Raw genomic sequence first — 72089 nt, 5'->3', positions numbered from 1 at the left:
AGCTTTTAGTGAATGGCTTCAGTTTTCAGTCAGCACAGTTTCGTGATTTTCTCCAGGTTCATTCAGCAACATGTAAGTATGAGTGAAGGGAGTGGCTGGTAGGGATAATCCCTGGCTGAGGTTTTATAAGGCAAGATTGATGATAGGGTAAGGGGCAAAGGACTAAAAAGAAGAGAATGGTGTAGAGTTGACCTGGTTCATCAAGGGATCAAGATGGAGAAGGAAGGAGAGTGTAGCTGGTACAGGGGGTGATGACCTGCAAAAGAACCAGGGGGTGGAGGGATTGGATGTCACATTGAGGATGAAGAACAGGTTTGGAGTTGCAAGGCAAAGGTAGGGGTGGAATGGCAATAGATTGTGATCAGATAAGGGAATTTCAGAATTATGAACATGGAAGTGGTATATTTAAGGATGATTGTAAGGTCAAGGGTATGACTATCTCTCTATATAGCTAAGATGTAATAAAGCAGGTCATGTGAAATGAGTAAGTTGAGGAACTGGGAAGTTAGGGTGTTTGTCAGAGTACAAATAAATATATATGGGTATACACACACACACACACACACATAAATAGTTATATGGATTTTTTTTTAAGTCACCTAGTATGAGGACAGGGATTGAGAAGCAGAGAAAGATGGAGCCAGACACTGAACTCATTAAGGAAAAAAAAAAAGAGTGTTCTACAGATCAGCAGACAATAGCCCTGGGAATTTTGATTGGGTGGTAGATAGGGATTGAGTGAACCCCAGAAGAGGAGAGGTTACTGAGTAATTGTGATAGAAATATAACTTGGAGGAGTTAGAAGTATTCCAATTCCCCCACCTCAACCAGTGTGTGCTGGAATGAGTGTAAGTGCAATTAGGGTTGAAAAGAGTGGCCAGAGAAGTTGTTTCATTGTGGAGAGCCAGGACTCAGTGAGAGCCAGAAGATGGAAGAAGTGGGAAAGGAATATATTTAAAATGAAAGTAAGTTTGTTGCCTATAGAGCATGGATTCCACTCTCCTCCTTTCCACATCTTGACCCCTTGGTGAACCAGGTGAACTCTACACCATTCTCTTCTCTCTAGTCCTTTGCCCATTACTGTATCATTTATATGCTATTTAGTGAAGCTGGAGAATATCATGAAGTGGAAAGGGTAGGTAGATCTGGAGTGGGAAGTTGAGGTGGGGTCGGTTTGAGTGGAGTGGAATAAGAGAGCACGTGTGTGTGTGTGTGTGTGTGTGTGTGTGTGTGTGTGTGTTTTGAGGTGGGGGGCTACAGGGGCACAGTGAACTGGGTTTGAATAATGATAGCTTGAGATTCAGGATCACTGTGCGGTGCGGAGGGTATGACCAAATGAGAGTTTGTTAGTCATTGAGAAATTCATTTGGGTAGGTAATTAACATTACTAGGGGTTTGATCTCAGGGTGGAGTCCTCTCAGAATCTTAGGCAGCTTGGATGAGAGGAATTAGTGAGAGGAGTTGATTGAATAAAGATTTGTTCAATTCCAGGCCTCTTTTGCTCAGGACTTTTACATTTTTCTCCTGTTTGTGGTCCCTCCATTTTCATCCTTAAATGTCCTTGTGATGATTTTGTTTAGTTGGATCAATTACCAAGCTCTCTTTAAATTGTTTTTAACCTCCATCATCTCTCTCTGCTTCATGTGGCAATACTGCTTATGATCTTCCATTCTCTTTCGCTGAAAGATTTTGCAAATTATTGTACAGACAAAATCAGTGTTGCCTTTGGCTTCCATCTCTGTATAGTTGGCAAATAAGTAAAATGGTTTCTGGCTAAAGTGCTTTTAAGGTTTTTTTGGTCTCTTTGATGTGGCAATTGATTTACATAATGTACATTTTTTTATTCAAAGTTATTATAATTGATGTTGGTATTATTTCTATTGTGAGTTTCCATTTTTCATTGTAAGTAGATTGTTTTAATAGGTTGGATTGTTTTAATAAGCTTAATTGTTTCAATTTGTATGTTATTTTTCTCATTTATTCTGTGAAGCAGCACTCCTGGTTAATCTCTCCCTCTCCCCTTCTACTCAGATTTTTGGATTAGGTTTCCAGGGGGCCAGCTATCTTTTTGTGTTCAAGGGTATCTTGTGAGCGTGCATTCCCAAAATTATAGCTCATGAACCCCCACCAGCAGGCTTACCTTTAAAAGTCTGCTACTAGACACAACTAACTCAAGCCAAAGGTATTTATTAAGATAGTATAGGAAGAATAGTAGCTACAAAACATTTCACCTATAAGCCTGGGATGTACTCTCCCAGAAATAGTAATCATAATAATAGTGATAACATTTCCATAGGCCTGTAAGATTTGCAAAGCACTTTACATGTTATTTCATTTGAACCTCACAACAGCCCTGTGAAGTAGGTACTATTATTACCCTCATTTAGATGAGGAAATTGAGGCTGAGAGAGATTAAGTGGCTTGCCCAGGGTCATATAACTAGTAAATGAGGCAGGATTGAACTCAGATTTTCCTGTGATGAGTGAAGAGGTCTAGAGGTTTTGGGGTGCTGGGAACCCCAAGATCACAGTACAGGGGCCTGGCTAAAAGAATTCAACTCAAATCTTCTTCAGCCAGAGGAAAAGTTTTATTAGTGATAAATCACATAGGCCAGGTAACGCCAGTGAGGACGAGCAGGCATGAGAAAGCCTCAGCCTTTTGGGCTTGAGATTCTCAGCCCCAAATGAGGGCCAGGGTAGATCTTATATACTAAAGTGACTTTGGGTGACCAGAGGAGGGTCTGGGAAAAGGGTGTGGGTGAGAATTCTGATTGGAAGATCTGAGAAATTGAATAGACAATGGGAATAGATAATGAAATCAAAAAGGTGGGGCAAGGGCTTTCAAAGGGAGATAAGGGCTGGGGCCTGTAGACAAAAAGGAATCAGATTCCCTTTGGGGCAAGAGGCAAAGACCTGACTTGGGCCAGACCCTATCAATGAGGACAGCACTCCATAGCTAGTTATTATACAGAATCAGTGAAAAAGAAGGAGAACAAACTTAAGGATACATTAGTAGTCAGGCAGTACATAGGGAACACATGACCAAGACAACTTATGCCTTTGGAACTATACAAATCCTATATCCTTTCTGGTGTCCTCCTGCTGTTCCCCACTGGCCATAGCACATTTGTTTGCCAAGTCACTTGGCTAGGCTCCTTGGGTTTGCTTCTTTTGGCTACTAGGGCTAATTCTTTCTTGAATCCATAGATGACTTTCTTCTCTGCTGCCAGGGGTCACTGCTCCTCTCAAGAGCTAGTTTCTTTTATAGCATAGTGCTTGGAACATATTAAGCACTTAATAAATGCCTTATCAATCAGTTGAATGATGTATAGGCATTTATCTTTTAAAATGCTAGGGGTCACATTTCTTGAAACTAATTCCTACTCCAACTATCTCTAGAATTGGAAAGCTAGCTTTATGAAAGTTACCAGCGGCATAGCCAATCTACAGCTAGTCAAATGGTAAGATCCTTCCAATTTCATCAGGGAAAATATTTTTTTCATGCTTTGTAAGGAGGAACAGAATGTAGATATATCTTTGTGTTCTGTTTAACATATTAAGACATTAAACCTCATTGTCTCTGTTATCTGCCCCTTACCTTCTTTAATTACTTAGGATTATTGTTTTAGAATTGGGTGGAGGGAGAAGTCAATTGATCAGGAATGTCCTGATCAACCAACCCTCCCTCCCCACACTTGAATTTTAAAAATTAGAATCTAATTTGAAAAAATTAATAAGAATCTCCTTTCAACTCCCTCTCCAATTAAACAAAGAAAAATAAAAGCCTTAATACATACGTCTTACGGTTTGAAGTGCAGGGAACCCCAAAATATGAGTACATATAGGATGGGGTCTGCCTGGAAAGAATTCAACTATTCAAGCCTTCTTTTTAGTCAAAGTAGTGAGGTTTATTGTAACACCATTATGGCAGGCAGGGTTACTAGTTAACCTGCAACTTAATGGGGGTGAGACTGATGCTTATATACAAAAAAAGATCTGAATGGGATTAAGGAGTGGTAAGTAGTCTGGTGTGGGCCAGGTACAGACGATGAAAGTAGTTAAGTGGCCTGGGCTGGATGAAAGGACAGTTAAAAGGATTATTGAGTAACTAGGTAGGCTGGGATAGGCCAGATGCCTCAGGGGAAATGACGGTGTGGGGAAGTTCAGGGGCTGGGTTGCTTTCAGAGACATGGTCTTTTCCCTTTAGGGGTCCAGGTCCCATCACCTCATTAATACATATATATGTATTTAGTAAAGCAAAGCAAATTCCCTCACTGACCATGCCCATGCCCCAAAATGTATGCCTCATTTTTGTATTTTGAGTCCTCTACTTCTCTATCAGGAGCGAGTAGCATACTTCATCTTTAGCCTTCTGTAGCTGTAGTTTGTTATTGCATTGATCAGAGTTACAAAGTTTTTCAGAATTGTTTTTCTTTATAGGTTTGTATCTACCATTTACATTTATGAAATTTATTTTTTCCTAGTTCTAGCAAGCTGTTACAGTCTGTTAAGAACTTTTTGATTCTGGCATTGTTCTCCAATATATTAACTTGGATACATTTCATCCACAAATTTGTTAAACACACCACTTATGCTTTCATGAAAGTAATTGATAAAAGTATTGTACAGGACAATCCTTCTTGAAGATCATCCATCCTCCAGGAGACCTACCTCCAGTAAGTTGTACTCTTTGTGTCCAATCAAACCAGTTCCAAACCCAACCAACTTCCTTGCCTTTACTTCTAGCTAAATCCCTGGTATCTTGGACCAGCATTTTGGGTCCCATCAATATATTACAAATTGTAAAGTTTTCTATGGATAATTTAATTTGAAAAATTCTGCTCTAAAATAATCAGCTTCATACATTCTATAAAGCTGGATTAAATGGAGCGGGGGGGGGGTGTTATTGCCAAGAGGGAACATGAGAGTTTATTGATCCTTTTATAAACTAGAGAAGAAGGACTACCTTGGATATTTAAAGATCCCATCAGGAATAAACCTGAATTCACTGAAAAATATAATCACTTTGCTCAAGTATTGATAATATTGTCCTCTGTGCCCCTCAATGTGACCCCCGAAAGCTGTGCCCACTCTAAGCATCTATTTAAATCTATACTTCAGAAGCTTCCATCTGATGTATCTCTTTTATAAGACCAAGCCAAAGGGCACTTGAGTTTAAAATTATTTAACTAAACAGAACAGGGTAATAACAAGGATTGCAATCAAGCCACAAATGCTACCCAATACTTATACCTAGATGACTATCTCCCACATCTCAAGTGACATTGCAAACAACCTCCTTATTCCATTTCTAATGTGCTTCCGACACAGCAGGACAGGGACACAATAGGAAGTTTAAACTCATGGTGCTCAAACTAGAAACTGTGTTGTTATAATTATCTCCATTTCACTATCATCTTATAGAGGGATGTACATGTTAAAGCCTCTGGTTGTGACCCACAGTTACTACCAGAGCCTATACAAGATGTGAAAGTTCATTTTTGCCCAAACAAGTCTGCAAATGCTTTATCTCTCTGTATGTGTCCCCTCCCCTTCCATCTTTGCACTATACTAGTTTCTTAGTCATTCAACATCTTTCCATCTTTGCATGGTCTAGGTAAAGCTACCATTACTTCCTATCCCTCTCTTGTTCTGCCTCTTGTCCTTCTGAGTGGACTATCCTAAAATATTCCCATATGTCCCACCAGATACTACTCTTAAGACTATCATAGATTCTTATTTTAAACATTGCTTGAGAGAAATACAGCCAGGAGGTGCCAGGTTGTGGAACTCAAGCACAGCCTTGTGGATGATACAGGACAGAGACTCTTATGATTATCAGGATTCTCCTTGAATTCCACACATAAATGAATGAATGAATGTATAATTGAATGAAAAGATATTTATTAGGCACTTTGTGCTAAAGCTGGGAATACAAATACTACCAAAAAAAGTCTATGCTCTCAAGAAACTTACATTATAGTAGGAAGAGATGACACACATAATGGGATAGTAGCTATGGAGGGACATTTTGGCCAGAAAGCTACAGAAAAGATGTGTTTGGCCATAGGGGAGAACATTCACACATCTCTTCAGGGAAATGTGGTGGAGTCAATTTGATCATGGTTCCAGAACTGGAGGGTAGAGGAAGGTTGGAGATTGTTTAAAAGATGGTTAAGGAGTGGGAAGTGCAGTTAAATATGACTGAGGCCTTCTTGAAATAACAGGCCTCTTCTTTTCTTCAGTCTACACTCTCACTTGTTGATTTCAGCACCTATAGGTTTAAATATCATAGTTAGGCAGATTACTTCCAAATCTTTATACTAGCCATTAGTCTCCCTCTTATGCTCCTCACTCCATCACTAACTGCCTATTGGACACTTCAAATTGGATATCATATAGGAATCTTAAACTCAATATTTCTAAAACCAGAGCTCATTCTCTTTCCCTCCAATCCATCCCTCTCTTAAGTCTCTCTGCTTCTGTTGAAGGCACCATCTTCTAGGAGTCCAGGTTAGTAAGGTAACTTCAGGATCAACTTTGACTCTTCACTCTTTTTCACCCTTCAAAAACAAGCATTTGCCAGATCTTGTAATTTTTCCCTCCATAGCATCTTTCACTTCTATCCCCTTCTTTTAGCTCACATAGTCACAACTCTCAGGCTGTCATGTCCTCTCAACTATTGCAATAGCTTCTTAACTGGTCTCCCTGACTCAAGTCTCTCTCTGTTCTAATTTGTCCTCTATACAGCTGCTAAAGTGATATACATTAAGAGTAGGTCTGACTATGTCACTCTTCCTCTTCTTCTTTTTTTTTTTTGCTAGGCAATGGGGTTAAGTGACTTGCCCAGGGTCACAGAGATAGTAAGTGTTATGTGTCTGAGGCTGGATTTGAACTCAGGTCTTCCTGATTCCAGGGCCGGTGCTCTATCCACTGTGCTACCTAGCTGCCCCCTGTGTCACTCTTCTACCCAATAAACTGTAGTGGCTCCTTCTTATTTCTATCATCAAATACAAACTTTATTTGACAGTGAAAGCCTTTCACAACATGGCCCCAACTTACCTTTCTAATTTTATTACATGTTACTTTACTTCATGCACTCTATGGTCCAAACAAACTGGCCTTCTTATGATATTTCATACAGAACACTCCATTTCCCGTATCTGTGCTTCTTGTACGTACTGTCCCCCAGGCCAGGAAATCTCTCCATCCTAATACCTAATACCTACCTTTTGGAATTTCTGATTTTCTTCAAAACTCAAGCATGATCTTCTACATGAATTCATTCCTTTTCCCATCAATGGTTAGTTCCTTTCACCTCAAAATTTCCTTCTAAAATATATATATGTAATTATGTATAACATATTTATAATATATAATATGCAAATATATAGGGCAGCTAAGTGACACAGTAGGTAGAGTGCCAGGAGTCAGGAAGACTCATATTCTTGAGTTCAAATGTGGCCTCAGATGCTTACTACCTGGGTGACCCTGGTCAAGTTACATAACCCTGTTTGTGTCAGTTTACTCATCTGTAAAATGAGCTGGAGAAGGAAATGGCAAACCACTCCAGTATCTTTGCTAAGAAAAGCCCAAATGGAGTCGTTGGAGTCATGAAGAGTTGGACATGACTGAAATGATGAAACAACAACAACAACAACAAATATATATATATATATATATATATATATATATATATATATATATACATATATATATATACATATATATATATATATATATATATATATATATATATATATATATATATATATATATGTACACACACACACATATACCAGTGTGTACAATGAGCTTACATTCTATTGGGTAAGGCAATGTGTACATATATACAATGTGTGTGTGTGTACATATATTATATATCTATATCTATATCTATATCTATGTCTATCTATCTATCTATCTATCTATCTATCTAATATATACACACACACATTGGCACATCAACTCACCCAATAGAATGTAACCTCCCTGAGGGTAATACTATTTCACTTTTGTTTTTGTATCACCAGGGCATAGCATAGTGTCTAGCACATAATAAATACCTAACAAATGCTTGTTGATTAAGTGATTGAATGAGGAGGTCTTATGCCGAAGTCCCTTATAACAATATTTAAAAACTATGCAGTCAGGAATGGTGGTGAATGCCTGTAATCCCCTCTGTGGGGAGGCTGAGACTAGTGGATCAACTGAATTCAGAATTTCCAAGCCAGGGGTGGGAACCTGAAGCCTCATGGCCACATGTGGCCCTCTAGGTCCTCAAGTGTGGCCTTTCGATTGAATCTAAACTTCACAGAACAAATCCCCTTAATGAAAGGATTTGTTCTGTAAAACTTGGACTCAATCAAAAGGCTGCATCCAAGGACCTAGAAGGCCACATGTGGTCCCAAGGCTGCAGATTCTTCTCCCCTGTTACATAGCATAAAGTCAATCAGATATCTGTACTTTCTGGCCCCAATATAGCGAGTCCCTGGGAGTGGAGAGGCACTAGACTGCATAAGGATGGGTAAATGAGGCCAGGTCAGAAATGGAGAAGTTCAAAGCTCCTGCGATGATCAGTAGTGGTATCAGGTCCATCAGTAGCCACTACACTTCCGGCCTGAGTCAAATAGGGAAATCCAGTCTTGAAACAAAACAAAACAACCAAAAACTTTTCAAAGAAATGGTTCCATAGCATTTTGGAGCAGGTTTACCAGATTTAAGAATGCATAGAAGATGAATTAAGTTTGCCATTATTACCAGAGCAAACCTAGCCTACACAACATGTATGCCTTTGTTGCCAGATTGGAGGAAAGGAAGATACTATCCCACTTTAATTTTGCTTTTTTTTCTAATTAACAAGCATTTATTTTATTTCCCTTATTTTATCCTCCCTCCCTCCCAAGTGAAAAAGAAAAGTAGAACCTCAGTAACAAACAAAACTAATTCCTATACTGGACATACTCAAAAAGGTGTCTCATTCAGTCTATTTAGTTCATCACTTTCTAATTTATTTATTTTTAGTTTTCAACATTTACTTCCACAAGATTTTGAGTTCCAAATTTTCTCCCCATCTTGCCCCTCCCCCCACTCCAAGATGGCGTGCATTCTGAATATCCCTTCCCCTAGTCTGCCCTCCCTTCTATCTCTCCCCTCCTCTTATCCCCTTCCTCTTCTGTTTTCCTGTAGGGCAGGATAGATTTCTGTACCTCATTTCTTGTATTTCTTATTTCCCAGTTGCATGTAGTTCATCACTTTGTAGCAGCATGTGAGTAGCATTCTTCATCACTGGTCCTTTGGAATCATGGTTAATCATTGCTTTGAGCAGAGTCCTAAAGCAAAGTTGTTCATCTTTACAAACCCACATTAATTCTGAAAAGAGTCCTGGATATGGAATCAAAGGCCATTGATTTAAATCCCAACGTTGCCATGTTTTAATTGTGATACGTCAATAAGTCACTTAACCTCTCTATCTCACTTTCCTTTTTGGTAAAATATGAGGGTTAGATAAGCCAACCTGGAAGGACCCTTCCATAGTTAAATTCTATGATTCTCTGACTTATAATTCTAAATTTCTTCACTTTTTTTTTAAGGCAATTGGGATTAAATGACTTGCCCAGGGTCACATAGCTAGTAAGTGTCAAGTATTTGGTCTGAGGCCAGATTTGAACTCAGGTCCTCCTGATTACAGGGCTGGTGCTCTATCCACTGCACCACCTAGCTGCCCCAAATTACTTCACCTTCTTGGAGTCTATTTTCTCACCTGCAATATGATAGTATCAAAGCTATAGAGTTAGAAAAGAATTTAGAAGTCATCTTGCCCTATCTTCCCATTTTATAGTTGAAGTATTTGATGCTTAGGAAAGGTGGATTAATTTTCCCACAGTCACACAGGTAGTTTCAAGGCTAGAATCTGAATGTAGGTCCTCTGAGTCCAAATCCAGTGCTATATCCCACTGCCAAGGTCTCCTCAGCTCTAAAATTCTTTGATTCACTCCAATTTGAATATTTGAAGATCTATCATTGTATTTCCTGCCCTCTATCGTAATCATCGTTGGTGTTTCTCCTAAATGACCTAAATTTGGTTCCAAATTCACAAGGAACCAAAATGGATCCCATGCTTGAGCATCCATTATACATTTGGGTTACGTGAGAAATTAATCCTTTTCCTAAAATTCATTGTTCATTTCTCTGGTTACTTTTGCCTAGGGCTATTTCTGAAACCTATTACCGTGGAACATTTTGGCAGAGATAAGTTACAAAGACATTTTAGCTTAATAGGCCTAGAAGTAGTAGAATGTGAGGAGAAAACTGTCATGACCAAGTAATAAATTGTATGTCATTTCTTTGTGAAGATGATTGCACTTGGGGATGCTTTTCCCATAACGCCTTTATGTTTTCATGGATCCATGTAAATAGTTTGTTCAAGTTCTCCTTTTGATGAAGGATACTTACACAGTGGTTATAGTACACTTAGTTAAGAGGTCATCTGTGGTTAAGGAACATTTTGTGTGTGTGTATTTAAATGAGTCATGGCAGGGCTGAATCCAGGGCTATAGCCTCTGTTCCTAATGAACTAAGTGAGCTGGCCCAGACAATAAAACATAGCTGTGGAAAGAGGCAAATTTAGTTTCAATTTTAGCGTAAATGAGAATAGTGGCTTCTATTTTCCATGTGAACAGTACAATGGTTAATTAGATATAGTACAATAGAGAGTCTATCTATTTCTTCATTGCTAAAGGAAACATTAATTTCTCCCCAAAATCACTCCCTTGTTCCAGGCTGGGAGCAAATATAAAGCTTATATATATGTATATATATAATTATATTGTATAATTACATAAATTATATTATAAATTATATATTATATTAAATATAAGTATATGTATTATATATATTTATTTATTTATATTTATATGAATAAAAAGGTTGGGGCAATTCAGTTTTTATAAGGGATTTACCCAAAGAGTAGTGAAATTGTCATCTGAAGATGGAGCCCCCCTGACTTAATGAATCAGTTTGTATCTGTTGAGCACTCTGTGTGCTCACCACTGAGTGCTGGATATAAAGAAGTATAAGGTATGCCCCAGTACTCAAAGGACTTACGGTGTGCATAAGGACTTCTCTCAAATGTTAAGAAGGAAAATGCACTGTTTTAAAAGTTGTATTTGGAAGATATGACAAAAGAAGCCTAAGTTCTTTGTTAGGAATTCACTGAAACTTTGACCATATAAAGAAAAGTACATTAGGTGCTTACTGCTTCAACATCAGCCTATTAGTATAAAGAGGGAAGTGTCAGCATTTTGCCAGTACTTTGTATATAGCTTTATTATAAATCTTCTGCTTTTCACATGTAAGTTTGTAGGGTTTTTTTTTTGGGGGGGGAGGTTGGGACCTGTAATTTCATCAATGTAGGGAACTCTTCATGAAGAAAATTCCTTTACCAAAAAAGACCAGTCTTTTGACACCTTACTGTCCTTCACTTACTCTGTAATTGAGGGATTCTAGCCTCATTGCTCTTCTCAGAATAAGACTCTCTCTCTCTCTCTTTCTTTCTCTCTCTCTCCCTTCCCCTTCCCCTCTTCTCCCCCTCCACCTCACCTTTGTCTCTCTTTTTCCCTGTCTTTGTTATCTCTGTCTGTGTGTATATATGTGCATATATGTACATACATATATATATATAGACAGATATATGTATGTCTATGTGTATATATATATATTGTGTGTGTGTGTGCGCGCGCGCACATGCATGTGTGTATGTGTGTGTGTGTGTGTGTGTGTGTGTGTGTGTGAGAGAGAGAGAGAGAGAGAGAGAGAGAGAGAGAGAGAGAGAGAGAGAGAGAGAGAGAGAGAAAACTCAGTTGGGCCATTCTTGTCCATCTCAGACACATTGGTTTCATCTGTGCAAGTGTTCATTCAAGGTTATTGAGAGAAATGATTATTTCTTTCTAGCATTTTTTTCTAGTACCCCCTTTTATACTTCCTCATTCAGAAATCAACCTCTGCAAGTTATTCAGGCAGACTTTGAAATGCAGGGCTAATATTGAGAAGAACTCAAAGTGTTCAAAAGATAAAGTTAGGGGAATTGATAGATTCAGACTCATTGTGTTTTACTCAGACAGGTCTGGGGAAATGTGGATTCTCCCTCTTGTCAGATGGGTGCTATAGATACAGATAATTCTCTTTGACCAAAACTGAGTGATCAAAGTCACATACCCCCGATACTTATTAGAATAGGCCCACCTGTCATTATAATATTCATTCTCTAATTGTTAACCAATCAGAGTTGATTTCTATCTTCAGGAATACCCACTCTTCCAAGGGCATATAAGCATTGAATGGGTTCCATGAGGGGTCTTTGGTCTAAGAGAGGCAGCCAAATGACTATCCTTTTATTAATAATATGCTAGTATTACTAATAATATGCTAGCATTATTAATAAAATGATTAATTACCCAGAAACTAAGTCTCTCAAACTTTTTATATGTCACAGTATGTGCCTAGTAAGCGCTCATTTCATACTGGTGATGACACAGTGGTTTGCCAAATCTTTAATGCCATAGAAGGAAACTAGGAAGCAGCAAGGTAGCTAGATGGCTCAGTGGTTAGAGTGCTGGGCCTAGAGTTAGGAAGACCTGAGTTCAAATTTGACCTCAGATACTTAATAGCTGTGTGACTATGGGCAAGTTATTTTAGCTCTGTTTACCTTAATCCACTGGAGAAGGGAATGGCAAACCACTCCAGTATCTTCACGAAGAAAACCCCATGGATGTCCATGGGTTCATGAAGAGCCAGACATGACTGAATAACAATAGGAATCAGCACATAGATGCAACTTGTTCTCACATGGCTTCTCATTATACTTTTGGACCTATTTTCCCATTAAGCACTCAAGTTATTTGAAACTTGGGATGTTACCCTTCCTTAAGGTTTAAATAATTGCCTGTTTATATTGGGTGGGGTTAATGTTGGTCTCCAAGGTTGAGCCCATCCTTAATCCTGGTCCCTGAAAGCCTCATAAAAATAGAAGCCTTGCCCTTTGAGTGTCTCCTCCTTAAGGGAGAGATGAAATTGATTAATAGCATGTGCTGGGAGGTAGTAAAAATCCTCCCTGCAGCTTTTCTAGGAGAAGAAGGCTTGGACAATGTGTAAAGACTGCAGAAATACCGGGCACAGCTCTCCAGGATAGCAGCAGCTTTCATTGAAGGCAGCTGTGTCAGTTTTTAGTCCACTCAACACAATTATTTTACCAACTGGAGTCAGTGCGTGTGTTATCCTAAAAGTGCAGATGTAAGCCAGGCTCAGTGGAACGGGGAGGCGGAAACCATCTAGTTCCTGGGTCTCAGTTAAATCCATATTGAAAATAAATGAGTTAAATGAATGGAGCAAGATCACACTACATGGCTTTAACATATGAGCTTCTTTTACAGGTATAGGGTTAAAAAAATCCCCACAGATATTATAATCTGGCCTAAGTTTACCTCATTCATTCATTCAATAAATATTTATTAGCTCCTAAAAGCAAAGCCTGAAGCAGACTGTTAGTGGCTGCCCATGAAAAGGAGCCCATACCAGCTGAGTTACATCAGCAAAGAATTACCTCAATTGATTGGACTTTTCCCCTCCTGGAAGCCACGAGTGAAATAGCATTTAGGGATACTTAATTGCTTCTGATTGGAATGGCTTGCTCAAGGCTGTTTAGGCATATGAACTATGTCTTTTTTAACTCCTGAAGAGAGCAACTATAAACTGATTAAGGACTGCCTAGACACTATGCATACTAAAGCCATGTGGTAGTTGTTTTAATATATATTATATATATGTATATGCATATATATACATACACATATTATTTGTTTTTGTTGTTGTTGGTTTTGTTTTGGTGAGGCAATTGGGGTTAAGTGACTTGCCCTGAGTCACACAGCTAGGAAATATAATATTATGTGTCTGAGGCTGGATTTGAACTCAGGTCCTCCTGACTCCAGGGCCAGTGCTCTATCCATTGCGCCACCTAGCTGCCCCACATATGTGTGTGTGTCTGCATGTGTATGTGTAGCACATATAGAATCTGGGGCTTACATTCTCAGCTTGCATTTGGGATTGGTTCTCTAGAGCTAGGCTATTCCATCTCCCCTCAGGGCTCTAGGAATAACCCTGGAGTGTGTGTGTGTGTGTGTGTGTGTGTGTGTGTGTGTGTGTGTGTGTGTTTCGGGGGGGGGGAATATTTTTCTCTAATGGTCTCCACATTATCCCCCATCCAGTATATTCCCCCCAATATCAATTGACCAATTATCTCTTCAATATCACCTCACCAAAGATTAGTGCCCCAATGTCAATTTGCTTGTTGATAGCTCCTCAAAATCACTGATAACCAGTTAGCACTGGTTGCCTTTTATGAAAGGATACTTAGTGAGAAGATACAGCAAGAATCAAAGTACAGAAATATTCCCTTGAACTCCTTCTACATCTTAGTCATGGGGAGACTATACTCACTATTAAAGCCACTGCTACAAAACATCTCCCCCCTAAAAAAACCAAAACTGGGCCACACTATCCTCTCCCTCTACCACCTTCATCTCTGGGGAGCAGCATAGCCTACAGACAAGTTTTTCTCTTGCTTGTAGCACATGGTGTCTCAGCTGCTGAGATGAATCAAGCAGGTCTCTCCTCACTGGGCTCAGCCTCTACAATTACAGCAAATTTAGCCATGGACTGCCACTACTGGACTTCTGGCAGCTCTTAAAACCTTTCAGAGCTTACAAGGTTGTTCTGTCCAGGATACTCATTTACCTAGGATCAGGAAGAATAAACACAATAGAGAAAGAAGGAAATAAAATGCCATTTGTTGAGGCCACATGTGACCAGGTAGGGGAAGGCTTATTCTTCATCTGAAGGCTTATTGATTTCTTCTGTATCAACTGAAAGCTGCCAGAGACAGAGAGGATCCAGTTCTAACTCAGCAGCAGTTCCCAAGGCTTTCATTACCATGGTCATAGAGTACCTGTGAATGCTCTGAATCAGGGCTAGGGTCCCTCTATTACTCACCATCACACATTTCTGGAAGAAGGCTTACCAAACTTCCACTTAGATTACCAGCAGGCAAAGAATACTGTGCACTTTCTGAGGTGTAGGCCCTGATCGACCAGTTTCCTATTACATATATCTAAATTTATTCCATTTGTTGAGTCTATTTATAATCTGTATATAGGAAATTGAATTTGCATTGTTGTAGAATTTCCCAGTGGTCTGCATGGGGGGGGGCGCGGGGAAGTTGGTGTTAAATTAAAGAAGAGGTGGTTTAGAATTAAGATTCTAATTGTACAAATTGACACAAACCTTGCCTCCTAGCTAAAGGAATAACTGCTATTCACAAGGAGGCAGGGTGGGACAGTTTTCTCTGAGAGGCCATAAACTTGGCAGGAACCTTAGAATTCCTTCTGGTGATGTGTAGGACAGGCAACCATCAAGGTGAAGTAGAAACAACTTGGTGCCTGGTTCCTTCGTGAAATGAATCAGACTAGTGGCTGTTAGTGCCCTGCAAGGCTTAAACATAAATAAGTGTAATACAAAGTAAAATGTGATATGGGCAAAGAAAAAGTGGTAGGAGGAAAACAACTCTTTCTTGTATCACTACTGTCCCAGTAGGCAAGGTCTTAGTGGAAGATACTTGTCCTTACTTAAAATGGACACTACCTGTTGAGATCAAAGGAGGATTCCCGTCATTTTGCACCATTCTCCTCTTCCAACAGAAGTAGATAAAAACATAGGTGACTTTGCAGTAAATTTAGGATAAACAAACCTTGGTTTAAATGCTGCTGATGTTTACTACCTGTATGAGCTAGGGTAGGCCATTTAGCTTCTCTGGAGCTCAGTTTCCACATCTGTAAAATGGGAAAGTTGGATGAGATGACCTCTAAAGTCACTTTCAGCTCTAAATCTATGATGATTTCGGGATTCATTAATATGAGTACTTCATTCCAAATGGCCCTTTTTCAAAGGACTGCAGAAAGGACTAAACTGAAGGGACTGACTATACACATCTGTTGAAAAAAGAGGCCAGAATTCCTTGGGGCCCTCATATGCGTCAGTTTTAATTTGGTTCTATCCTCACATGTGAAAGGAAGAAAATGGGACATGTGATATCTGATGCTACTTTGGAGGCATACTCTCTCATTTTTGTCCCATATTCTTTTGCATTCTTGTAATGAAATTTATGTGCTCCAGGAACTCAGTGTTGCTATTAAATTATTTGCCTTATAGTAGGGATGGGAGATCTGCATTCCTGGATGTTCCCCCCACCCCTTTTTTTTTTTAACCATGGTTGTCAAGCATTTCCTAAAAGGGTTAAGCCAATTCCATAGGTAGATCTTTAAGTCCATGGTCACTGAGTGAAGGCCACAGAAGTAAAAATATTTTGTGAAGCCCAGGTCCTGCCAGTGAGCTTTGTAAAGCTGTTAAATAGCATAGTTATTAGACATGACTTTCTTTTAGCTTGTAAAATTTTCTATAAAATCCATTTCCTTGGCCAGAAAATAGTCATGCTAGTGTAGCTCCTAACCAGCAGGGTCCAGGCAGCTGTTTCAACTTTTTGTAGAGTCCTGCTGTGGCTTCCCCAGTTTTTTCATGATAAAAGAGGAAGAGTCTAGGACTTTCCCTCTTCCGTTTCCTTCCTTTCTGCAGGGTATGCAGAGGCAGGGGTAGCAGCTCTTCTCAGTATTTCGAGAAGATCCAAACTGTCACTAGTCCCTGTGGGAGATGAAATTCCATTCTGTGATAGTGGCAGAAATCCCCAAGTGGCCTCCATAGAGCTAGAGGTCTCATGGTATCATGGGTAAGCAAACAGTTTTCTGGCTGATTCCCTCTTTTGGAACCAAGGGGGTGGCTCAGTTCATGAAGGCAATGCCCAGCAGACTAACTTTGCATGCAACAGAAAAGGTGAGAATGGGGTTTACTTGATCAGTTCAGACTATGATCTTTCTCTGTATGAAGGAGTAAACAAATTACCTTTCTGAATTGAAATATTTACTTGCTAGCTATCGTTAATTATAGTGTATTGAGCAGAACACAAATCTTTCCTATCAAATATTATGTATCTATCTATCTATCTATCTATCTATCTATCCATCCATCCATCTATCTATCTATCTATCTATCTATCTATCTATCTATCTATGTATATATGGAGGGAGAGTGAAGGGAATTTAGTGCTTAGAAAATGCTGAGTGGGCAAAAAGCTAAAGATCAGAGAACTAGAGTTGCAAGGGATTTCAGAGGCCATTTAATGACCATCCTCATTTTTGCAGATGAGGAAACTGAGGCTTAGATGAAGGGAAGTGATTTATCCAAGGTCACACAGACAGTAAGTGGGATTTGAACCCAGGTCCTCTGACTCCAGAGTCAAAGCTCTTTGCATTTTATCAGAAGCACATCATATCAAAATGAGTCCAAGATGCAAAACCATTGGCTAGAAGGGTGAAGAAGGAGCTAGAGATGTGGAGACTGGTTGAATGGTCCTTGCTCAAACTTGAAGTTTGTTGATTGGGTTGTTGATTAAGAGGACAGTAAAAATTAGTTATGCATGAATAAGAAGTACCAAGAAACTCTCTAAGACTGTAAGTTACAGATTTGTTGCTGGTCTGCATGGGCAGAGAGATTTCCCCACATTGATGAAATCACAGGGCCAGACGAAAAAACAACTATAGAATGTACATAAAATGGTGTTTAGCTGCTTATGTGAACAATCATTTCTTAGAATTGTAGGATTTCTGAATTGTAAAGGGCCTAAAGTATCATTTAGCCCTCAGGCAGTGTCCACAAGTTCAGTCTTTGCTCAAATACAGTTAATGTTTCCTTAGCATCTACTGAGCATGGAACACTGGGTTGGACCCCAGGAAAGATGTAACATTTAGGTAAGACACAGTTATGATTCTCAAGGAGCTTTAAGACTGAGTAGCAAAAGAAGACACAAACTCAGATAGCTGTGACATAATTTTACATGATAAACACATCAGAATGGTAGAAAATAAAGTGTTTTTGTAAATCTGATGGAGAAGAGGTTATTATTAACCAGGCTTGGGGTGGGGGTAGGGGTGGTGTGGCAAGGGAGTTATCATGTAAAGCTTCCTGGACGAGGAAGCATTTCAGTTAGGCTTTAAAGGACAAGTAGGAATTCAAAAGATAAAAATAGGGAGGAAGAGCATTTCATGCTTATAGGGCAGCTTAAGCAAAGGCAGGGAGATGTGAGAACACAGTATATTTGGAAGCAGAGAATTATTGTTTGTTTGGGATATATATATATAACCTGTGTCTCGTTACTGAGGTTCATATAGAGACTAGGTTCATCTTCTCAATAATACCTGCACTGATTATTTTGATCTTGCCCGCAGATCCTCTTGGAATATCTGAATTTGATTCATTTCTAGTTCTCTTCTAGGGATCCTCCCATATGTATCAGGCTAACAAGGCCTAGAACTTAGAACAAGTTTATTAAAATGCACATAAAGAGCAGTGGAAAGGTTAGTGGGTAGTGCCAAGAAACTTTTTCCCCCAACCATCAATTCACTCATACAATCTCTGCAAATTCCAAGCGCCACCTTTTTTTGGGGGGGGAGGGAAAGCTGTACTGCAATGATATGACATGATGCTGAATGTGTACCCAACTGAGTTAGTCCATCAACACATAGATCGCAGTACTGTAGATGTATGACAATGAGGTGATCCCAGAATTAAGTAGGAAGAATGGAACTGAATTGTGTTTGGGACATCATGACCAGAACTTTAAAAAATCCCAAGCCGCTCACATACAAAAATTCAGTTCACAACTAGAAGTTCCTTCTATTCCTGTGATAATGGGAAAGACCTTTGCAGTGATTTCTCTCTCATTATTCTCCCTTTTTTTGTGGCTGTTTTGAGGCAATCAGCGTTAAGTGACTTGCCCAGGGTCAGGACCAGTGGTGCTCTATCCACTGTGCCACCTAGCTGCCCTTCCCTTCTCATTAAAAAAATTTTCCCCCCAAATTTAAACACCAACAAAAAAGGAAGAGAATATCTCTAAACACATATCAGAACACAATGAAGATTGTTCTATGTGAAACCATGAATTTTTATTTCACATTGCTTGCTTATAAAAAGGTATATAATAAATTCTATATGTTACTTTTTTTATGTGTATTTAAAAATTGTTCTAGTCTCTGCTCTTTTCCTTCTTTCCTTCCTCTTTTGCACTTTAAAAAATGTTACAATGGTCCTTTTTGCGTGACATCACAATGACATCACTATTTCTACCCCCTTTCCGCTAATTAACCAAGAGAAAGAAAGGGGAAAAAAGAACTCTTGTAACAAGTATAGTCAAGCAAACTGAGTTAACATAGTGACTATGTGCAAAAATGTGTAACTGCAGCTTGTGCCCATCATCTCTCTGGTGGGCGACATGCCTTACTCCTGGTTCTCTAGAGACACGACTGGTCATTGCTCTGATCAGAGTTTTTGAGCCTTTTGAAGCTGTTTTTCTTTACAATGCTTTTGTCCTTGTATAATTTGTTTTCTTGGTTCTGCTCACTTCACTCTGCATCTGTTTATACTACTAAAGATTCTCTGAAATAATCCCTTTCATAATTTCTCACTGTGCAATAATATTCCATTACATTTATATCCTGCAATTTGTTCAGCCATTCCTCAACTGGATCTAAGGAACCCCCTTGGATTCAAATTCCACCCCCAGGCCCTTCCCCTTACTTTTATTTCCCTATTCAAGATCAGGAAGCTTATTTTGCTTATGGTTAATTATCCTCGCCAGTGTTTATTTCCCTATTGAATTGGGTATATTTCTACACGAATCTCTGCATGTGTGTGTGTGTGTGTGTGTGAGTGTGTGTGTGTATGTGTGTGTGTATTCAACTCTCCTTTATCCATTTCAGAAATAAGTGAGGTTCGTCTAATGCCTACTCTTTCCACCTATTCCTTCATGTATATCCTTGCACATTCCAATTATGTGAAATAGGAAGTTTCATTCTCTTCTTCCTCCCTTCTACACTAATGTATTCCTCCTTTTACCCTCCCTTTTCTTTCCCCTCTAAAAACCCTCACAAAGAACCAATCCACCCCCAGGACCTCTTTTATTTTACTCCCTCAATACCCTTTGAAGACATTAAGTTCCTGAGGGTACATTTATTTCTTCTTTCCCTATAAGAATGTTCACACAACTTCATCGTGCAGCTTCTTCTGATTATTCAAATAAATTTACCTTCCTAGGTTTTTAGTAGATGTTCCCCCTAGTTTGGGGAACTTTTTTAAACCTCTGGGGAGATTAGATCCCACCTGCCTGTCCGACCTGAGACTAACGACATAGATGTTCTTTTCCTACCATCCTCTGCCTTTGGGCCACACACCGATCTTTAACATGTGTGGGGGCAAATTAAATTGCCTGTGGCAAATTTGCTTCATCCCCTAAAATACAGACTGCAGGCTTCTTTCTTCTGATACTGCTCTTTCTTCCACTCTCCCCTATTTTCCCAGCAAGTTATATTTCATGCTTCTCTTTGCAAATCACTGAGCCTCAGCCTCATGAGAAATTCCTTAGAAAATTTTCAGTAGCAAAGCCAACATATTTGTTGCGCTTGGCTGGTAAAAGGCCAGCTCGTTGTCTGGTGTGGGCAGCTGATATACTGGGGAGGCTTGGGCACAGCATGGTGCAGAGACCAGCATTTAGGGTTAGGGGACTTGGGTGTCAGTCTTATTTCTGGTACTTAAGAGTTGTCAGGCTAGTCGTTTAAGCTCTCTTAGCCTTATCTTCCTCACCTACAAAATAAGGGGGAAGGGAACAAGCATTTAAGTGCCTACTATGTGCCAGGCACAATGCTAAGTACTTTACAAATATTATCTTATTCGATCCTCATAACAACTCTGGGAGGTAGGTGCTTTTATTATCCCCATTTTAAAGTTGAGGAAACTGAGGCAAAAGAACTTTAAGTGACTTGCCTAGGGTCATGCAGCTTGTCAGCATCTGAGACCACATTTGAACTCGGGTCTTCCTGACTCCAGGCCCAGCACTCTATCCACTGGGCTACTTAATTGTCCCAAAGAGTATGAGTTATGAACTCAAACTGGTTCCCAAACTGAACCCAAATCCAACCTTGGCTCAGCCTCAATCCACTGGGCCACCTGGATGACCCCCAAGGTGCTTTATATTTCTAAACCCTATGATCTCTCTGTCAGAAAATTCCTCTTTTAGAAACAGGTTTATATTTGGCAAACACCAAAATTGTATGTTTCAACCTTTTCTTTTTTGCATATGGCAACAGTGCTGGTTCTGTTTTTCTCCATGGACCTCAGTCTAACCTAATGAGCATGCCCACACTCGACGGGGTTGTTACCCCTTAGATACCTCCAAACAAAGGCTCTATGCCATGGAATCTCATTAGGCTGAGAGGTGAGCTCATCAATCCCTTTACATAAAGCTGTTGTCTACTGTGAAAACAAGGTCTCTTGAGGAATAGCTTGAAATATGTTAATTGAGTTTCCTGTGGGGAAAAAAAAAGTATGTGCTTATGTATTTATATACCATATTTAAAAATACACACATATACCTCATATCTATGCCTCCCCTCCTCCATTATGGAGGGGACAGCGAGAAAAGCAAAACCTTTATAACAAATAGACCTTAGTCAAGCAAAATAAATTTCCACATTGGCCACGTCCATCTAGCCATCTCTTGAATGAAAGCTTTAAGAATAATCATTGTCTCTATGTAACCACCGTTATTTAGTACAGTGCTGTACACTGGGGATACCAAAAAATCTCTCCCTTTCTCCCAGCTTCTCTTTTCACATAAATTCCCTTCTGTCAAGATTGGGTTTGGATTCAATTTGGGAACCAGTTTGGGTTCATAACTTCAGTTTTATTCTCAACTCCTTATACTCTTTGGGGCAGTTAGGTAGCACAGTGGATAGAGTGCTGGGCCTAGAATCATGAAGACTAATCTCCCTGAGTTCAAATCTGTCCTTTGACATCTCCTAGCTGTGTGACTCTAGACAAGTCCCTCAACCCAGTTTGCCTCAATTTCCTCATCTATAAAATGAGCTAGAGAAGGAAATGGAAAACCATTCTAGTATCTTTGCCGAGAAAACCCCAATGGGGGTTTCGGGGGAGTCAGAAATAACTGAACAACAACAAATTTCACACTCTCTTACCCCATATATCTAGTTAGTTGGTCAAATTCTGCCCCTTCAGCCTCCACCATACCTTGCTTATACATTCCCTTCTCTTTATTCACAAACCTACTACCTAAGTTCAGGCCTCTTTACCTCTCACTTGGATGATTACTACAGCCTCCTGATCGGCTTCTCTGACTTAAGGCTCTCATCACTCCAGATCAACTTCCATTCCACCACCAAAGCGACTTTCCTTAAGCACAGATTTGACTATATCCTTCAGTCAACTCCAGGGGTTACTTCTTCTCTTTAGGTTTCAATGTTCTTTATTACCTGGCCCCAATCTGTCTTTCCACACTTGCTGGACAGTACTCCCCTTCTCACATTTTGTGATTTAGCTAAGTTGGCCTTCTCTTCGTTCCTCACACATGACATTCCATTTCTCATCACCATTTCTTAGCATCGGCCATCTCCCATATCTGTAATATGTTCCCACCTCATTTTCCCCTCATAGAATCCTCTTTTTTCAAGATTCAGCTCAAACACCACTTTCTATATGGAGCTGTTCTTGACTCCTCCAAGAACTTGTGTCCTCCCTCCCAAATTACCTTGTATTTAATTACTTTGTATTTATTTTCTTTCTATTTATTCTGTATAGACTTGTTATCATCCCCATTAGAATATAGGGTCTTTGCAAGTACGAATTGTTTCACTTATTGTATTTTTATTTGTATTTCTAGAACTTAACATAGTGTTTGGCACCTGGTATGCACTTTTAAAAAAATGTTGATTGGCTAATGAATACTCTTTGATTGCTCGATTCCCCCAAAAAGTGCTCCTCTGGCATAGAAGTGGTTCTGGACGCTTGAAGGCTATGCCAGGAGAGCCCTGGAAGGTTCCACGCTATCCACTAAGCTAGAAATCCTGTGTGCACAGACTCTGTAAAGAATGATGCCAGATCATGATGTTGTTTGAAGAACAGCCTAGTTAGGTTTATAAAGACTTTTTGGCAAGGGTTGGTTACCAGGTAATAAATTGTTTTGGCCACTGAAACTCAAGTAGACCATTTAATAAGATACAGAGATAGTGTGATGTACGCTGTATAAAGGGCAACAATGTGGCACAGTGGGGTCAAACCACTAAATAGCACATAAGGTTCCTTACAGGCCACATATTGACTTAGAAAACCATACAAGTTTATATGTTTCCTTTATTTTATTAATACATCAACACATTAAAATCAGATAGGAACTATATTTTAATCTGGTTTGGGTCATACTTACGAGTGGCACAGTAGATGCTATATATACGTACTATTATTATTATTCACACATGTATTATTCACAGGAGGGCTTTGAACCTAGGTCCTTTGACTACGCTATGATGACTCCATATTGGAGAATGGATGTTGGTGTTCTTTACTTTCATTAATTCTCTGCACATTTTGGATAATAGACTTTTTTTTTCAGTTATATTTGATGTAAATATTTTCCCACTCTACCATTTTTCTTCTATCTTGATTGATTTGATTTGTGCAAAAGTATTTTTTAATTTACATGATCAAAATTATCTGTTTTGTTTTCAGAGCTGTTTTCATTTTAATTTCTCTGATCATTAGAGAGTTTAAACCATTTTTCAGACAAGTATTGAGAACTTGTATTCCTTCTTTTCAGAACTGCCTATTGATTTTTAATCACTTATCCATTTGAGAATAGGCCTTCTTATATAAATCTATATAAATTTCCTCATACATTTTGTATTTGAGATTTTTTTTTGTCAGAAATACACAAGGCAAGGCAAAGGTTTTTCTTTAAACCCAATACTTTACCTTCCTCTTTATACTGATCAATCACTTTTTCTTGGATAAAATTCTTTATTTTTGCATAATGAAAAGAACTTATACAGCACTCCAGGGTTTAAAAAGCACTTTCCTCACAATAGCATCATGGGGTAGGTATTACAAGTGCTATCATTACACTTATAGGTGAGGAAAACCACTCATTGAGAGGTGAAGGGGAACCAACGGCCCAGAAAAAAAGTAATGTGCCCAAAGTGATAGAGGGAACTAGTTACAGAGCAAGAACAGTAATTTAGCCCCGTAACTCTCAATGACTACCATGATAGAATATTTCCTCTCTCTCACAAGGCTTGAATGAAAACTGATGAAAAAAGAGAAATAGTGAGGAATGAATGTAAAGAGCACCGAACTAAGAGTCAGGACACCAAGGTACTACTACTTTCAGCTCTGGCTCTAAACATTTGTGGAAACTCAGCAAGACACTTAATGCTTTGGGGTCTCAGTGTCTTCATTTGTAAACTGGAGTGGGATAAATGACTTTCCCTTCTAGCTCTAACAGTATGACCTTATTGGTCAATGCTTGAAAGTGTGGCATGAAAATATATGTAAAACCAAGCCAGATCAGTGTAATTCTGATTAAGGTCAATCTTAATGGTTTCTGCCTTGTTCTAGAATATCCAAATGATCCTACTGGGGACAATTGAACAGGATAATAGACCAGAAGGTCTGGGTCAGTGGTGTGCTGGAGCCTCTGAGAGCCGATTGTTAAATTTTCAGTGTGAGCATTTATACCTCTGAAACAGGCAAACACTACAAACCAGGGCTCGACTGATTGTTTTGTTGATTGTCTAGACTTAAAAAAGGGGGTGGCTGTGTACGTATTTGTTTTCTTGTTGTCTTTCCCATTAAATTGTGAGCTCCTTGAAGTCAAGGACTGTCCTTTGCCTTAATTTGTATGCCTAAGTGCTTAGCACAATGCCTGGAATATAGTAGGTGCTTAATACATGATTATTGATTGGAAGAAAATATCAATAATGCACATTAAATTTAAAAGCATGTTATGAGTATGTTTTTTGGGAGGTGGTTGTTAAGCATTTGCCATCACACTCTCGGGCTGAGTGGAAAGAGGGTGAGGTATCTGTACACAGGAAATTCAAGTTCAGTGCCTACTCATAAATTCTGTGGAGGCCTAAGTTGTGTTTCAAAATATTAAAAAGATAAAATTATGACAACATCCTAGTCTGAAGTCCATCCTCAGACTCACTGAAGCCAAAGAGCTAATCAGTCTTCCCTGAATAGAAGATTAAATCTATTCAGGGAGAAGACAGTGGTGAATAAGGAAGAGAAAACTTGATTCCCTGAAACTAAGAGAGTTGGTCTTATTTATGTGACCATACCAAGAGTGAGAATGTTTTTGTTTAATCCAATTGAGAGATATGTCATTTTATTCAGAGGCAGTAATGTATACTGGATAGGTAGTTGGTGTGGAAGATCAGAGTTCAAGTCTCACCTCTGATACATACCAGCTATGTAACCCCAGGCAAGTTACCTAACCTCTCAAGGCTCTAGGCAACTCTCTGTGACTACAAATCACAGAAAATTTGTCAGCTTGCATTGGTAGAGGGAGTTTCTTTAACCAGATGTTCACTATACCAATATCCTAGAGAGCTCAACTCTGGTGGGCTGGCCACATTGTTTGAATGCCAAATGTACTTTTGCCTAAAAGACTGTTTTACAGAGAACTCATACAAGACAAGCACTCACACAGAGGTCAGAAGAAGCAATACAAGGATGCTCTCAAGACTTCTCTGAAAAACTTTGGAATCGATCATGAGATATGGGAAGCACCAGCACAGTACCACCCAGCATGGCGTGCCCACATCAAAGAAGACACTGTGCTCCATGAGCAAAGCAAAATTGCAGTAGCTCAAAAGAAACATGAGATGTACAAATTTAGAGACATCTCCACTCCAAATGTTCACATTTGTGCCAGGCTCATACTGGTCTAATCGGCCACAGACAGACACACTGTTACCTTGATTCTGACACTGTGATACCATTTTGGTCACCTTTGAGTCTGAAGGACAACAACCAATCACAATGAAATCACAGGTCTAAGCCTTTTCACCAATTTGTTCATCTTTGACTGGGTTGAATCAGGAGTAGTTATCACTGAATTTGAGAACTGGAAGGGACCTCGGAAGCCATCTGGTCCAGCCCATACACAAAAGGAGTTCCTATGACAGCATACCCGATTTAGTCAGTTCTAATTGTTGAGAAGGTTTTTGTGACATCAAGACTAAATTTGTCTCTTTGCAATTTCTACCTATCGCTCTTGGTTACAGAACAAGGCTAGGTCTACCTCCACATGACAATCCTTCAAATACTTGAAGACAACATCGTCTTCTCCCGTCCAGTTTCTCTAAGTGAGCTTCATGTGATATGGATTCAAGGCCCTTCACCATCTTGGTTATGCTTTTTTGAACATTTTCCAGCTTATCAGTGTCCTTCTTAAACTGTGGTGCTCTGAACTGAATGAATGGGATGTTCCAGATGAGGTCTGACAAAGACTTCAGAGTACAATGGAGCCCATGCTTCTCTTAACATAGCCCAAGATCACATAAGGTTTTTTGGCAGCATATCTCACTGCTCACTCATATTGAACTTATAGAAATTTAAACCACCCAATCTTTTCCAAAACACATGCTATCTATCCATGTCTACCCAATCTTACGTGTTAGATTTACTTGGTTTTTTGTATCCAAGTGAAAGACTTTATCCCTTTTGAATGTCATGCTATTAGTTTCAGCACAATGCCTCAGTATTCTATCTGTTGTACCATCTAACTCCATTATTCTTGTTGGACAAATGCCTTTTTTCCTACTCACAGGAATTGTTTCACTTTGTGTCTTCAGAATTTTATACTTGAGAATCATCTATCTCTCCTGGGCTGACTTCTCCTTAAGCACTTTAATCAATGGGATCCTAGTTATCTTTATCTTTCCTCTGAGTTTTTTGATATCTACTTTCCCCAAATCTACTATGCATGTCTTATGCCCACATTTCCTCTGCTTCCTTATCACAACTCTAAGATGGAAATGGTGGTCACGTTCCTACAAGTTTCTTACCATTTCTAGTGAAGCAAACAGTTCCTCCCTGTCAGTGAAAATCAGATCCAGAATAGTATTTTCCCCTTATTTGTTCCTCCAGCTTTTGAAGGCATCATGAAGGCAAGTAAAGAAGTCATTAGCTGCTCTGCTCTTGACAGAGAGAAAACTCTGGCAAATGTCTCTGTAATTGATGTCTTCACAGCACTACCACATCATGCCTCTGTTCCAGGCTTGTGATCTGTTTCTCAACTTCCTCATCTATTTCCCTTTTCTGTCCAGGTGGTCTATAGTAGACTCCAATGACAAAATCACTTCTGTTTCTCTCTCCTTTGACTTTTACTTGGACACTCTGTGTTATGCTTCTCTGCTCTGTGCTCCTGGATTTCCTCACACCAGTAGGCCTTCCTAATATGTCATGGTAATCCACCTCTTTTACCTAATTAATTTTTTTTGAATAAAATATACCAAGGCCATAGTTGAAGAGTTAAAGTTAAAGAGAAGATGATTGGTATCAGGAAGATATTTTCTCCAAGGGTGATCTGGTTTATAGTTCTGTTTGGTGAATCAAAACTACAAACTTAAACCATGTACCTGTGTTTTACTTTGCTAAGGAATTTTGTCTTTTATTTCAAAGATTATTATAAAGAGAAAATAGAAATTGATTGGGAGAAGGGGGCTTCTTATTTGCAGGAGAAGGTTTGCCTTCTGGACTTCTCTATAGGCAGAAAATTTTGCATTTTCATAAACATCTTTGGTGGATTTGGTTTAAAACTCAGAGGCCAGAGTTTTTCCTTATTTTTCCATCCTATACTACCTACCTATTTGCATGTATGGTCTGTTCAGTATGGTCCAGATTACTTCCCAGCCCTGGAAGATTATGGCATGTGTGAAATCTCTCCCTTAACTTCCTCTAAGAGAAATCAGGCTAGAAAAGGACTGTCAGAGGCGGTACAGGGATGTTGGATGCAGGAAAAGTCCAGAATCTTGTGTTTGGAATATTATCTGGGTATCCATAGGAAAACAAATTTAGAGCTGGAAAAAAACGAATGTTTATTAAATGCCTCTTGTGTGCTAGGCATTAGCCTAAGACCTGGGAATCAGAGTCAAAAGTAAAAGTATCCCTGCCCTAAAAAAGCTTATATTTGGATGGGAGTGACAGTATGTGCATATACAAACATAGAATATATGCAAAATGAATACAACATAGTGTGAGGCAGAAGGTCACTTGGCAAGGGGATGGAGGTGGGGTAAGTAACAAGAAAGGCTTCATATAGAATGGGCCCCTTCAGCTGAGTTTGAAGGAAACCAGGGATTCAAAGAGGCGAGAAAGGAGAGCAGGCCATACATGGGGACAGCCCATGCAAAGACAAAGAGATAGGAGAGATCTTCAAGTCTGACCCCTCAATTTACACCTGGGGAAACTGAGGTTCATTGCAATTAAGTGACTTGTTCAAGGACACAGAAGTCATACATCAAAGCTGAGGTTTCAACTTGGATCCTCTGACTCCAAATCTAGTATTCTTTCTACTATGTTCTAACAATTACCAAGTTCCATTTCCTGTAATAGTAGGGAAGGTCAGCAAAAGTTAGCAAATGGCAATAAACCTGTGAGAGTCTACAGGAGACCATATGTCAACAACATGTAGTATGTTATGATTACTTGTACATTGCACAGAAAAGAACCAGCTGCTACTAGTAAATCTGACAGGCAGGACATAAGGATTTGCTATACAGGAAGCAGCCACTTAGTTCTTTATGCTCATACCTTCTAAATTTACCTCTGCCTCACCCCCTTGTTTTGTCACCCAAGCCCCTAATCCTTCTTCCCCTTGCCCCCCATAAAAAGGTCTTGCTGACCACTGGTTTGTGTATGCTGTTTGTGTTTGGTAGGCTCTTGCTTAACAATTTCTTCCATGTGTTTGAGTCAAACCTCACTAAAGTAGCTGTTCTTCATTTTTGGGAGGAACTTTTTCATATTCTAAAGAAATGTTTGGCTTTCTTTAAAGCAAGTTTCAAAGATCAAAAAAGCAAGAAGGTGTAATAAACACAGCAGTGAAGTAGTGATTAAGAACTCTAGATTGTGTTTTTGGGCTATATTTCCCTTACTGTTATGCTTCAGTTTTTACTAATATACAATGCTGAAAGTAATATCTGCTTTCCACTGGGCCTGGAAATCAATATAATAAAGAAGTAAAGTGTATTTAGGACACTCTTTTGGAAAAATGTTATAGAATACTTAACAGACTATTTTTTTTTTAAATTTTGTCCTATTGTAGGTAGTTTTTGCAGCCTAGAAACCACAGCAACTTTATTTGCATGTATTACTTGAGCCTGGGAATGTGCCCAGTACTTGAACCTGGTGGAAGAATACTCTGTAAGGTAAACACTGCCTTCACTAGGTTGTGTTCAAAGCAAGTTCTCTTTGTATGCGATTCTTAGTCTTGAATCCCCCCCTTTTTTTTTAGGCAATTGGGGTTAAGTGACTTGCCCAGGGTCACACAGCTAGTAAGTGTCTAGTGGTTGGTCCGAGGCCGGATTTGAACTCAGATCCTCCTAACTTCAGGGTCGGTGCTCTATCCACTGTGCCACCTAGCTGCCCCTTGAATCCTTATTAAAGCCACAAACTCACCTGATTTCTCAGCTCTACCAGGAATCCCACCTATGTCAAGCAAATATTTGGTGGCGAACTCAAAACTGAGCCTCTGAGTTCATAAACACTTGAAATAACTCTTTTCACCTCACCAGTAAACTCTATCTACTCTACTAATCTAGATATAGTGCTCTGAACTTAAAGGTTGCCTCCAAAAGGAAAACTCTTCAGTTTGAAAGAGAGTAAATCTGCTTCCCCTAGATGTATGCAATCTGTGTAACTCACTTTAGTAGTAGAGGGCAAAGCCTGAATTTTCTCCTCTGTTTATTGTTTCTCTCTCTGCTCATTCTTGGCCCCAGAATGCTTCTCCAGAGAACTGGGTAGTAAACTTAGCATTGTCTAGAAATTCTTCTCCCTCTCGTCAGGAGACTTGGCTCAAGGCTTCTCAATCATTCTATTTGTACCCAGGCTGTAAGTTTCTCCTTCCCGAGAGCCATATGGTTCCTTCTCCAGGATCTCTTTCATTACTCTTCTTAACGTTACTTCTACTGCTCTTTCTAGGGCCAAGAGATTCTGTGCATGTGTGTGACAGAAGCTAAATGGATAACTAGACTGTTGCCTTCCCCTAGTAATCTGTCTGTTTTCTATGACAACACACAGCATCCCCCTCCATCTATGTGTCTTTCTTCCAGTCTGTCTGTTTTCCAGACCTATGTCTGTTCATTTTTAAAACACAAGTCCAGGGATTAAGCTCAGATATATACTAGTCATGGCTCAATCAATCGTCTCCAGACTCTTCATATTCATCAAAGAGATGTGATCCAAACCCTTAAGGTATTGTCAATGTGGCTTCTCATATCTCGTCTGCAGAGTATGTTCAAAAAAAGAGTGTAGACCTTGTTCTTGCTAAGGTAACCAGGCTACCTTTGACCATACACTCCACACAGAAAAATATAATCCTTTATAAGAACAGCACAAAATATTTAACTACTCTCGGATTAGCAACATAAGCAGGATAAATTTAAGTCAAAATGTAATCTAGAGCAATTTTTAAAAGTACAAAGACCTAGCTTCAAGGTAAGCGTTGTATCTTTTCACCACATTTCAAGCTGTTAGCAATCTCTACTTATTCTTACTTGCCAGACCTAAGCAGCAATTCACCTTGACTCCTTTCTAAGAGTTGGAAATCTTTAAGGCTCTTACGGTGCTTTGGGGCTTGATAAATAATCTTCGTATGTGAACTTGCCTTTAACTAGTTACTTGCCATTATAAGGGAGAAGGAGACAACTTGGATGCTTGGCTTTCTGAGCTGGCTCAAGAATCTAAATTTATTGGGTGATTCTCTTTCACAGTAAGAACAAAAAGTCTCTTTAGGCTCTGCCCCTTCATAGCCAGTCAGGAAGCCAAAAGATATGGAGTCACACACTGCTTCTCATTTCCCTGTGGCTGCTTTTTTTTTTCCCTCTAATAAAGAAAGGGTTACTAAGGCAAAATTCCATAGCAACTATTCCAGCTCCCTCACTTTCTCCCCAGTTCCTTATCACTATTTCATTTACAGTGAAAGACAATTCAGTGCCAGCAGCACTCAAGACATTTTAGATTCTCCTTCTTGCTTAAAGCAGTGGAGATTTTTTCCCTTTAGAGTATTAAAAAAATCACATTGATGTAAAATAGAGCTTGCTGTTGGAAATAGAACTATTTCAGTGGAAACTGGTTTCCTCCACTATCTCCTCTGGTCCTTCCTACAAGTAAGTCTACATAAACCAAACCTATGAGGGAAATGCCTTTACTGAGTCACAGTGTAAGCAGGGAGTGTTTTGAGTTGATTTTTCAATAGTGGGGTGCTCAGTTATATTGAGACACATGTAGACTCTTTTCCAGATTCTTCCAACACCTAGTAAATTGCATTCACTTCATAAATACTCTGTTTATCTTATCTAATATAAGCCTCTGTCCATCAGTCTGTTTCTGTCAATCTGTCTATTCTTCCATACCTCCATTCTGCCAGCTTTCTGCTTGCCTGTCTGTCTCTCTGTCTGTCTACCTGTCTAGATAGGAAAGTAGCTAAGTGGCACAGTGGATAGAGTGTCAGGCCTGGAGTCAGGAAGATCAGAGTTCAAATCCAGCCTCATATACTTACTGTCTGTGTGACTCCAGAAAAGTCACTTAACCTCTCTCTCTGTTTCAGTTTCTTCAACTGTTAAGTAGAGATTATAATGGCACCTACTTCAATGTGTTGTGGGGATCAAATGAGATATTTGGAAAGTGCCTGGCACAGTGTCTGCCACATGTTTTTGTTTGTTTGATTTTTTAGTCATGTTTGATTCTTTGTGACCTCATTTGGGGTTTTCTTGGCAAAGATACTGGAGTGGTTTGCCACTTCCTTCTCCAGCTCATTTTACAGATGAGGAAAATGAAGTAAACAGGGTTAAGTGACTTGCCCAGGGTCACACAACTAGTAAGTGTTTTAGGCTGGATTTGAACTCAGGAAGATAAGTCTTCCTGACTCCAGGCCTGGCACTCTATCCACTGTCACTTAGTTGTCCTTCTGCCACACGGTAGGTACTTGTTTCTCTCCCCCACCCCACCCCTTTAATCTAAGCGGCATGCACAATGTGAAGGGTACTTGGTTTAGGAGTATAGCTGTGTCTGTGTAACAAAATATATAGGGATCAAACCAGCTTTAATAGTATCATGTTTTATCCACTTAAGTTATTCAGTTCAATCAAATAGAGAACAGTCTTCCAGATCGTTATTTAATAGCAGTCCTTCAACTCCTCATGAGGTGTATTTTTGAAGATAAATGTGTCAGCCTTTAGTCTTCCCAGACCTGGTCCTAGTCATAAATTAATAATTATAACTTCTTAGTCATATCTCCTCTTACTGTCCTTCATCAGGGCTAGTTCACTTTTCTATAATCGTTCCCATCGTGTTTCCCTGGATCTACTCCAGTTTCCCAATATCCTTTGGAAAGGGAGACGATCAAACTGGACCTTGTACCTTACAGAGGGCCTGTCACTTGCTGAGTACTGCTTCAGGATTCTTAAATAGACTTCCTATGATGGCTTCACTGAAGATTTTCTTGACCTTTTAGAACTTTCTTTGCCTAATTCCTTATCCACCACGGAGGTATATCTTTTTCAATTAAAATGTTCTGCTGGATCTACCTGAGAAACCAAGCTTTCTCTAGATCCCAAAGGGGATAGCATCCTGTCTGATCTCCCTGAAAGTTCTAGGCACCGTTCAACCACCCTGTGGCTGATTCTTCTCCCTGGGGCTTAAATAGTGGAATTATTCCTTTTGGTATGGGAGAACAGTGATCAACAAAATGTACAAAAATAACTTCCACTGTTCTACTTCGGAGGAGGGGAGGGACAGCAAAGTGTTTCCTTCAGGGTGTTTGAATGAATGTTTCAGGCTCGGTGTATTTCTTGGAGATTAATGACCGTCTGGAACAGCTGAGGGTTTGATGAGGCCCCAGAGAACTACTCATTTCTCTTGGAATGTCTTGTATTGAGTGGGTTAGGCTTATAGGCCTTTTATTTTGGGAAAGGAAGTCATGAAACACTGAAAAATAATGTTGTAATTTATTGTATTTATTTAGCATTAATCTCTGAGAAACTTAGTGTGCACGTGGGAGGTTGTTCTGCAGCCCGCATAACATCCTAAGGGGCAGTCAGTCCTGACACCTAACTCTGCAGAAAGCTTGAGGCAAAGAGCAGATAGAGACTTTTAACCAAAGTCTGAAAAGGAAAGTCAGGGCAGAAACAATTTTCCGGCTCCTAATCCAGTGCTTTGGATGCTTACTTATTTTCTTTCCTTATGTGTCTTCTCTCTTTGTAATTATGGGTCTACTCAGAATATTATGGAAAGTATAAAGTAGTAATTATTGATTTGTTCAAAATGGGGGTTGTTAACCTTTCTTTGTGTCCTAGACCCCTTTGCCAATCTGGTGAAGGCTATGGACCCCTTTTCAGAATTACGTTTTTAAATGCATGAAATAGAAATTATGAAGGTAAAACAATTGTATTGAAATATCATTAGCAAAACACATTTTTAAAAGTTCACAAACCCCAGATAAAGAACTCTGAGTTGAAAAGTTATTCTGTTTGTTCAAGAAATGTTTTAAAGAGTTCAGAAGGAAAAAATGATAACTTGCTTTCCTCAATGCTGGCCAAACAATCCACAGTCTTTGGGGCTAGGCCCAACTCAGGGTGCTCTGGGAATTCCGGTTTGGGATTGGAACAAAATGAGACGCTGGTAGGCCATGTAACATTGAACAAAAGAAGTCTGCCTAACAAGGGTAGAAAAGACATCCATCGAGGTATAGCACTGATTCGTTTGGTTGTAGGTCTCTGGCTTCTACATTTGCCATGCTAGCTCACCAGGTCAGAAGGACATGCCAAGCCTGAGGAGGGTTCAACTCCTCATGCCTTGGGCTTTTATACCTAGGTATCAGGAAGCTAATTCAATGGTTTGATTTAGTCCCTTTAACCAAGTAAATATGTAAGATGATTTAATTGCTTTTTAGGGAAAAATCAGCTTAGTCTACTTATGGTAGATGTTGTTTCTACCTTTTTGTCTGTTTCTTTTTCAGTTTCTATCTCTTTCAATCTCTCAATCTCCTCTCTGCCTCTCTGTCTCTTTCACATAGACACACAAGTACATTCACACATACATGTCTTCCCATACCTAATGTATTAAGCTTTGGCTTTTTTTTTTGGTTTGGCTTTATATATGACAGGAACCAAGGTAATGCTTGGACTGTCTATCTATGGGAGTGTTTGCTGTTTTATTTTAATTCCTTATTATTTACCTCAAATTCTACTTTAATTAGATATTCTTTTGCATGGCTTTGATGTCACAAAGCAATGAAAATTAATTCTGTCTGGTCAGAGGGGTGACTCAGAAGAAGATTGGGAGACAGTGGTTTTAGATGAATGGTGGACCCAAACGGGTCCTAAGAACCTCAATGAAGCAGTGAAGAATGATGTGCCAATGTTCTACCCCTAATGTGATGTGGCTATAAACCTTTTTGAAGCATCAGAGTTGTAGACCCCAAAGTCTATGAAAAGACAAGTGCTAAGGAGAAACAGACAGCAGTATTTCTAGTGATGACCAATATGAAGGATATATCATAAAAGATATCATCCAAGAAATGCGGAATTGGAAAAAAGAGATGGACCAGTTAAGTATTGAAAGTGAGAAGTTCAGTCTAAATACTCTGGAAAGCAATACAGAATTATGCAAATAAAGGGGCTAGAATATCCATTTCCTTTGCCCCATAGATTTCATTGCTAAGCATGTACCTTAGAGAGATCACTGACAAAAAAGATGGCTCTCCATATACATCACAATATTCTAAGTACCATTTTTTAGAAAGTTTGGTGGCAGAGAACTAGAACTATAATGTGATGCCCAGAGATTGAGAAATGGTTGGACACGTTGTGGTACATGAATAGAATGTTATTGTGCTGTAAAAAATAACAAACATATTGAATACAGACAAACACAGAAGTGATGCAAAGTGAACTGAGCAGAACCAGGAAAACAATCCATACAATGATTACAACATGTAAACAGAAAGAACAACCACAAAACAACTAGAAGTCAGTATTGCAAAATTATAAAGAACAAGCTTGGACATGAGTTATGAGGTGGGGTATGGAACATTGATTGTACGTAATGCCAAGTTTTTCTACATTTATCAGATTTGCTAACTTTTTCTCTTTCTATTTTTTAAACTCTAACAAAGTTTAACGGATGGCTCTCTGGGGGAAAAAAGGGGGAGAAATAAAGGGGGGGAATCTAGGTGATATAAAAACAAAATATATCAATAAAATGTATTTTAGATTAAAAAAATGAGAATTATAATATTTTTACTGATACAGATTTAAGTACGTAGTAAAAAAAATTGTAAAGCTAAAAGAAAGTGAGGAGTTATAGACTCATAGCCTGAATGTTACACTGATACCCATGAGATATAAAAATCAAAGACAAAAACAAAGAAACCTAGAGGAAGGCTTCCAGATCTGAATATAGAAGGAAAACCCTGAATCTTGCTGCCCTGGCATAGTCACCCCTTCTGCCGCACTAGAACTGGCAGGCAGTAGGACATGGAGGGAAAACCTCCCATCATTCCATCCATTGTCACTTCCTACTTTCCTGGCTCCTGCTCTCCCATCACAAACCTTCCTGTGTATCATATCTCTTGTCATACTCCCTTCCCATTTAACCTCCATCAGGCACAATGCAAAAGCCCTTATCCCAAGCACAGTACCCACTGTGTAGCTGGCACAATCCCTACCTCTGGGTGCCAGGCATTCTGGAACTTCTGGGCAATGAAGTAGTACTGGGAGTGACCTTCACTGGTAGGGGCAATCTCTGCTGACCCCTATAATGGGTTTTACAAAGATAGATTTTTGTGTTGAGGACAGAAAATAAAACAATACAAAAATATGTCAAAAGCCAGAATAGTTTATAAAATGCGAAAACTTGTAAAGCTAACATAAATAAATTCCTGCACTATGTATTTTAGGCCTCAGGGGGTTGGAATGGTTGAGATATGTTAGCTGAGTGAGCTAATAATTTGGTTGCTAAGAACTTTTTTTTTTTCTGATTGGAAGGAATTCAGAGTTGGACATAGACTTTATCCATATAGATCAAAATGACGTCCTTTTCCTTATTTTTATTTCTGACCTGGAAGAGGAAAGAGCAAGAAACAGGAAAAACAGGGGAAAGGCAGTTTAATGCTTTCCCTGAGATTAACAAAAACAAAAACTCTTTCAGTAGAACTATACTATATTTAGGGGGAACTAAGCGCTGGTGGAAAGGAGACGTTTCATTAATTCCTAGTTAACTCAGGCAGCTGGAGAAAGTACTGTAATGGCTTCTAAAATCCATAGCTAGAGGTTACGGAGAGACTGAGTGATTATCCACAAAGAGGGGAGGGGTGTTTCTAACACTTAAGACCAACGCCGGTGAGAGAAAGTTAAGTTTTTCCTAGTTTTAGAAAGGGAAGACAATTTTAAGTTGACCTATGACTGATAACAGTTGAACTGAGTGTGTCAAGACACTTCATGACATCAAACCCTCTGCTTTCCAGAAACACACTGATAGAACCTTCACCTGGCATATTCTCTGCCATAAACTAATTTCCTACCTGTGATATAGGCACAGTTGGACACTACAGTTGCCTGAACTGGCTTTCTCAGTCACATACATGCTCTTCTCAAGGTGGAGTTTAGCCAAAGGATTTTAGTGTCTAAGTGTTTTTTAAAAGACAATACGTAAAAGGACCTATAGAATACACGAAGAGCTGTTTTGCTCATTTCTGTCTGGTATTAAGTGACCTGAGTGATTTGGGCTCTGGGGATGACAAAGCAATCTCCGTATTGGCTTCTGAGCAAGAACTGCTGACTTACTCTCTCCCCATCAGAGTTCACAAATTATCCTATCAGAATTATTCAAGGCTTTCCCGTGAGGAGAGGGGAAAAGTCACCTTTCCCTCCTCCCGATGATATGTGAATTGCTGGGAAGGACTTAGCCAGGCAAGTTTGAGCCTGTGCCCCTGGGTTCTTCTGCTTTGTGTTTCTTTGTCTGATTGTAGACGACAGAACACCAATCTTGAAGTGGATGTGCACAGGATTATGAGTTTGAGAGGTCCAGAGTTCCTAGGTCTACACTGTGATGCCAGCTGCACTTTAAGAGGAGTCCCTAGCAACTACTCCAGCATTTCCAGGAGAAGAGGACCATAGAGGAACCCTAAACCCTAATCTGGCTTACAAGAAGATGTGGACCTGATGGGAATTGTTTGGACAATACAGAAGCTAGGTAAAACATAATTATGACTAGTATATGAAGCATTTATTAAGGGATTGCTATGAGTCAGGTAATGTGCTAAGTGCTGAGGATATAAAACCAATAAAACAAGATGGTCCCTCTTCTCAAGGAGCTTGCCTTCTAGTAGGGAAAGATAACACATAAAAGGGGAGGTGGAAAGCAGGGGAGAGGGGGACCCATGAGCAGGCAAGGCAGCCAATGTGGAGGTGAAGCAGACTGGAAGGTGAGCAGATAGGGAAGTGAGCAAAATGGCTGCGACTTCTGATGATAAGCAGTTCCAGACAAGGACTCACTAATCACTGAGTTGGGCAAGGCAGCCAGTGTGGAAGTGGAGCCCACTAAAGAGTCAGCTAGGAGGGAAGTGAAGAGAGAGGCTGGGACTTTTGATGATCTGGCCGTTCCAGGCAAAAAAAAAAGGGAGCCATTCTTGGAAGGCAGCTATTGTACAGGTAGAGAAGAATGGAGAGTTGTACTGAGAAGGAAATGAGCCTATTCAGAAGTCCCACAGACTAGGAGAACTTCATGTTCCTATGTTTAAGTACTAACCTCTCAGGAAAGTAGAATAGTTATTATTACTGTTGCTTATTTAAGTTTTTCCAATGATGCTTGTATTTAACATTTTGTGTTTAACATCCCACTGTACATTGAGAGTACCTTTCTACCTAGGCTGGTGCCAAAAACAAAGCTTTAAGCAAGTCCCCTTCCTCCCCTCTTCCACCCAGGGCTCTGGGTTGGAGGTACAAAGAGCTAAAGAGTACACGAACAGGAGCTTAACCACTTTTATTAGAGGCCCAGCTTCAGATCAGAGGGGTCCCTCACTGGAGAAGGAAAGGCTGCCAAGCCCTAGCCCTTAAGGCCCAGCAGCAGTTAGAATGATTAACTATATAAGGAAATCTAATCTTTGATGCCTCTCTCTGGGACCTTTTTGAGCCATCAGAGGAGTCTGGAGTTGACTAGCTAGGGGATATGAAAGTTATCTTTCTCTAAGGGCTTTCAAAGAGGTCCAGAGGCATAGTCTTTGACCAACTAATAATAATAATACTACCTCAAATTCATATAGGGCTTACTTTGTGCTAGACACTGTCTAAAGCTAAGTGCTTTAAATTATTATCTCATTTGATCCTCACAACAACTCATTTGATCTAGCAACAAATAGGTGCTATTATCACCCCCATTTTACAGATGAAGAAACTGAGGTTAACATTTATCAGAGGTTAAGTGATGTGCCTAGCTGAGAAGGGTCTGAGGCCAGGTTTTAACTCAGTCTTCCTGACTCCAGGCCTTAGTGCTTTGTCCACTCCATCAAACTAGAGGCACTCATAGTAGACACTATTACTATTTGTGTAAGAGCAAAAGGTCAGAGCTTTGTGCAGCTGAAGAAACCCAAATCATGTGACCTTGGAAAAGTCACTCAATGACTCTCAGCCTCAGTTTCTTCATCTGTAAAATGAGGAGGTTGGACTATGTAACCTGTAAGATCTCTTCAACCTCTAAATTTATCAACCTTGTCAAAATGTTCATGTGGGCACCCTAGAGAGCTCAGGTCAAGGAAGCAGTGGTTTTGGTTGGTGGGATATGTGCTTGTCCAGAGAAGACGTCTTGTCCGCTTTCCTCACTGTCAACATCAGAATTGGCATGATTGTATGGGCCACATTGTATAGTCATACATTTGCTTCTATTTGATCATTAGTATTGTGCCCCTCTTTATCCATTTCCATTAATGTATTTAGTTAAATAACATAGTAGTCTTTTAAGACACTCTATTTTGTGAATGTATGTGAATAATGTATGATTGATGAGAAGGAAATGCCTCATTCCAGACATTTGGTGGAGAACAAACAGGACTGAAGGAATGCAGCAAAAGCCACAGCCACCCCAGGGACCATCCCCACAGAGGCCATCATTAAGGATGCTGGGGCAAAGGAAGCAGATTAAAGAAGATGGATGGCAGCCACAAGATGAAAGTGGTGCCTACCCTGAAAGGACAAGTGTTAGAGGCAGTTCCCAAAGAGGCTAAGGACTGAGAGAGAATGAACATGAAAGCACATGGGAGAAGTCAAGTAGAAGCCAGGACAGAGCTCCTGGGAGAACATGCCAATCAGCTATCTCTATTGTCGTTTAGGTCCATCCACTTAGAATCATTAAAAAAAGAAAGCCAGCCTCCTGGCCGTGGTCATTTGACCTAAATTTCCACAAGGAGAGTCAGTTCAAGAGAGATGGGAGCTACTACCTATGTGACCCTGGACAAGTCACTTAATCCCATTGCTGAGAGAGAGACAGAGAGACAGAGAGAGACAGAGACAGAGAGAGAGAGACACACACACACACACAGAGAAGCTCTTAAAAGCCAAATTATTTTTATCAATTAAATTTTATTTTATTTTATTTTCAGATCTGCATTCTCTCTTTTCCGTCTGCCCACTCCCAAGAAAAACAAAACCCCTGTTACAAACATGTATAGTCAAACAAAGCATATTTCCACAATATGCCCCTCAAATATATCTCAGATTATTCTCTGAGTCCATCTCCTCACTATCAGAAGGAGGGTAAACATGCCTCATTTTGAGTCTCCTCGAATCATGATTGGTCATTGTATTGATCAGAGTTTCTACGTCTTTCGAAGTTGTTTGTTATTACTGTTATTGTATAAATTGTTCTCCTAGTTCTGTTCACTTTACTCTGCATCGTTTCATACAAGTATTCCCATGTTTTTCCAAAGTTTACATTTCATCATTTCTTACAACAAAATAGGATTCCATTATATACATATACCATAACTTCTTCAGTTATTCCACAATTGATGGGTACCACCTTGGTTTCCAATTCTTTACCACCACAAAAAGAGCTGTAGAGTCACATTCTAATAATACAAATAATTCCATTGAGGAAGAAAAGAGGAAGACCTCTAAAGAGACAGATTTGGAACTCATCAATGTATTTAGATGAAAAAAACTTCTAGATGATTATCAAAACAAGAATTGATAACTAAGAATGAATAGAAAAGCTAGGCATTGGTACTATAGGGATGTCAGGAATGCTGAAGTTAGGAGTGAGTTTATAGTGAGTACTAAAGATAACAAAAGGGATTCTTTTGGAATCAAAAGGAAGATAAAAGAAGAGAAAGGACCATTTCTGGGAGTGGTTAGGGTGTATGGGATAATGATAAGTGGAAGATGGTGGGTCAAAGCTAAAACTTCACAATTCCTATTGTATACCTGTTTTCTCTACTGAGAATAATCTTCTGGCTGGGAAACATCCAACAAAAATGGTTAGTGGAGTTGAAAACCCAGATAAGTATTCTCTTTCTTTTTTTTTAATTTACTTTTATTTTGTTAAATATTTCCTAATTACATGTAAAAGAATTTAACAATCTTTTTTTTTATTTTGAGTTCCAAATTATTTCCTTCACTCCCATCTCTCCCTCTACATTGAGAAGGCAAATAATTTGACATCAATTATACCTGTGATGTCACGCAAAACATATTTCCGTATTAGCCATATTATGAAAGAAAACACAAATGAAGTTCAACAAAAATAAAGAAAATAAAAAAAAGTTTGCTTCACTCTGCATTCAGAGTTCATCAGTTCTCTGTCTTGAGGTGGATAGCATTTTTCATCACAGATCCTCCCTCAATCAGAGTAGCTAAATCTTTCGCAATTGATCACATGATAAGTATTCTCAATTAATTCAAGTCCAGAATAACTATATCCCAGGGTACTGAAAGGATTTGAAGTCATCAGTACCTCCTACATGTACTGTGTTAAGTGCTGGGGTTACAAAGAAAGACAAAAGAGGAGCTCACAATCTAATGAAGGAGACAATACACAAACAACTATGTAAAAATAATCTGTATGTAACAAGATAAATAGGAAATGACCAACAGAGGAAAGGCACTAGAATTAACAGAAATTGGGAAAGGTTTCCTATAGGAGGTGGGATTTTAGCGGGGACTTTAAGAAAGCCAGGGAGGCCTGGAGGCCAAGATGAGGAGGGAAAGCATTTCCAGCTAACTATGCCTTGAATTGGGAGATCAAGTGTCTTGTTCCAGAAACAGAAAGTAAGCCAGTGTCACTGGATTTTTCAATTCATGAACATGGCAGGGTAAAAGTTATAAGAAGACTAGAAAGGTGTTTGATGGGGGTGGGAGACAGGGGAGTAGGTTATGAAGGACTTTGAAGTGCCAAACAGGATTTTGTATTTAATCCTAGAGGTGAAAGAGAGAACTAAAGCTATTGAGTAAAGGAAGAGTGTGATGTAGTCAGACTTGTGCTTCAGGAAAATCACTTTGGTGGCTTGATGACATTATTAGACTAGCATATCAAGGGAAAGTCATTTGTGCATTATACAATTGGATTTTAAATATTTGAGAAAGCCTCTCATGCTTTTGTGAATAAGATGAAAGGAAGTAGGCTAAATATTAGTACAGTTAAATGGATCTGTAACTGGTTGAATGATAGTCCCAAAGAGTGGTGTTAATAGAGTGATTAATGGAATGCCAATGCCTTGGTCCTGTGTTTTATATATTTTTTCTTTTAAATAGTATTTTATTTTTTCCAATTACAAGTAAAGACAATTTTTAGCATTCTTTTTAAATACAATTTTGTGTTCCAAATTTTTCTCCCTCTCTCCTCCCTAAGATGTTAAGCAATTTGATATAGGTTATGTATGTGAAATCATGTAAAACCTATTTCCATATTAGTCACGTTATATAAGAAGAAACAGAACAAAAGGAAAAAACTATGAAAAAAATTAAGATAGTGAAAATAGTATACTTCAATCTGCATTTAGACTCCATCAATTCTTTCTCTGGGTATGGATAGCATTTTCCGTCATGAGTCTTTTGGAATTGTCTTGGATCATTGTATTGCTGAGAAGAGTTAAGTCAATCATAGTTGATCGCAATATTGCTGTTATGATGTACAAAGTTCTCCTAGTTCTGTGTTTTATATTTTTACCATTAACTTTTATATAGCCATAGAATGCATATTTACCAAATTGATAAATGACATGAAATAGCCAAAGCATTGAATGACATAATTAGATTCCAAAAGGATTTCAGTAAGTTAGAATAATGACCCATATCTAATAAGATGAAATTTAATACAGATAAATGTAAAGTCCTGTGCTTGGATTAAAAAAAAACAAACATAAGACTGTACCAATTAGGGGATAGTATGTACAATGTTCATGGTAAAAAAAAAAAGCTTGGTAGAATGAAAGCATGCTGGGTGTGGTGGCATAAGCCCATAATTCCTGATACTGGGAAAGTTTACCTTGGGACTTGCTTGCACTTAGTAGTTCTAAGTTTTAGTAGGATTAGAGTCAATCTAGAGTCTCTTAAATCTGGTCCCAGTAGGGTAACCTACCAGGAGTGAGGGACCACCAACATGCCTGAGGAGAAGTAAATTAGTCCAGGTTGGAAAGGGAGTAGTTCAAAGCTTCCATGTTGGTCAGTTGCATGATCAGGCCTGACAGTGGCTGCTCACTGTCCTTCCAGTCTTGGTGAGATTGGGAGATAAGTATCAGAACAAAACAAACAAGCATATAAATTTAAAAAACAAAAAAACTGAATGCTCAGTGTAAGTCAGCAGTATGAAACAACAATAGATAAAGCTAATACAATCTTAAACTATATTAACAGAAAGAAGAATGGGATACTTCTGCTGAACTCTATATTGGTCAGACCAAATCTCAGAACATCACAGTTGGAAGGAACCTCAGAGGTCATCTAGAACAGCCTTATGATATAGATTCACTTCTATAGTATAGAAATAAGGGGTCATCTCGCCCCTCCTTGAACATCTCTAGGAAAGGAATGCTCATTGTCTCCCTCTCCCCTTTTGCCAGATCTTGCCTTACACTTGAGGCAGCAAGAAGAAGCCCCAGCTAATCTGGGGTAATCTAGCTTCCTTCACTGGGATTCCATTGTGACTCTGGAGAGATCATCAAATAAGGGAGAAATGGGAGCGTCCAGCTTTTATCCTACTCAGAGATGGTGTTTTAGTGTGGAAATTTACTGCCCAGGTATCAGGAGAAAAGAAAGCATCAGGCTGTGGTGTCAAGGTATTTCACCCAAGTGTTGATGAAGAAATGCAACTCATAGACAAAAAGAACAAAATGTGTTCCTGTACCCTGAGCCAATTTTGTTTGAGGCTAGAAACTGTTAGGAACTGTATAGCTCAAGGAGAAGAGATAACTCCTAGAGCAGATACAGCAAAGCACTTGTCAGATGTCTTTTTTTTTTAGTGAGGCAATCGAGGTTAAGTGACTTGCCCAAGGTCCCACAGCTAGTATGTGTCAAGTGTTTGGTCTGAGGCCAGATCTGAACTCAGGTCCTCTTGATTTCAGGGCCGGTGCTGTATCCACTATGTCACCTAGCTGCCCCTGTCAGATGTCTTAAAGTGGGGCTTCCTCTCCCCTATGTGTTGGGCTAGATTATTGCTGAAATTCTTACCAACTCTCAAATTCTGTAAGGTCACTTTTTAAAAAGATGATTATTAAAGAATGAACATAGATGTTATTCCCATTTGACAGATAAGGAAACCACTGTTCAAAGAGATTAAATGATTTGACTCAAATCATAAAACCCATAGTAGGCTCAAACTCTCAATCTAGTGCTCTTTCTGTTACAATCCAGTTGCCTCTTATCCCAGAATAAGATGGTGCATTTAAAGTGCTTTGTGAACCTTTAACATTTAATTTAAAGTTAAATTTAAAATGCTCTGTTGTATAAATATCATTGATCATTATTATTATGACTATAAGGAGGCAGGAAGAGTGCTTTAGAGTGGATGAACCTTAGTCTGGTCCATCATTTGAACTGGCATAGAAGGAGACCATGAAAGGGAAACTCCCAAATATTTCTTTCTGCAGTATGATTATGGAGTCTATCACAAGCTTCCCTTCACACCCTTCCCCTCCCAAAAAAAGCACTAGTTTGCTGCCTGATAGGATCTGTAAAGAACCATACTAGGAAAGACAACAGACAAGGATAATTGACACTACTTGCTGAGAACTGGTTATAATAATAATAGCTAGTATTTCTATAGAGCTTTAAGATTTGTAAAGTCCTTCACATAGTATTTCATTTTGTCCTCCCAACAACCCTGTGAGGTGAGTGTTATTATTATCACCCCCATTTTGCAGATGAGGAAACTGAGACTGGGAGAGATCATAGCATCTGAGGCAGTGCCCCAAGTCCTATGCTCTATCCACTGGGTCTCCTAGCTTCCTTTGGTAGTCACCTTGGTCTGAGGAACTAGGAGAGGTAGTACCTATTAGGAGCTTTACCTAGTGCATGACTCTATAGCTCCCATTTACACTTGCATTTCTCTCAAGGTAAGGGTTGTGGCTATTAGGTACTCTCCCTACTCTGCTCCACTTTCTGAGTACTTGTTAATACTTAGGAGTGCTTGGTTTTCTTGCTTCTACCTTAGAGGTAGCAGGAAGATGACCCAGATGATTTGAATAACCCCACACAGTTTCCTTCCATAGGTGTCTAAGGATGGATTACTTATTGGTGGGTATTAAAGTCTCCCATTATCTGACATGAGTTATATTTTATTTTCACTTGTAAATAAATTTTTTCTTCTTTGAGCTTTGTGTGTTTGCATGGTAAGTTTATTCTGTGTGAGGCCAGAGTTTGATGGGAATCAAATTACAAGAGAGAAACTTTAGAGGGAAAATAATACTCATGTAGTGAAGACCCTAGCTTTTGGGGGAATGGCAATGTCAGAGAAGTAAAGATAATTCCAAATTGTTCCTGGACCCTTTGTATCCAATGAGAACCTGTGAAACATGAGTTGTCTTTACAGAGACCTGAAAGTATATATCTTTGTAATATTAATATCAAGCACCCCTTTAGTTAATTTTCTCTTTCACCTATCCCAGAAATCTGAAGTTACTCACCTAGTAGGCAGGGAAAGGGTGAAAGGGACTTGTACTTTCATGAATAGGGAGGGCTCCATAGCTTTCACGGGAGGGTGATATTGAGCTAACTTGATATTGCCATAGACCCTTATTCAGTTTTAGCCTCTCCCCCACTGTAGCTGGCTGCAGTAATGGAGAGAAGCAACCAAGAAGGAGAAATACTATCTAGACACAAATAGGGGAGGTCGATGGCTCAGTGGAAAGAGTGCTAGGTCTGGAGTTAGGAAGACTTCAGTTTAAATCTGACTCAGAAAGCCAGTAACTGCGTGACCCTGAGCGAGTCACCGTTTACCTAATCCGCTGGAGAAGGAAATGGCAAACCATTTCAGTATCTTTGCCAGTAAAACTTTATACAGGGTCACAAAGAGTTGGATACAATTGAACAACAACAAATGAAGCAGGGAGCAGGACCTTTCAGGCAGTGGTACCATGGAAGAAGAGCTGAGGAGTGGTAAGACCCATGTGACCTTGGACAATGGACTTTACCTCTTTGGGCCTCCATTTCCTCATTTGTAAAATGAAGGAATTGGACTAAATGACTGAAAGGATCGATGTCAGCTCTGTATCTATGATCCTGTGATTTCCTTTGATTCACAAGACTCTCTAGCCACCATTTTTTGATTGGTCTAAGTGCCAGAGGGTCCTGGGAGAGCTACTCAGTATTGTACAATAATAAGAGATTGGAAGGGATTTATATCTTTGGGGATTTGTTACAATGAGGTTTTGCTATGTCATAGTGAAACATGATTACTACTGCATTATAGTGGGACTTGATTAGAATGTGTAAATGACATTTAGACTTTATTATTCAGAATTGGTTGTGGTAACCATATGCTTTTGTGTAGTTATTTTATTTTTTTTTAAATATTTTTTCCAATTACATGTAAAAATAATTTTTATCACATTTTTTAAATTTTGAGTTCCAAATTCTCTTCCTCCCTCTCTCTTCTCTCCCATAATTAAGAAGGTAAACAATTTGCTTTAGGTTATAAATGTGCAGTCATGCAAAAAGTATTAGTTATGTTGAGAAAGAAAACTGAGACCAAAAAAAAACCCCAAGAAAAATTAAAAAATTGAAAAAGTATGCTTTGATCTGCATTCAGACTCCATCAGTTCTTTCTCTGGAGGTGGATAGCATTTTTCATCATAAGTCCTTTAGAATTATCTTGGATCATTATGTTGTGGAGAATAGCTAAGTTCCTTTACAATTGATCATCATACAATATTACTGTTACTGTGTACATTGTTCTGGTTCTGCTCACTTCACTTTGCATTAATTCATTTAAGTCTTTCCAGGTGTTCTTCTGAAAGTTTCTTGCTTGTCATTTCTTATAGGATGATAGTATTCCATCATAATTATATACCACAACTTGTTCATCCATTCCCCAATTGATGGGCATCCCATCAGTTTCTACCACAAAAAGAGCTGCCATAAATATATTTGTACATATAGGTCCTTTTCTGTCTTTTTTTAACAAAATCTATTCATGGTATTGCTGGGTCAAAGGGTATACATGGATTTATAGCCCCTTTGGACATAGTTCCAATTTGCTTTCCAGAATGGCTGGGTTAGTTCACCACTCCACCAATAGTGCTTTAATGTCCAATTTTCCCACCTCCCCTCCAACATTTGAAATTCTCTTTTTCTGTCGTACTACCAATTACCATTCTGTCATATCACTAATCTTATAGGTATGAGGTGGTACCTCAGAGTTGTTTAAATTTGCAGTTCTTTAGTCAATAGTGATTTAGAACATTTTTTCTTATGACTACAAGGAACTTTGATTTCTTCATCTGCAAATTGTCTGTTCATATCCTTTGACTGTTTATCAACTGGAGAATGATTTGTATTCTCACAAATTTGACTCAATTCTCTATATATTTGAGAAATGAGGTTTTTATTAGAGAAACTTGATGTAAAATTTTTTCATAGTTATGATTACTATTTCCCTCAATCCTATTTCCCTGTTTATCTCTCTCTTTCTCTCTTCCTCCCCCTTCCTCTCCCTCCCTCTCTCCTTTTTCAGTCCCCTGGGGCCACATGCTCTACTGTGCTAGTGATCCTCCTAGCCCTGGGACTGGGACCCAGAACTGAGTATAGGCAATGCAACAGAGTCTCGTGCCCGTTGCCAGAAAAAGGTCTCGTATAATCTCCTTCTGACCGGTTGTTGGATCCCCCTATCATCTGTGGGCTGAGAGCTCAAGAAGCCACCCCTGCTGATCCAGTCACCCTCTCAGGTCTGCTGCTACCCTGCTATTACACTCTTGACCCAGAGAGACAGGCCTTACCTGCTAATCTTCTAAGTTGTCTTGGACTGGAAAATTGTTTCACCCCATCCTTTTGCGGGTTCTGCTGCTTCAGAATTCATTCTGAGGCATTAATTTAGAGTCCTTTGGAGGGGAATTTGGGAGAGTTCAGGTGAGTCCCTTCCTTTATTCTGCCATCCTGACCTGTAGTGATTTTATATGGTGTCATAGCCTTATTCAAAATATGGCTGCGTAGTAAGTTATCTGACTTACTGTTACACAAGTTGCCTTTTCTGACACAGATGTCGAATTCAGATACTGTGGGCTACCATTAGGACCAATCTGCCAGCAAACTGGGGTTGACTTATGAAAACAGCTTTGACACCAGCTAATAAAGAAGGTTTTCTCAGGTAGAAGGAAAATTAATACTAGGGACTTGCTCACAAGGGACAGTAGGGGAAATTGTGAATACCTGGAACCAACAGAAGTAATCACAAGCTGAATAACAAGGAAGAAGGGAGAAAAGGACTGAAGGAAGACTCTTCCTGGAAGACATGCTTCACCTGAATCAAAGTCATTTACTGTTTCTTTGGTGGCTACTGGCCTAACCCTAAAGGGTAAAGGGTGTGTTACAAGGCTTTACCAAGAATGGATTTATAGATCTAAAACTTAGCAAGGGCTGCTCTTCATGAGCAAATTATTCTCATACAAGTTTTGGCACAGAAAAGTGGCTGAAGTCCTATGTATAATGACATGATGATGTATAACTTTAAATATATATTGCTTTGAAGTATCATGCTGCATTTCTACCTAGCTCTTTAAAGAACAAAGTACATATGTCTGATTAGCCTGTGCCTCTGAATCTCTGATCCAGAAATTTTCCCATTTTTAAAATGGTCCAAGTCTTTCTTTAACATGAAAGTGTTTTCTTCTGCATATGCATGATAAATTGTGGTGACAGATGCTCAGGCATGGCCTTCAGTGCCATCCATAATCACTTCCAAAAACATATGCTGCTGAGGCTGGTTTTCAAAATATATTTCTTCAAGGCCACAGCCTGCTGCAAATGCCTCTAATTTTCCTACCCCTGCTGTTCTTTCTGTGGTTGGAGCCACAAACAATCTGGAAACACAGTCCCTTCCTTGTTCTCTATAATCATTCCCTCCGCACCAGGCTTTCCACAGTGAGAAAACAGAGAATCTTCCTGAATCACAATGTAAACTTGAATTTTGTTTTTAAGTCATCACCTCTCCCATATCACCTCCTTTCCACTCCCTAGGTCCCAAGTGCATTTGGTTTCCAAATTGCCTCATCCCATATGAACTCTGTAGACTCCAGGGATTTGGTTAGCCAATGACTGGCTGACACAGCTCTCATACTTATATTCATGGAAGATATGAAACAGTTGACCCTGAGAAGAACAGCTGACACCTATTTCATTTAAATGCTACACCACCCAACCATAGTTAATAATTTTTCATCCCTTAACCCATACCAAAATAAAGAAAAACTTTTTTTTCCTTTCCAAATTCCAACCAGTGAGGTCTAGCTTAAAAAAAAAAAAGGGAAGCTGTTGGATGGTCTAATTGAAATGACAGAAAGTTCTTGGAATGGTAAAACTACTGATTCATCTCCTTTGACAGCAATAGTTAAGCTGTCCTGCTTTCCATGGGAAAACAGGAATCTTAATATCTGTTCCCAAGTATCCTACTATTTAAAATATTTTAGTTATATGTCTATATCTGCATGTTGTACCTAAGAAAGATTACAGCCCATTACTTTCATCAGTAAAAAGAGAGATGCTAATTAAAACCCTATATAATACACACTTTAAAATATATTATTTATTTTTAATGTTGTTTAAAAAAATTTTTTGAGCTCCAAATTCGCTCCTCTCCAGCCCCTCCCCCACCCATGGAGAAGGCAAGCAATATGATATCAATTATACATATGAAATCATGCAAAACATATTTCCATGTTAACCATGTTTCCCCCTACCCCCAGCAAGAAAAATCAAGAAAGTAAAAAAAATTATACTTAAATTTATACTGAGTTCATAAGTTCTCTCTATCTGTGGATAGCATTTTTCATCCTGAGTCCTTTGGAATTATCCTAAAACACTGACAGTATAGATTTTTTTAATCTTAGGGAAAATGAGAGAAAAGGAGAAATTGTGACTTGACCCAACCTGGCTTGGGTGACCTAGCCCAGGAGAATACTATCTGAGCTAATAATAAAAGAGATGAAGATTGCATTGGTAGAAGGAATCTCCAGATGAGGAAATTGCCTCTGACAATACAGGTCTGCACTAGTTCTGCACCCAGCAGTCTTAGAGAGTCACCTAGAGTAGAAAGAAATTATGTGACTTGCCCAAGGTTACAAAGGCAGTGTTGATGAGAGGTATATCTCTAAATACTACCTAAATCCAAGTCTACCTGGCTCTGAGGCCAGCTCTCTAAGCATTGTGTGATGCTGCCTTTAACATGTTTATTTAGAGTATTTATATAGAGCTTCAAGGTTTGCAAAGCCTTTCCCGGGCAACTGACCTCAGGAGGCAGGTAGTGCAAGGATTGTTATCCTCATTTTATAAAGGAAGCAACTACTCTGTAAGGCTCAGAAAAGTTTAACAAACTCAGGTTTCCTGATTGCAAGTGCAGAGCTCCAAGCATCTATGTAGTATGAACTTGGTGCTTTTAAATCCAAGTTTGTGCATTGTTTTTTCCTGAGGATTTCTAGGTTCCTACTTACCCTTTGACTCCTACAAATAATTTCGTTTAATGAATTAATATTCACTGGCTGCATCAAGGTACCAAATGCTGTCGTACAAAGCCCTTTACTTTTTTTTTAAAATTTAATTTATGTTTCTTTTTTAAAATTTTATTTTATTTTTAATTTATGAAATAAAACAAGCATGTCCATAACATAATAGAATAAAAAACATGATTGCACAAGAAACCACAAATCTATTATGTACAACTTGTTATTCCTTTTAAATATATAATAAAGTTATCATGTAACTTCTTTTTTTCCTTCACTCCACCAGCCTACTCCTACCCTATAGATGGCTACCATTAGACACAAATATGTATATTATATGTAAAATCATTCTATCCATACTTCTATTTATCAATTCTTTCTTTGGATGCAGATAACATCTATCATATTTTCCTTTTCAATTTCTGTTTTTTGCTTTTACTCTGTCCTATCCCTAAGCACAACTTCTAGTCATAAGGACACCCATCTGAATGATCATGGCAACACAGGACTGAAAACCTTTTCAGAAACCATCTCCTATCAAGTCCCCTTTGCTGTCTGGGAAGAGCACCAATAGCTCTCTGGGACAGGTAAGCATCAATCAAACTTCTTAGAGTCAGTGAAAGCAGTTTCTACCGTCTCCCTAAGTAACTAATTCAGTATTGTTCAACTCAATGAGTATCTGCCAAGCCCTTTTGGAGATACAACAGTCTACAAAAACAAGAGGTTATTTTGGTCCATGCACTTGTTAGCACAGAATTGCTTGTGGATTAGGAAGAAGACCTGCTCTACTTTCCTATTCCAAATAGGCGTCACAGCAACCTTTGGAACAAGATCTGTGCCACATTAATGTCATTCTTTGTGGGTGGAATTCAGTTTGTGTTCAAGAACTGAAAGCTTGTATTATTGAATAATAGCATGTACGAAGGCCAGCACAAACAACATTAGCAGTTTGATAGAAGCCGAGTCTATCTGAGCCCATTACTCATTTTTCAAATCTTGTCTCTGAATTTGTGACATTCTTATTGTCGGCTCAGATATGGTAACTCAGGCCATTGAGATCAATTTCAGCTTTATTTCTGATACCTTGTCTTTATGTCTTTAAGTTTTTTGCAATGACAACCTAAGATTTCTTGAATGGGAAAATGGGGAGAGGAGAGGCAGATAAAAAAAAAAAAGAAGCGGCCTATAGTCTTTGTATATATTGAAAGATAAAATGTGTGCGTCTTCAACATTTTACTCTTGCTCCACAATGGTGGGGCTGGTTTCTGGTTGAGGTCAGAAATGCTCTCTCTCTCTCTCTCTCTCTCTCTCTCTCTCTCTCTCTCTCTCTCTCTCTCTCTCTCTCTCTCTTTTTTATTAAAAACTCATCACACACCTGTGGGATACTATTTTTGGATTTGTAAAACTTTTAGTGATAAGATTTCAAGAGAATGTAGCTATTTTAAAAATAAAAATATACACGAGGCTGCCAAAGGAACTCTGGCTCTGGACTTGGAGGACCAGTATTTGTATTCTGACTGAGTCTTACTTCTTAAGGGACCTTGGGTAGGTAATTGCCTTCTGTGGGCCTCAGTTTCCTTCCAGATATGGGGGAGGGGGGAGGAGGCATCTAAGATTGTTTTCAGCTGTCTATGGAACTATGCTTCTCATGATGCTACGTGTACAAGCAGAGGAAGAAAATAACGAAAAGTAGATTGACGAAAAATTGTGGAGTTGCCAGTGAATATAGGTCATATCCTCCCTTCATCTCCCTGGCCTGAATTAGGATTTTTTCCCTCTGTTCCCCACCTTTACTCCTCAGGCTTGGCAAATTCTTGGATAAATGCAAGACTACCCCTATATTAGTATTGTTGTTTGTTGTTGTTTTAAGGATTCTCTTGGAAATATGTATATGCACATCTGTGACTTGGCCATACCTTTATGACTTGGATGACTCCATTACCCTTTTCTTTAATTCTTCCTGGTATTCTGATTTCCCCCAAAGGGCTCATTTTATGGGAGTGGTTCACTAGAGCACAGGAAGCACCATATTGTGACTTGGACACTTCATGGGTGGGTGGAGGAGGAACATTCAACTTAGGGTCAATGGTGCAGCTAATTTCTAGGTCATTGGCAGTGACCTGAGGAGACAGCTGCTGGTGGTGCTTCCAGACATTCATGTGAGGTTATATTAAATTCTGATTTGGCTTTTATTTGGAACTTATAGGTCTGGGACTCCTGAGGAGCTGGTGAATGGGGGCTTCTCCCAAGTTTGATGACATTGAGAGAAAGCAGCTGTGTTTTCTTAGCTGAAACTAAGGGTGAAGGCAGGTGCATCATGTTATCCTAATGAACCAGTCCAATTGAAGGAATATTTATGGGGTCTCTGAAGCAGAGGAGAGCTCAGCTTTTCTCCTGATGCCCTGAGATATCTGCCAGAACTGATTAGCTCTGGGGACTGAAGTTACATCTTGGTTTGGGAAAATTTTATTAATTTAGGTACCTTCCCAGGGAAGAGACAGTCTTCACAGATGGGTTGGCAACCTTTCAGAGGTGGTGCACCATTGATAAATTCTCTCTGAAGAAAGCAATTTGATGGACCCAGGTGTTTGGAGAATTTCCTGGGAGAACCTTTCTTTATAGCAGCAGAGTTATGAATAGAAGGTTAGGAGGAGGAAGAAAAATGGGGCACAATGGGGTTGGCCTCCCTTTCCCTCCTCTTTTTCTCTATGGGAGGCCCCTTTCAAAGTACTAATATCTCTATAAGGGGAACATAGCATAAAGCACCACCTGCTAGCTCTTTAATTATGAGATATTTTTAAGTGTCTGTTGAATTTTTGGAACTGAAAATAAGAAAGAATGGGACGTAGACTAGGTCCTTGGGAGTGAAGGCACCAAGAAAGGAGGATCATTGTCAGGGGAAATGGAAGTCACAAAGGCGTATTCAGAATCACAGAATGTTGGAGCTGGAAGGAATCAAATATTATCCCTTCTCTGTTCCTCAGTTTTCTCATCTATAAAATGAGCAGATTAAGTTATACAAACTAGATCTAGAAGGGATCTCAGAGATAATCTAATTCAATGCTTTTATTTTAGAGCTTACCCTGAGACCTTGAGATGGGAAGCAACCTTCCTGATGGACTAAATTTCTTTCAATATTGGGATAAAAAGGTGGGGCATAGAAATTTAGGGTTAGAGCTCCTATATTTCTTCAGTTTGATGGACCTTCCATCCAGTGGTGTCCTGGTGAATGTTTTCTAGGTCTCTGGAAAGCTAAATATACCCATAACACGGTTCTAAGTTTAATCTGCATCATTAACATTTTCTCCATCACTTTAAGTCTATATGATCAGCAAAACAATAAATCAAGACCCGATTTGTAAGGTGTAAATGCTCAAAATGAAAAGTTAACAATTAGAGGCCAGCTGGTACACCTTTTGTTTATCTCATACCAAACTATATCTCCTTTAACAACTAGTCCTGGCTATGCTACAGAAAATCATATTAGGTGCTTGAATAAATGGTTGGAATTTCAAGTTTAGAACAAATTTAAAACCTTTTTCATGTATTAAAAGGGGATTCCAGCAAGACAATCACAGGCCTGTAAATGACTTCTGATAAGCTTGGTAAATTGCTGGTACAACTAGCAAAGTATTTGATCCAAAAGCATTGAGAAAAAAATGTGAGGATAAATAGTTGGTAGTGTGATTCATCTGAACAAATCCTGCCAGATGGACTTGATTTCTTTCTGCAATGGGATAACAAACTTAGTAGATAATAGAAATGTAGCAAATAAATAGTATATTCTCTCCTTGGTCAGGTTTGATTTCAAGCCATATAACCTTTTCTCAGAGAAAATGGCCAACTTAATATCCACCTGTTTTAGTTCTAGTGGCTCATCATATTTTATAAAGAAATCATATACCAAGTAGATATTAATAACTCAGTGTCAGATTCGCAGGAGGTATTGATCTGAAGAAAGTACTTCCCTCAACTGTTGCCAGTTTTGGAAATTGGAATTGACATTGTAACATTTTATTCATTTGGTGAAATGGATGGAAATCAATGAACAAGATTAATTTGAGATCTACACAGAATGGCTGATTTGGGAAAGAATAAATATGCAAATATGAAATGGGGAATATTGGGATTTGAATAGTCATGAAAGACTCTCTTTAGTACTTTGGAGAAGAAAGAGCAAAAGCTTATTATCATACCCTTTCAAAAAGCCTAATAGAATGAGGTTTGAATCCATTTTAAAAATAATAGCAAAGCACCTGGCAATTGTTCATTTATGGAACATCATTGTATTAGGTGCCGGAGATACAAAGATGAAAGAGACATATTTCCTGCCCATAAGGAGCTTTGTAAATAGGATGGTACCTTATAAATGTGTTCTCATATTTTAATAATATTAGTAATAGAACCTTATGGTAAGAGAAATAAAATATACAATCAAACATAATACAAGTGAAAATATTAGTGCATAAAGGGAATATAAAGTGCCATGAGACTGGGCAAGGGAGAAATCAGTTCCAACTGAGGGGACTCACAGAAGGCTTCATGGAGGTGTTGGCATTTAGATTAGACCCTAAAGAATGAATAAGATGTTAATAGATCATAAATCTTAGATTTTGAGCTGGAAAGGATCTCAGAGGTAATGTAGTTGAACCTCCACATGAAATGAAGTAATTGGGCCTCGGAGAAAGAAACCAACCCAACATCACAAAGGCGGGAACCTAGGATTTGAACCCATATCTGCTAATTCCAAATTGAGTAATCTTTACTATATCTCTCTAATAGAGACATGAAGGAGGGAGGATATTGTGGGAAATAGCATGAGCCTAGGAGCTTGGTCTGCACAAATGAACTTAATTTCTTTTTGGTAATGATGTAAGTTTAAATAAGTGCTTCTTAATAACATATATGGCAGTTTATTCTGTTTTCACCTCATATGGGAGGTTCTTTGTTGTATTTGCAAAGATTTAAGAGATATCCTTGTTTTCTTCAAAGATTTTAGAAATTAAAGCTTATTTGTGGATGGAGTGTTTGAATTGAGAAGGTTCCCTGTGCATATGGGAAAAGATTTATGAAAGACTTGGGAACCCAGCTCTCAGTAATTAAAGAACTATTATCAAGAGGACAACTGTATGCAGTTAGATAATAAAGATCAGAAATACAGCAGGCATGGGCAACCTTAGGGGACATTTGGCTCTTTAGGAGCAGAAAGGATAACTGTTGACCTTTAGGAAATAGAGGGCAATGTTCAAGGAAAATGGGAGTGAAATGAAGGTTCAGAAATAACCTTGCCATGGTACAAAGGACAAAAGAAGACTTAGGGGGGACATGATAGCTACCTTCAAGTATTTTGAGGTCAGCTATGTGGAAGAAAGATTAGATTTGCATGACTTAACCTTAGAGGACAGAATTAGGAACAACAGGTAGAAAGGCAGAAGTTACAGAAAAGTAGAATAAGGTGTGCGGGAGCAGGCCTCCATCACCTAAGGGCCAGACTTGTGCAACCTTTTTTTTTTAAGTCTTTTTTTTTAATGCTTGACAAAAAGACTATTTTATGGAGAGCTTGCACAGGGCAAGCACTCACATGGTGGTCAGAAGGAGGTAGAAAGGACATTCTCAAGGTCTCTGTTAAGAACTTTGGGATCGTGTGACGTGGGAGACACTGGCACAGAACCGCTCAGTGTGTTGTGCTCACCTCAGAGAAGATGCTGTGTTCTATGAACAAAGCAGAATTGAAGTAGGTCAAAAGAAACTTGAGATGTGCTAACTTAGAGAATCCATTCCAAATGTTCACATGGACTATTTGTGCTCGACCTGTGGTAGAGCATTCTGAGCTTATATTGGTCTGATCAGCCATAGTCGCATTGTAATTTGAGTCTAACATAGTAATGCCAATTCAGTCCTCTTCAAGAATGAAAGATGACAGCCAACTTGTAGAGTAATAACAATAATGCCAATATTGATATAGCACTTACTCTGTACCAGGCACAGGCTAAACACTTTACAACTGTTATTTCATTTCATCCTTACAACAACCCTGAAAGGTAAGTGTTATTATCCCCATTTTACATATGGGGAAACTGAGGCAGATAGCAATTAAGTGATTTGTCCAGGGTTATACGGCTAGTATCTGGGCCTAGATTTGAACTCAGGTCTTCCTGACTCCAGGTCAGATGCTCTATCTACTGCACTACCTTACTGCTAGTTTGTCTTCCTGCCTCAAGTCTCTCCCCAATCCATTATATCCTCCACTAAGTTTCCAAAGTGATCTTCCTAAAATGCATGTCTGATCATATCAGCCCTCTGTTCATAAACTGCATTGGCTCTCTATTACCTTCAGGATCAAATAAAACATCCTCTCTTTGGCTTTTAGAACCCTTCACAACCTGTTTGCTTACTACCTTTCCATTCTTACACTTCACTTTCCTTCATATACTCTAAGATTCAGTGACACTGGCTTTCTTACTCTTGTCCAAAGGTGACATTCCATTTCCTTTTCTCTGGCTGTCTTTCAAGCTTCTCCCTTTCCATTCTGCACCCTCTACCTCCTGGCTTCCTTAAAAAATCAAATCAAATCTCACCTTACGCAAGAAGCCTTTTTCTGTCCACCTCTACAATTACCTCCCATTTATAGTATATATGCCTTACATCTACACACTTATTTGTATATTATTAGAATGCGAGCTTCTTGAAGGCAGGGATAATGTATTTACATTTCTTTGCATTTCCAGCAGTTAGTACAGTGCTTGGTACATAAGTGCTTAATAAATGTTTGTTGAATGACTAGCACATGGCAAGCCCTTAATAAATACTACTTGATGGACAAAAACCAAAAGAGTGAAATGAGTGAGGAAGAAAAGGATATGAGTTTAGTCAATTTAAAGAAGAGAAGGCTGAAAAATGAGATATACATTTTTCAATCTGGACAATGTGGGAATGTGTTATGAGGATTGTTTTTCTTTTAAATCTGGAGAGTGTGGGAGGTAGAGGAAAGAAATGCTTATTTATTGAAAAATAAAATAAAATGGAAAAAGAAGAAAAGTCTAAGAGAGAATTTAAGTGATCTTTGAGTACATGTTGGATGCTAAAGACAATAGCAACCCAGCTGGTCTTTACACTCACATACACTCATGAGGAAACACAACCTGAAAAATGAAATATTTGGTTTGAACATAAGGAAGAATTATTTTACATAATAATACTAAAAACTAGCATTTATGTACAACTTTAAGGTTTGCAAAGCACTTAACAAATATTATCTCTCTTGATCTTCCTAACAACCTTGGGAAATAGATGCTATTATTATCATCTCTATTTCACAGGCTAGGAATTGAGGCAAACAGAGGTCAAATGACTTGCCTAAGATCATACAGCTGAGCCTGAGGCAGGATTTGAACTTAGTCTTCTTGACATCAGTTGCTCTCTCCACTAGGCTGCCAATTATTGGAATAAATGATGAAATCCCTTTCCTGAAGGCCTCTTAAAATGGGTTTATTTTCATGCATTTGCAGTTCATCTGTGGTCTCGTCTACAGACCAAAGGATAAAACTCAGCTCTCAAAGTTGCTTGGAAGTCTGAAGGATAGCAAAGAAAGGGTTGCGCTTAATGCCTAAGAAGAGTATGTGGTTGCTTGTATAGTCAAAGCTATGGTTTTTCCAGAAGCAATGTATAGCTGTGAAAAATGAACTTCAAGGAGGTGCCACAGAATGGATGCTTTCAAATTTTGGTTCTGGACAAGCCTTTTGAGAGTATCTTAGACAGCAAGTTGATCAAATCAGTCAAAACTTAAAGAAATTAATTCAGACTATTCACTAGAAGATCAAATACTGAAGCTGAAGCTTAAATACTTTGGCCACATAAGAAAACAGGCTTCATTGGTAAAGACTCTAATGTTGGGAAAGATTGAAGGCAAAAGGAGAAGGGGATGTCAGAGGATGAGATGGATAGATAGTATCATGGAAACAATGAACACGAACTTGGACAGACTTCAAGAGATAGTGGAGGATAAAAGGGCCTGGCGGGCTATGGTCCACAGGGACAAGACTGAACAACAAAGGTATAACTTAGGGACCCCTTCCTAAAATATCTTCATCCTATTATGTCAAGTTCTATCTATTACAGATTCACTTGGAATAAAAGGGAAATCTCTCTAAAAAGGAAATATTCCTAGTGTGAATTTGTTTATTCGGTATGTTTTCCTACTATCTGAGCTTAACAAATAGAAAGAATAGAAGTGTTTGTGGACAGGTTGGTATTGGTTGGTGGGTGGGAGATGGTTGAAGGTGATAAAGATGAAAAGGTAGGGAAATAGGGTAGCCAGAGGCTAGCATGTGAGAGTTGGGCTCTGGAGGGGTTTGGGAGGTGGTTAAAGAAAGAGAAGTCAAAACAGAGTCTGAACTAGGGTGAAGCAAATAGGTCTTTGCCCCAGGCACTGAAATTTAAGAGGATGCCAATTTATCCTTCAGTTATCAGTCACCAGATATTAAGCTACCGGCTTTAGATACTATAAAAAATCCGCCTTACCCCATCGGTTTCCCAAACCACTTGTTGAATCTGGGTGGGGCTTCCAACTGTTTAACTCCAGCTTTTTCTGAATACCTTCAAGCCTATTTTCTTAATTTCTCTCTTCTAGTAGTACAATAAATACAATTGCTACCTTTACCCAAATTTCATAGCAAAGCTTTTTTGAAGCAAAGCCTTAGCAAATGTGAACCACCATGCATTTTTATCTGTGTTGCAGGTGACTTTCCAAAAATATTGTTTCAAAGTTCACAGTTGTACTTACCTGGGAAGTGTGGAAATGATTATCATTGTATGCAGTCTTTGCCAGTGCTAGCAAGCCCTGGGTGAAGCATAAATTTCTGAGGCAGAAACCACTCCTTTCAGCTTTCAACATCCAGCTATAGCTAGAATAGCTTCAAAAGCTTTAGCATCAGAAAACACCAGAGGACAAGGAGGTGGGTTGCCACAGCAGCAACAGGGAGGGGGAGGCAGCTAAGGAATTTGGATTACAGGTAGGAGACACCAAAGGGAGGTGAGAATTTGGGGGCACAAATTGAAGGATCCATTTTCCATGCTACCCTTAGTTCTGAATTTGTAACAACTGCCCCTGCTTCCTCCCTGGGTTTGACCACCATTAGGACCTGGCAGTTTGGGTCTGCCTTGCCTGCTTCATGTTCTTGTAGCATCGAAGGGACAAGGCTCCCACCCTTTCTACTACCACCCTGCATTTCCTTCCCAGGTATCCTTGGGAAAGGGGAGGGCTTGAGGGTTGTTGGCTGTGCTGGGCTTGAAGCCCTGGAGAACATCACCCTTCCTGACTCTTTCACTCCTTCTCCTCTCTATTCCAACCACCCCCACTCCATGACTTCAAGGGACTCTCTAGAAACCCACCAGGGTTCCACAAAAGGTGAAGGTCAACACCCCCTCTCCCAGATGTGGGATCCTGAGGCCCTCCCATATTCCAGGTAGGTTTCTCCCTGGCTAGAAATCCCAGTTGCTGCTCTGAGTAACAGAACACCTATGACAAATTTAGTCTCTTTCATTTTGCCTAGGACCAGTCCTGTGTAACTTAATGGTTTAGGACACTGGAGTATAAACATTTTTACTAGAATCTGAGTTTCTTATATAAAAGAACAAAATTCTGTTGGGGATCTGTAAGGATGTAGAGGGCCACAGGCTGTTCATGAGGTCTCACTGATGGGCAGAGGCCCCTCTCAGGTGCTGATCTCTGAGCAAAAGTCACCTGGTTCGGTGCTCCATTGTATGGACCTTTAACTCCCCTAGATCTTACATGGTCATTAGCAGTCTATTCTGGGATTGGAGTCAGATAAGTGCGCAGGATGTGCATGCACTGTCCTTGAGCACAGCATGGGCTATAGTCATTGTAACTTGAGAAAGAGTTCCTGTTATTTTACTATATAAGTAAGTGCTTTGTTAAAAATAAGTGGAGTTGCTTCCATCTTGTCTCCCGCCTCATCAATGCGCATTCGAGATAGAAGGTTAAGCTGGCCTTATCCCTTCAAAGTTAGTATAGGCTCCTGGCTCTTGTAGTGAACTAAATTAGTTGTGCACAGCAAAATTCAAAGTGAAAAATGCTGGATTTTTCACTTCCTTGCTTTAATTATTTTGCCTGAACATATCAAAGTACTTTCTTTTCAAACTTTGTCATGAAATTTTGGGGGAGAACCAAGATTTCCCTGATGTGAACAAACTGGAAATGAGGGAGAGAAGTTTCTAAACTTAACAGCTGCAGATATTAAAGTGGAGACTAGCAAATTACAAATCTTCAGGAGCATTTTGACAAGGTCTTTTGGGTGGCCAGCGGTGGGCTGGGGCACTGCTAAAAGGGGGATTAGGTACTTATTATTGCAGGGTGGTTTGTTTGGGTTTTTTTGTTTTGTTTTTTAAGCCATACTTTGCATGAAAGCAATCTTGAATAATTTACTTGTCTACAACACCAAGGACAGTCATTTAAGATGTAAAAAAACTTGGGAGCAGTCCATGTTTGGAATTGGCAGTAAATTGACTCTTTGTATCCCTTATCCTGGTTTCTGAGGCTATGGTGTGTGGGAATGTGCTCCTTCTCTCAGGAACTTTCCAAAGAATAAAATGAACTTGCTATTAGAGAATGTTGTTTGAACTGAATAAAACCAATGGAAGAGAATCCCAGGGAGTTTATCTCCATAGCCTTCCCTGGGGACTAGAAGATGAATTCCTTTGGAATCTCAAGGAATCCTCTTACATCTGTGCCAAAAAGGAAAAAAAAATGTTAGAATAATGAGACATGTAACTTGGCCATAAGAAGCATCACTCCACACTTGGTAGAAATGACCAGTGCTTTACGAACTTAAAATACATCACTGGCCATAATGGGCCTGTTTTGGGGTAAGATCTTACATAAAATCTTAGATTGATAGCTAGGAGGGACCTTAGAAGTAATTCAGTCAAACCCTCTCATTTTGTAGATGAGAATGCTGAGGTCTAGAGAGCAGCAGTGATTTGCTCACACAGGATAGGGTCTGGTTACACATGCTAGTGTCAGAACTGAAATTCAAACTCTGACTATAGAATGAATCATCATTCTCTCTAATGTACCACCTCAGTAAATAGCTCTTTGTAAAAACTCATTGATTTTATTTGGTTAATTGATACTGAGTAGATCTCAGCTGTTTAAATGATATTGGGGAGACACTAATTGAGTGACTAATATTGAGGGGAAACATAGGAGATGGAAGCTTATGAGTGATAGTACCAAAGAAAACCCCCAACATCTTAGGGTTACCCCTTGTCAACCTGAAATAAAGAAGACTACCAAAGTAGCAAAAACTAGGATCTTTAATGGAGGTAAGGGAATTGTAATTTGGAGGACCGTTTAGCATGGAAGATCTGGAGTGTTCAAGAGGGACAGAGAAAAGGAGTATTAAATACATTTCATCAGGGAGGGAGGTTCAGGGGAGGTACAGCCTCAAGAAGCGGTTACATAAGTTGTTTTGCAAAAAACTGAAAGTCCAGAGAAGGTGTAGGGGATAGGGGAGAAAGGTGGCATCTGGTCAGAACAACAGGCTCGGGCTCCAGTTACAGCAATGGGGTAATCAGTTTGGACCTCCTCTAATCATGGGGTCATTTGGGATCAAAGTCATGTAGCCCCTTCTGATGTTTGCATTCAACACCCTAGAGCCCTGAGAGAAGAAACAGCTGCTTAGCTACAGGGACTTGAGCTGTTAGTCTGAGTGTCTATCTATATATGCTACAAATTCATCTTCTATAGAGAAGCAAAGTTAATATTTTTAAAACACAGATCTGACCATATGGTTCCCTGCTCAAGAAGCTTCAGTTGCTCCAGTGGCTTCCAGGAAGATACGCAAAATCCGCTATTTGAGATTTAAAACTCTTCTCAATCTGACCTATTTTTCCAGGTCAATTATACATTATTACCATCACAAACTTGACATTTTGCCAAACTGACCAACACATCATTCTACATACCATCTTTGTGCCTACTGTGATCACTGTAGTTTCTATATATTTGATATTATAGTTATAATGATAGGACTGTAATATGGAGTCACTTAGGTTAAATGGTCCTAATGCCCATAAAGCATATAAGGCAAAGTTGGACAGGATTGTACTTTTTCGCTGTTCTGACCTATGGTAACCTTATGTCAAGAAGTTAATGTTTGCAGTTTCTGATTGAATGAAACTCCATGCATGCAGTAGCCCAAGTCACCCCCTCTTCTGCTGCTTCAGATAGCCAACTCAAACCGTCTCCCAGTTTCTGGTCCCAATAAAGAAATTCCTAATACCCAAGCCTGGTATCAGTAAGTGACCCCAAGAATTCCTCTATCACATGTGGGTCTGCTTAGGAATGCCCCCTCTTGCACCTGGTACTGATTACCTATTCTCTACCTAGCCCATTTTTAGAGTATTAAACTTCCTTACTTGAACCCCAGTTTTGAGCATGTTTTCTTTCCCTTCTTCCCCCCACCCCTACACTGGGTGATTTTCTTGCATCTGTGGGGACAAATTTCTGTTTTGCCATAGTGTGGGTGTATATGATTTTTGGGGGGGAGAGGGGCTGCTTGCTGTACAAATAATAATAAAGCTCTTTTTTGTACCATATTCTTAAGTATCAATTTCCCATGAATTCCTGAACACAGGTCTTTGCTTTAACCCAAATAAAGTACATAGCTATCCCTCCTCACTATGACCTGCCTGATAGGCTCTCTTTATTCACACCCCTTGTTACCTATCTTTCAAGGGCTGCCTTCTGTAAGAGGCTTTTTCTGATTTTCCAAATTATTAGTGCTCCTTCATCCCTCTTGCTAATTACCTTGTGTTTATTTTGTATACAACCCGATGGAATGAATAGACCTGTTCTAAAGGAAGCGGCCCTGTTCTTCAGACTTCTGGGGGAAGGAATCTCATAGAGTAGCAGCTCCCTAGCAGCTCTGTGGCTTTCTTGTACATCAGCTCTCTTGAATTCTTCTTGTTCAGGGAGTGCGGGCCAAAAGCTGAGAAGGACTGGGCAGGTGGCCATCCTGCTCTGGGGCCAAGTCACTTAGCCAGACATAGGACCCCTGACAAGCTTTTGCAATTGCAGTCTTCTCTTAGCTTTATGAAATGAAAGCGGGGGACCTTTCCAACGACCAGTAGGGAGCTGAGCATTGTTGTACAAGCTGAAAATCTTTGAAAGCATTTTTCTCCTTGGCTCTTACCTCTGTTTGTTATTTTTTTTTCCTGTTACCTATTTCTTCTTTCTTATTTATAGGAATTCCCCAGAGATCAAGTAGAACTGGGAAAACACAGAACTTCATGTTATGTTTTGTTTTTGCTTTTAAGTGGCAACCAAGGGCATGGTTGCAAGCTGGACCTAAAGAGTAAACAGAGAAGTAAAAGTAAAAGAGTCAGGCCAGGGTGATGCACCTTTCACCGAGTGGGGACCAAACCAGGGAAGGTGGTGTCTCTTATCCGTCATTACAACACAGTGCTCTCCTTGATGGACTGGCAGATCCCATGGCTATGGGCCCACCCAGAGGCACTGCACTAATTACCCTCAAGTATCAATAGTCCAACGGTGGGCTACCTGGCCAGCTGATGCATAGTAAACTCTTGTATAATTATGAAAGGTGATGCCCATCTAAATTAAATGCTGGAAAAACACTTCTGAAGGCTAAGCTCAGAAGAGGAGACCTGTTTTTCCTCTTCTCCTCTTCCCCTTTACTCCTTTAGACCACTTCAATGGACTAAACCGCAGCATTTTCTCCCTACTCCACCTTTATCAGACATTGAGAAAATGGCCTGTGAAGTTGGACTAGAGGAATATAAGCCCCTGGATTGAATGCTTGCAGATTGACCTTTGCCCTTCCCAGGTCAGCTTGGAATGCCAAGTAAATGTTCCTTGGGGAGAATCAGAAGTACCCTACAGCCTACCAACTAAAGCCATCAAATGCACTGACTGTGTCTATGGTTCCAAGTAACTCAATATTCTTTGTAAAACCTTACCACCCAGCGAGATTTCCTAGAGGCTGCTAGATCAAATGTGCCATTATGCTAAAAAAAAAAGGATTGGCAGATTCTGAATAGATGCAAATAAGGCTTTTTACCAGAAGGCCTGAAGAGGCAGCCAAAATCACTGCAGACGCCATTATTCAATTTCCTTATTCTGTAACATTTGGTTACTGTCTTAAGTCAAAAATGGTAATTTTGATACATAATCTCAGGGCCACCTATTTGTGTGATATTCACCTATTACTCAAAAAGAATTTATTAACCAACCACTGTGTGCCAGGCACTGTGCTCAGCACCAAGAATGCCTCCACCCCCTCCCATTCCCACATCCAAGGCAAAAGATCAACCTGCTCTCAAAGAGCTCACAGTCTAATGGCTTTGGAATTTCATTCCTTTGTGGGAGAAGCATAGCTTTCTTGGCTTCTTAGCTGCCCTGATAGAAGGGAGGGTACTTAAAGTGAGATGAGAAAGGGTTCAGAAAGGAGAAGCAGGTTGGTCTCAACTCCATAAATTTCCCTAGGGATGGTCTTTATGATAAAAATAAATACTCACTTCAATGAGTAGAGGTTTGCCATGCACAAACAATGGGGCTCCCTTTCATCTTAAGATCTCAAGAGACTGTCATATGCCTTTGTGAAATAGGTAGATAACAAGTATCACCAACCCAACCCCCCAGCTTCTAAGTAATGGAAGCTAAGTTACGGATAATTTTGGCATCAAGAGAATTGAAATACTATTGAACGCATCCCTCTAATTGATAGTTCCCTCCATTTTTATGACATGCCTCTCCATATTACTGTCTTCTGTTATTAGAATGTAAGCTCCTTGAGGGCAGGAATTGTCTCTCCTTTTGTACTTGTTTCCCTAGTGTTTAGCACAGTGCCTGACTCATAGTAAGCACCTAGTAAATACTTTTAAATTTATTCTTTCATTTCCTTCTCAAATTATATTGTATTTTTATTTATCCATTTCAGATATTTCTAGGGAATATCATGTATTCTCTGGGATAAACACCCTTTAGGCTCAAGTGATCTGAATATGGCATTGTTAAATTCAGAAGGGGCTGTCTGACCCTGACCCCACTGACTCCATGGTTGGAGCAGGTTCAAACAAGTTGAGCTGGTCTTGTGGTACTTTGGAAACTCCCCATTGCTGCATCTGGAAACCACCATTCTGACCAGATGTCACCATCTGAGCCTTCCCAATCTTCTCTATGGACTTTGGGCAGTTATGCAAAACAACTTATGTAACAACTTTGCAAGCTGTGCCTTCCATGAGACTCTCTCCTTGCTGAAGTGCATTTAAATCCTACCCTTTCTGTCCCTCCAGTACTTAGTTGCTTTGTGATATCCCAAATTGTAATTTCCTTGCTTCAGTTAAAGACTGTTGTTGTTGCTACTTTGGTAGTCCTCTTTATTTCAAGTTGACATTTCTGATGTCAGAAGTGGGATTTGAACCCATACATCCATATGGAGTCCAGAACACCCAGAAGAAATTAGAACCTTTAGTCTGAAGCCTTAGACCATAAGGTCATCTGATAGGGAATTCCAGAGATAACACAAGATCAATTCCAAATGGTTTGAATCTGTTCTGTCCATGGGGTCAGTGGGGTCAGGGTCAGGCAGCCTTTTCTGATGACTGTATTTAACAGCATGAACTCAAAGTTCTTCACTGTCCTGTTTATCCCACTCTTCAGGGTCCCCTCTCAGATGAACTTCTTGAGCAAAGTGGCTGTTTTTATTTTTTGTCTTTGAATTTCCAGCACCCAGCAAAATATTTGGCACCTAATAGGTGTTTAATAAATTCTTATTGGAGTGAACCACTTCCTGCCTTTAGTGTTTATGTGTTCTTAGTTTCTCATTCCTTTTTGTGTCTTCTCCTTCTGCCTCCGAGCAACACCTTTCTAAAGTATTTTTCTTTCTTTTTTACTATATTAGAAATGTATTTTCCAAAGCAATGCATGCCTATTTATGTCTTGGGAATATAAATTGTGTTGAGGGATAGTCTGATTAGTAAAAAGCATGTTGGCAAAAATTCCTCTATTGTTTATTTCCATTGCTCTCCATTTATCCGCTTCCAGTGTTAATAAATGTTGTGTGCTGCAGGCCTGCACAACATATTAGTTTTCTTGATTTGCTCAATTATAATTAAGATGGAAACTGTGCACTTATTACCTATCTTGGGAATCTGAGAAAGTTCACTGCATGAAGCAGTTAGAGAGAATGTGATGTTAGTATTTCCAAAATGAAGGATAATGAATACCAAGAATGCTAATTAGAGCTTTGCAGGTCTAGTTATTATTCTTTTGTGTGTTTCTAATGCTACCACATAGGAATAGCTTAGAAAATGCAAATAGAAACACAGCTACCTGTCTTTTGTTGGGAAGCTTCCAGATAAGGAAGTGATAATTTTGCTATACTCTGCCCTGAACAGACTGCTGAAGGCAACTTTCTAAGACTTGTTCAGTCATTTTTTTCCAGTCATGTCCAGCTCTTCATGACCCCATTTGATGTCTGCAGGGCTTTGCCATTTCTTTCTCTAGTTCATTTTACAGATGAGGAAACTGAGGCAAACAGGGTTAAGTGACTTGCCCAGGGTCACCCAGGTAATGTCTGAGGTCAGATTTGAACTCAGGAAGATGAGTCTTCCTGATTCCCAGCCCAGCCCTCTATCCATTGTGTCACCTAGCTGCCCCTCCTGAACAGACTACATCTGAATATTTGTTCAGTTCTGGACATCATATTTTAGGAAGAACAGTGATAAATTGGAGGGGGGTTCCCTGAAGAGTAGGACAAATAGGACAATGAAGAGCTTTGGGCTCATGCCGTATTAGAATCACTTGAAGGAACTGAGGGTGTTTAGCCTAGAAAAAGGGGGAGGGAATAAGAGGGGAATAATTACTAACTTCAAATATTTGAAAGGATGTTGTTTGAAAGAGATTAGACTTATTTTGTTTGGCCCCAGAAGGCAGAAGTAGAAAGTCCTGGGTTCAAGTTACAGAAAGGCAAATTGAAACTTGCTGCAAGGATGTCTAAACAATTAGAGACAGCTCACAGTGGAATGGCTGCCAGAGATGGTGGGTTTTGCCTCCCACTACAGGTTTTCAAACAAAAGCTGTGTGACTATTTGCTAGGTGTGTTAGAGTAGGTTTTTTCCCTCAGGTACGGACTAGACTAGATGGCCACTGTGGTTCCTCGGTAGTGTGAATTTTGGTGAATTAGACTTATGTTTAGACTTTGAAGTTAAAAATTATCATGCTATAAAATGTTACTGCTCCCTAAAGTGCAATTTGTTCTATTCCTTTCTGGGAGAGTCTGTTCAATGAGAGGGGGTATTGTGTAGAGAAGAGCATGCTGGACTTGGTGTCAACAAGCTATAGCGATGTGGCCATTGTCAAATCACATACCTTGCTATGTCTTGGTTCCTTCATCTGTAAAAAGGGAATAATTGCATTATGAATCTCAAATAAGATAATTATACAAAATATAATTTAATTATATAAATATAAATAGCATATTAATTATAAATATATAAAATATATTTATATATAAATATATGTAAGATACATAAATATATATATATTAATATAAAATTCTTTGTAAACTTTAAGGCACTTCATAAATGTCAATAGTAATGAGTATGTTTTCAGTATGAGAAAGGAGGCTCTCATGAGAAAGTTTGGCATCACCTCCATTCTTAGCAAAGTGATTATGGAATGATGCCTTAAATGTTGTTGTTGGGCCTTCATTTTCAAAGAGGACCAGTGACATCATGGGGTGATATCTTGACTTGTGGGTGAATTGGATTCAAGTGAGGCAAAGCTGAATGAAGTCGTCAGCCTCGCTTTCTCTTCTACAGTCATCAAAGTCCAGCAGCAAGACAAAAGTCAAGATGATTGGTGATGGTCTGGGATGTAGTGCATGACCTTGGTGTCTTCAATGTCTGACCAAGCTCTAAGTGCTCCATAGCACCTGCTTCAGCCACCTTCGTGGCCATTGGAACAAATCGTTTTCCTCTGCCCATTATGCTGGGGTGTCCGTCTTCACATGCTTAGAGTAGACACCACTCTAACTCACCGATGAGTGTGAGACCTCTTGGTTACCCTCAACCTGGTTTAGCCCATCTGCCAAGATGGTTTTACCAGGGTGTGGCTGCTGAACATGCTACAGCTTCTTGGAGCCAGGTGAGAGATGAGTGAATCAAGGGGACACAAAGCTGGATGAGCAGCCCTGAAACAAAAAGCCCTCTCACCAGAGGCGCTAGTCCTCCTTGAACACCTCATACACGCCTGTCTTAGAATAAGCACTAATTAAAGAGCAGAGGAGCAAGTAAGCACATCTTCATTCACTTGGTTAGACGTAGGTGAGTGAATTCTGCAACAGGCCTTCTCTCTCTTCCACTGGGCATCATCTTTTTGAAGTTCTATGCCTTTGTCTGTATTCAGTATGAAATGTTGCTATGAATCACAATAACTATGGGCTCAGAATTCCATGGTGTAAGTATGATGCCCAGTGCCAAAGAAAAACCCTCACATATTTATTTCCTTTGACATGACAGTTTCTTGGAAAGAGCAAAAGCCTGTAAAGTCTTCGTATATGAGAATCTCCACTCAGTAATAAAGGAAGATTCCTGGGAGGGAGAGCCAGTGATTGGGCTGCGTCAGAAGCAAATTACTTGTACAAAGGACCCTAGGTCTGTTGTCTTGATGCCCAACCATGAGGAGGCAGAATTTCTAAGCCCTGTAAACATTACTCCCCATTTCCCATGTAAGCCTTTTGTGACACCCTTCCAGTGGCCAGAGAATTAATTAATTAGTCTCTGGGCTAATACTAATTTTGTATTGTAAATGCTACCGACCAGAATTAAGTGTTTGAGGTCTTTTGGCAGATACTGCATTAAGTAGTATGAGATTTTGTGTGTATGTGTGTGTGTGTGTGTGTGTGTGTGTGTGTGTGTGTGTGTGTGTTTGTGCGAGTGTGTTTTTTTGGGGGTGGTTTTTTTTGCCTAGGCAATTGGAGCTAAGTGACTTGCCCAGGGTTAGGCATTTGAACTCAGGTCTTTCTGACTCCAGAGCTGGTGCTCTATCCACTGAGCCACCTAGCTGCCCCTATACAATTGCGTTTTGAAAACCTTCAAACTTTCCTTGAACCTCCCTACCACACTTAAGTAGACTTCTTTGAAAGAAATAGCATTTGTCATCATGAAAAGGGTGGAAGATTCTGGATTCCAAAATTTCGGACTGACGCCCCAACCCTCTGACAGTTGCAGATTGAAATAACATGAAGTGCTAGAAAGAGCACACTGGAAATCAGGGTTCTAACCTTCCCGGCTACCTTTACTAAGTGGGGGAGTTGCATTCTGTATTTGGTACAATGGTTCACTCGGGGCCAGAGGGTTGGACAAAGCACTCCTTTTACTACAAACAGATTCCAATACCCTCTCCCATCTTCAAAGCAATTCCATTAAGGTTTAAAAGCAATCCAGAGGATAAAAACAAAAAGCTACTGGCAAGAAGGCTAAAAAGCGGTCAGGTAGGAGGTTATCCCAGGAGCCCCCCTCTGGAATGCTAAACATTGCTTTTATACTTTTCTTGCCCAAAGGACATACAGCTGGTCCAAGATTAATCCACCTGGCATTAATCCAGTTAACCCAAATTGCCCCAAGGCCATACTATTGCTTGCAAAATCAATAGTCCCAGAGTGGGAAGAGAATGAACATTTAAGTGCCTACTATGTGCCATGCACTATTCGAAGTACTTTACAAATATTATCCCATATACCTTCCCAGTTCTACTAGTATCCTACACCAACTGTGGGACACATGTTGATTTAGAAAACCACAAATTAACATTCTCTGTGTTGTTTTGTATTTTTTTACTTATTTAGTTAAATATTTCCCAGTTACATTTTAATCTGGTTCAAGCTGCACTCAAGAGTATTATGGGCACAAGGCATATTTGACCCCTTTTTCCTAGACTACAACAGTGATTTTAGGAAAGTTACTTAATCTCCTTAGGCCTCAGTGTTATTATCTATATATTGAGAGGGTTGGAGTAGATAGCCCTTAAAGTCTTTTCCCATCCAAAATTCTATGAATTTTATGATTTCCCAGTGTAGGAATCAACTCTTAAGCTGGCTAAGGATGGTTAAATATTGACTGGCACCTGTTGAGCAACAGGCACATTATAACTACAAGATACTGCTTCATCTTTTGGAGTTGTTCAGACATTTTTTCAGTAGTGTCTCACTTTGCATGACCCCACCTGGAGTGATTCGCCATTTCCTTCTCTAGCTCACTTTACAGTCGAGGAAACTGAGGCAAATAGGGTTTATTGAATTGCCCAGGATCACCTAGCTAGTAAGTTTTTGAGGCCAGATTTGAACTCAGGAAGATGAGTCTTCCTGACTCTAGGCCTGGTACTCTAGGCCCAGTGGGCCACCAATAATAATAACAACAACAATAATAATGATACCTAGCATTCTTTAAGGTTTGAAAAGCTGACCTGTACTGATAAACGCCTAGAAAAGAGATCACCAAAAACACAGGAGGACGTATTTTAAAGTTTAATCTGCATTATTAATATTTGCTCCATTACTTGAAGTCTGGGTAATCAACAAAATAATAAATTAAGCCCTCATTTGTAGTGTTTGCCAATTTCTGTGGTACAAATGCTCACACTGAAAATTTAACAATCAGACTTTCAACAGCTAGTACAAACTGTCTCCAGCGTATCCCTGGCAAAGCACTTTATAATTATAATCTAATTTTATCCTTACAGCAATTCTGGGAAGTAGGTGGTATTATTATCTCCATTTGACAGATGAGAAAACTGAGGGAAAGAGAGGTTCAGTGATTTGCCCATGGTCATGTTGCTGATAAGAATCTGAGGTCAAATTTGAAGCCAGACTTTGCTGAGCTCCTGACTCCAGGACCAGGGCTTCATCCACTAGCTGCTTTTTTTTGTGGAAAAGCCAAGAGCTCTAACCAGGATGTGAGTCTAGATGCTGAAGGGCCAGAGGTAGAAAGGAGCATCTGGGATAGGAGCAGAGCCAAAACAAGAGGGAGCAAATTGTAGGGTAAGAGCCACTCTGAGGTCAGGCATGAGGGGGGGTCCAACACCAGGGAAGACAAATGGGGTTCTAGCTTGGCGAAAGAGTTCTCTTCTACCTGTGTATGCAGTGTTTCCAAGGTTTTGTGTCTGTTTTATGGTGGTTTTTCTGTCTGATGTTTGGGACAGACTAACTCTTTCCCCTTCTCTGTGGTTGTCTGGGCTAAATGGAGCCTGACCCCCTCTTCAGTCAGTGCTTGTATTGGCTAGTCTGTCTCTGAGTGTATGAGCGTAGTTGTGGAGGGAGACGGGGAAGCTGGGGAATCCCCAAAGCCCACGTTGACTTTTGCCAGTCCTCCCCTCAGCCTCCCCCAAGAGATTCTTTCATGCCCCTTTCCTGTGATTCTCCTCTGAGTGAACTCATTGAGAAGGCTATGTCAATTATTGAAAGAACTGTTTTTAGCCCTCCTGTAAGATCTCAGTCCGAATTTTGCCTGGCTTTGTCCCAAGCCTTTCAGGCAATTATTTTTGGAGCATTCACTGACAGTCTTTGTATTAAGTACATTTCCTGTGTTGTTCTACCCTAAAAGTTTATAGTATTGATGGTATTTTG

The sequence above is a fragment of the Phascolarctos cinereus genome, unplaced genomic scaffold (genome assembly GCF_003287225.1).
Source record: "Phascolarctos cinereus isolate Bilbo 61053 unplaced genomic scaffold, phaCin_HiC Scaffold_4;HRSCAF=312, whole genome shotgun sequence".
NCBI lineage: Eukaryota > Metazoa > Chordata > Mammalia > Diprotodontia > Phascolarctidae > Phascolarctos > Phascolarctos cinereus.
This window is presented reverse-complemented; position numbering follows the sequence as displayed.